Consider the following 72089-nt stretch of genomic DNA (forward strand, 5'->3'; position numbering starts at 1 on the left):
ACTCTCTTATTTATTGGTCAGAAAGACACTCCTCGTATGAATCATATTGACAAGTTGATGAATATTGAATGGGTTTAAGGTTTTATAGTAACAAATATTCTTACCTTGTTAATTGTAATAACTTGTTATGCACTACCACTACACCTACTTCAATTCTAAGTATATTGATTTTATCATTTTAATGATTTTATTATGAATTTAAAAATAATATTAAAAAATCATATAACTTAATTGATTCAAACAGCTTACACAACTTGACTCAATCCGGATTCGAATTGGCCCGAACCAATGAGCCCAGACGAGCTAGAGGATTGAGTTCAAAGATCAGAGTGAGTCTAGTTGATCTCAAGCTTGTGTTATGGTGGGGGCGAGCTGAGCCGAGCTTGGCCTAGCTTAACTCGAACTTGAATCGTGTTCAGCTCTAGTCGAGATATATCCGAGAAAATCTCTATCTATTGTATGTTTACCACGTTAACTGGTCATGTCCATTGGTCTGATGGGACACTGCATTTGGACCATGGCACAAAAAGCATCTCATAATAGCCATCCCAACGTCCGGTCGCTTCTCCATTTGACTGGAACCATGGTTTTAAAGCATCCACTTACGGGCCACACAAATAACAGTGGCAATGGTAGAATTTTTCAGGCACGTGGGGCCCACTGGATGAACGAATTGGAAGCCAAACCGTGGGTCCCACTTGTACGATAATCTAGAAGTCGATCGAGAGAATAATATACCAGTAGTCCTGAGGCGGAGGATGACATGGGCCTTACCCAATCATACGTATTCCTTTTCCGAAAAAATCATACAATGAGTCAGATTACAATGGAGTGGGTGCATTGATTGGTTGGAGAAGGGTCTTTTTCCTGTGCCCCAACCTCCCATTTTCCTGCGTTTCAAATGAGATGTATGAATAAAGCCGTGCAGGTGAGAGTACCATTATCTTTTTACTTGTCTATTCCTTTATTATTTTCTTTAACACTACGGAATGCTCACTCTATTCGCTCGCTTGAGATGAACAGTTAGAGCTTCGCGGCACACGTGCCTTTCATAGAGTCCCTTCAAAAGATCCATACCATTCATCATGTGTGGCCCACCAAAATTTATATGGGTTAGTTATCAAGACAGAAATGGATGGGTCATAATGGGCGAGATTATGCACACGTACAATAAGCTTACACGTGTGGAGAGAAGCCTTGGTGACCATCACAAGCGAGTGAGCAAAATCTCGGGCTGGTTGTTCACACGTGGCCACGTTCTTGTAAGTGGCTTTCGATTTCAGAATCTCGTTTTCTATCCAAACATGTCCCTTTTCCTTAGCGCCAGTTCCGGGCAAGGGTTCTGCTGGGGTGAAAGCTACATTGCCTCTTGCGCAGCAGCAACTCCCACCGCTGGCTTTCCCTTTTTGTGGGCCCCACACCCCCTCGAACTGCCACTACATCCGTTGGCTTCATGGGGCCCACCTCTTACTTACGACAACCGCTTGCTGCTGTAGTAGGGGCAAGCATGCCTTTTTCAACGTGGCGTGGGCATGAGAACACGTGCACCATTGTCCTGCCTACACCCAAGGTAGGTGGCCCGGCACGTGAAATGCACGTGAATGAGAGGGACGGGTGCTGGGGTGGGACATGGACCGGAGACCAATTAAGATTGTTGCAGGAAAATGCAAACCAGAAATAGTCAAATGCTCGGGCCCGTGCAGCGTATACGCCACGGCCCACGTGCGAGGATCCAGTGCCTCGGGATGGATGGTGGGTCCTGTCCATACATTTCATTGCTTCCCACGTGTCAAACATGGATGACATCAAAACCGTTCATCTGATAGGCCCAGTAGCGAGTGGGCCATAGTACAAAAATTGTACTGTTTGGACAAACCCCAGCTCTCTAATTTGTGGGACACAAATGGACCCTCAAGGAAATTCAACATTGGTTTACATTCAGTGAGGAGAGGTCCATTCAGTGGATGGTTACGATAGTCCTATCAGAGCAGTTCCTTGTAGGTGGCCAATCAAGGGAGCGGCCACAGACAATCCGGGTTCGGATAATATGTGCCACGTGTATGGTGCGAGATCTGTAGGCAGGAAAATGGGCCAGGAACAGTGGAATAGCTCCTGGTTGCATCGGTTCATTTGAAAAAAGTACAATCAGAACCGTCCATTATGTTAAGAACTCTTTTCCTACTTACCAAGCATAAATTACACTGATTGGACGATCCAATACTTTGTTGATTAGAAATTACTTTCTATAGCCATCCATTTCTAAGATATCTATCTGATGGTTACAATTGCCTAATGAAAGTGGCTCTAACAAATAGATGGACCACATTGTTGATTTGACCTAATTTTTTAGTAAACGATCTTTACCGTCCATAATAAAAGCCATTGGTCATATGGTTACTGATGTGTGACATGATCAAGGAAAATCATATGTACGGTTAGGATGGAAAAGAAAGTTCAATCCAAGGGCTTATAGCGTATTATAGTTTCTGGCTGTCATAACCCTGTGCTTAGTATCAATTTTCGCCTGTATGATGCGTCGTACATCATTGGAAAGCTATCAAGGAGCTCTACATGTGTATCTATTTTATTTTATAGTTTCATACTTAATATAAGTTATATGAGATGACTTTATAAACATACTTTTATCAATAAAATCACTTTAATTTTTAGACAATTCCCTTTCCTTGTTGATTTAAGGGTTATATTTTAGAAGAAGGTAGGATATTTTCTCTTTTATACAAACACCAGTTATGTTATTAACATTTGTCAAATCAATATTCACATGATAGCCCATGAAATGTTTGTGAGACCTAATGAATAATTGGGATCAATGAATTGTACTATGCGCGATGCTGATGCTGGTCCGAGCAAAACAAAAATGAGAAAAAGAAGATTGATTGTTTTGATTGAAAATAGAGGTGACAATAGAATAGAAATGGCTCGAAATTCCCTCTCTAAAAACGGAACGATTCACTCCAGAAAATTATCACATAACTCATAAAAAGGAAATATATACTAGTATTTTTATCCTCTTACCGAACTACGTTTATAGAGGGAGGGGGATTATCATTATGGAGAGAGAGAGAGAGAGAGAGAGAGAGAGAGTGTGTGTGTGTGTGTGTGTGTGTGTGTTAATGAGAGGGTTATTGGGGTGGGGCCTAAGGAGACTGTTGGCCCCACCACAAAAACAACTCATGTGGAAGACATGGCTTGATTGGAAATCCAAGCCACTACTCTTACATGATATGTCGTGAATGGGGGATACCTAAAGAATATTTAGATTATGTTTAAGCCGGATGCACTTTAAATATCTGTGCATAGGTCATTTTAGAATGGTCAGAAATTTCCTGCAACATGTCTCTAATATTTTAAAATGATACATGCATATACCATATTAAAAATTATTATAACGAGGCTATTGTAATATAGCCTAAGCCCAAAAAAAGGCAATTCCAAACATTTGGTGGTTCATAAAAGTGGGTCCACTATTTCCTAAATGGTTACACAGTCGGCCTAAAAAATTAATATTTGTTTTTGAGTAATTTTCAATTTTTCTTCTTTGCATCTCGCATAATGATTATATAAACTTGATTTTTATTGCATCTCATCATCTTAATACAAATGCATATGAAAATAATTAAAGGGTCACTGAAATCCTAAAATTTTCAACCACTTTGGCATTGAAATCTTAGATTTTAGGGGTACAAAACAACCCTACTTTTACAAATATTGAATTTAAATTCCCTATTGCCCAAAATTCAAGATTTTAAGGAGGGAGCCAAACGACCCGAACATGTTTGGGCAATAGACTATAAAAAAAAAAAAAAAAATCATTTTAATGAATTTAAGCCGAGAACTGAGAAAGTGACCTAAGTATGACTGCAGTCAAGGCTGTGGCCCACTATTTACCCTATAGGCTTAACAGGGGAGATTATTAAGCGACAGCCATTTGGGTGGACGGTTTAGATCTCATGTGGCACATTTGCACTTGAGCAACGCTGAGAATCCTTGTCAAAGTGTTTGTTTCAACAGTTGGGCCTTAGTTACTGACATCCATAGCATTATTTACTAGCAAATGACAAAGATGCAACTCAAGCTAGTCGGGTCAGGTTAAGGTTTTTTTTTTTTTTTTTTTTTTTTTTTTTTTATTAACACACGCACACACACGCTAGTGGAATTTCACCACACCTATAGGTACTCGAACCCTTGACCGGGTCAGTTGAAGGGTTAATTGAAGCCCCACCTAACTTAAAGAGGAATCCGCCTAAGGCCCGACCTAACCATATGTTCAACCCAAGCTACTTGACCCACACCCAACCAAGCTAATGAATACTCAACCCTAACACAATTCTGATTAGGTCAAATTAACCTCTGCTAATAGCATTTATTAATACATAAAATCAAACACTTAACAGTCAAATGATATTATTAAAGTTACAATTACCACTCATAAATGAATAAAATAGAGAAAATAAACAGTAAAAACCAATAATGTTGTTCATAGAAACTCACAAAAGAAATCAAATTACCAGTTGACCTCTGGACCTTGGGTCAATTTTAATCAAGAACCTTTATATAACATAAAGACTACGACACGAAAGATTTCGATCGACATTTTACATTTATATCATGTATGTTAATCACAGCGCATAAGATTACATTGTTTCGCTGAGTACTAAGGGTCTGTTTGGATTCGCATATAAGGGTGTATTATATTGTATCCAACTACTATTTATGTATACGTTCGATCAATTTCAGAATACATCCAAATCAACATGCCATAACTCAATGTTTGGATACAATGTATTAGGGCTGCATATTGTATATACTTATAATATTGATAGTACCTGTAGGTGGTGGCTATTTTTAAGTTCTCAAAATGGGAACCGAGGTGGAGCCCACTGTCATCTTTGTGAATAGTCTTACCCATCCATCCGTTTTGTGATCTCATTTTAGTACGTGTTGCCAAAATTGAACCGTATCAAAAGCGGTCGTGAGTGTAATCCTCCTTAATTAGACGTCCACAATTGAAATAGGGATGAGGCCACAGAAGTTTTGATTCATGCTAATATTTTTGTTTTCAGTTCATCCCAATAAGAATGACGTTGTTAACAATGTGGATGGCATCTCTGATGGGCAAGGAGGATTATTCACAAACATGATAATGGGCCCCACCTAGGTTACCAGCACAGGATCTTCCTGTGAAAGGCGTACACCCTATCAACGAAGAGCCTCTTGCACTCTAAGAGGGCCATGCAACTTTTAACCTGAATCGGCTCATGGTTACAAGGTAGATGCATATCGCAGTACAATCAGGAAGGGAGATATTCGTACCTGAATAATCGGCTTTCCGCCGAACGATCTGGTGAATGATTGCCCGATTTGCTACAATCCAACATGGATCGAAGTGTATTTTTCAACTGTATTTTGAAATCAAACCTTTGAAAGTGAACCTCCTCAGCTGAATGGCTACATGCAGAAAGTTGGAGATGATCTAAGGCGCTGCTGGAGTAAAAATATTAGGTCTTATCGCACGCGAATACAACGTCTTGAATAGGTTATACTAAAGGAAATAGAGTCGTCTGATAATACACTACCGTCGTTTGAATTTTTTTTAAAAAAAGATGTATTCGCGCACATGGTGTTCCACAGATCTCAACTCCAAATCAGACACTATATAATGTATTTTAACCCCTTTAACACAATACCATTCAATCCCTACCACGAATCCAAACAGGCCCCAGGTCTCAATTCATGAAACACAACAATCCTTGTCCGGAGATTTCTTGGCACCGTATCATTTTGCCTCTAGGCCGAGATCAAATCAAAGAGATGTGACCACTTCTTTATGCATCGATCTTGATGTTGTCATGATCATCGCCCAAGTTCTCGCCATTGTCTCACATCTTGCCGAGATGTTCTTCGTTAACAATCGAGCACTTGTCTAGATCTAGCATCAATCAACGACGCTTATCGGATCTCCAGCCGGCAACAACAAATTAGAACGTCCAACTCAGAGCTATTCTATCAACAGTTTGATAGCATTGAAGTTTTGTTTCTATGCGTTTGATCAATGCCTGGCCCATATGTGGGACCACGAACTATTGACAGTTTTTAGGATTTTGAATTCATTTATGGAACCTGAAAAGATGGTAGAAGACAAGTGTTTGGAATTTGATGAAATGCAACAACTTTGGCTCTGATACGATGCAAACTCATCTGGCCTACAACAATCAGTCCTGTTGAGTTAATTAAAGATATACAACTTTGCAGATCTTGGTCCTACCAGCATCAGTTGGTTCAAACAACTTTAAACCGTTGATCAGGATCACAATTTCTAATAAGCTGCGCGTCTACATCTGGACTTGCCCAACTTGTACGTGTACGCTATTTGCGTCTGAATTTCTACACGTGGGAAGTACCCGGCTGTAGGGTAAGCAACTAAAGGGAAGAATGGAAGGATCGAGATAGGGGATTTGTCATGTGGGCCACAAATCTACACTAACATGACCCATCAATCATCACTTCCATCATCAGACCGTTGGTTTCGGGCTATGAAAATCTAGGGTTTTTGGCGCAACACAATCCTCATTATAGAGTTTTGGAATTATTAAACACATCATAACCCTACTTAACAACGTAAGTAAATTACTAAATAAATGATCAAAATAAAACAAAGACGATAAAATTGCTAAATCGAAATACAACAGCAGGTCTTTTATGCCTTTTGCCGCGCTGGATTATGAAAAGGAGCATTTTTCATCAAATTACTTAGGCAGGTTATCCAGCAGATCCAGACCGTCCATTTAGTGAGCCCTTGCCAGGAATGGCCTTTTGCAGAAAAGCATACCAAACAATGGACGGTCAAGATCAACAACAATTCGACATGAGAAACAGATGGTTATGATCATCTGTTCCATGCTATTTCCAACGAAGGGCCATCTACGGACAGAACGAGCTAGATGCCTGCAAATGTCAGGATCCACCCGGGCAGATCAAGGTGGGCAATCAACAGCCAACTTCCAAACATTTTAAACCACATGAGTTCCCTCCAATGATTTCCAGATCTCACAACACCCTTCCTCCTCTTCCTTGGACTTGCTCCTCCCAGACATGATCTGGAACGTTGAGTTTGGTGTCTGCATCAGATCCAACGTCACATGCACTGCTGGTTCATGGAAGTGGTCCCACTGGGACACCAGCCGGCATGCTTCGGGCCCACCAGGACCCGCCTGGTGCTGGTGAGGGATGTTCGAAAGGAACTCCTGGGCCCTGCTCGCCTCATCCGTCCCATGGTTCCAACCACGATCTGAAATCAGCTGCCTGGCAAGGACGGCTGCGCGGTTCTCAGCAATGAGCTCGCGGAGGGCCGCGCTGGATCGAGAGGAGAGATCAGCGGAAGGAACCCAAGAAGAATTCTTGGATGACAGAAGAGAGAGAGCACATCCCGTTGCCGCCGATGATATGCACGCAAATCTTCCATCCATGAATTTGTTCTCTGCAGCAAAGTGAAGGTCAGAATCTTTTCCAGCAAAGCAAGACTGACAGATGTAATTGAAGAGAAACTGAAATAAAATAGAGAGATTACTGAATTCCACCAAACATAATGTCGGGAAGGAGACACATTTTTAGTCGAAGTTCAAAACGTTGCAATTGGGAACCAACCTAAATATGAAAGAGTGCCAATCTAAATGATATAAGCATCGAGGATAACAAAGCTCTTGTCGGAGCATTGGATGCTGCGGCTCTTATGCATCTACACTAAAGAAATGTTAGCGTGCCAAAACAGTATTAGCTTCATGGTGCTGAACATCATGTCTTACAACAAAACCAACTGGTACCAAAACCTGTTTCATTACATCAGTATTCTATATTTATTAAACCAGTTAGACAGAGTTCCCAGCCCATGGTTCAGTGGTAGACAGTGTGTTTCTGTTGTTGAATGTCTTAAATCGGTAAACAACAAGGTCTGTCGATGCCATCGATAGATGCTCGATGCCATCGAAAAAATCTAAAAAATCCATATTTTATCGCTGGAATGTTTTGGTGTTTTTCTCGATGCCATCGACAGATCATCGATGCCATCAAAGTCCCATTGAAGGCGCCATCGACAGATCGTTGATGCCATCAAAGTCCCATCAAAGGCGCCATCGAGCACGCGCAGAATTGCAAAAGTGCAGGATTTGTTTCCTATTCCGATTGTGATACAATGTTATACCATATATAGCAAGCGTAATCGGGATTTGGAAGCAAGAGAGGTGTTCTAGGTTTTCTAAATTCATTCCTAAGGGTTTCAAGGGCATAGCTTGGCTTGTGAGGAAGATTGTTCGAATCAGTAATCTCTATCTTTTGTAATTTTCTACTTTCATATTGCATTATTGTCACTCTGTGCTGTGGTTTTTTCCCGCAAGGGTTTTTCCACGTAAAATTCGATTTGTTTGTTTTTGAACTTAGTTGTGTGATTAGAGTATGCTTGTTCATCTTTGTATGCTTCAAGAGTTCCCCAACAGTTTCAACACCTAGTTGGACATGGGTCCAATTGACAGGACCCCTTGTGGGTGGGGTTCACATGATTTGCATAGATAAGCATCCACACGGAGACACACAAATCAGGCACCCTTTTATACATTTGTGACAATGACTTCATGAGTGCGCTGTTGGAGTCTCCATTCAAAGCATGGAAACCAGTCAAGCCTACACATTTCCAACTCAGTCATTGTGCATGAACGAGTATTATTAGTATTTCATCTTTCACTGTGATTCTGAAATGATTGGCATCCATCTCTCAAATCAAAAGCCTATCCTATTTCATTTTAGGTGAAAAGATTATCTACTCATAGGTAATCCTGTAGAAGCATGATATAAAGGGCCTGTTTGTTAAGTGTGAAAAGAAAAGAAAAGAAATCAATTTCCTTTAACAGAATGTTTTCTCCTGTTTGATTTGCAAAGGAAGCCATGGTCCAAGAAGTAATGATTACCCTTATTGTTAAGAAAATCCTATTACAAAGGTATATGGTGTCCCTGTTGGCTTTACAAAGCCTTAGAACCGTACACACCACAAAGCTATAAAAATAAAAACCTTTTTATTTAAATTTTTTTTTGCTTTTCACTTGTTGCACTGTTGCTGCACACACTTGCTGTAATCGGCTACACAATGTGCCTTTTATAGGCTTTTGCGCCTAATGTGAAATACCTAATATGCCCTCATTCTATACCATTAACTACATTTAATCCATCAGTTTCAAACGTTTGGAAATCCACCAGCCACAACACGTGCAAAATGTGGAAATTCTAATAACCATAACGTGTGGCTGTTTCAAATGCCATGAAAACTGTAGCATCTGAACCGTCCATTTGGTTTGGACGTTTCAACACTCCCCTTCAAACCAAAAAAGGCTTCATTCCAAGCATCGATCTTAGTTGTCTGAAAGTATCAGTCGGTAATGCCTTGCTGAATATGTCCGCAACCTGTTCAGTGGTATGACAGTACTCCAATTTTACCATTTTCTGCTCTACTTGATCTCTTAAGAAGTGATACTTAGTATCAATGTGCTTGCTCCTTCCATGCTGCACCGGATTTTTGGCAAGTTCGATTGCTGACTTGTTATCCACATATATAATGGTGGATTCCTCCTGTGGATGTTTCAGCTCTTTTAGCATACGTTCTTCAACCATATTGCTTCACAGACTGTTGACGATGCTGCCACATACTCTGCTTCACATGTGGACAAAGCAACAACACTTTGCTTCTTTGAGTTCCATGTGAAAGCAGTCGATCCAAGATAGAAAACATATCCCGTGGTGCTTTTCCTTTCATCTTGGTCACCTCCCCAATCACTGTCTGAGTATCCATACAGTATTGCTTCATCTTCGTATGGATAGAAAAGACCAAATTCCATTGTTCCTTTGATGTACCTGAGGATTCTTTTTGCAGCTAGCCAGTGTGATTCTTTTGACGCTTCCATGTACCTGCTTAGAAGTCCAACACTGTAGACGATATCTGGCCTTGTGATTGTAAGATATCTTAGGCTTCCAATCAAACTCTTAAATAGAGTCGAGTCCACGCTTCTTCCTTCTCCTTCTTTTGTCAGCTTCAGGCCCATTGCTACAGGCGTGTTCACGGCATTACAATCTGCCATCTTGAACTTTTTAAGCAACTCCTTGGCATATATTTTCGGTGATATATAAATACCGCCGACTTGTTGTTTTACTTCGATGCACAAGAAGGAGGACATCAATCCACCATCAGTCACCTCGAATTCATTGAACATAGCATGCTTGAATTCTTCAAACAACGCCTGACTGTTTCCTGTGAACAGCAGATCATCAACATATAGGCATGCTATGAGGATGTCGCCATGAGCACTTTTCTTGATGTAGACTGCATGCTCATATGGACATTGGGTGAAGCCGTTCTCTTGAAGATAGTTGTCGATGCGTGCATTCCAGGCACAAGGAGCCTGCTTCAACCCATAAGGGACTTTCTTCAATCGATACACTTTGTGTTCCTCCCCTTGAATAACAAAACCTTTAGGCTGGTCAACATAGACCTCTTCTTCCAGAATTCCATTCAGGAATACAGATTTCACATCTAGTTGGTAGATCATCCAACTATGATGGGCTGCAAGGGAGATAATCATCCTTACAGTGTCAAAATAATCGTCCTTACAGTGTCAAGGCGAGCAACAGGAGCGAAGACTTCTTCATAATCCACCCCGTATTTCTGTTTGTAAACCTTTGCTACGAGCCTTGCCTTGTAACGATTTATTTCATCATCAGCATTTCGCTTGATCTTGTACACCCATTTGACACCAATAGTTCTTTGGCCTTGAGGAAGTAAAGTCAAATCCCATGTATTGTTCTTCTCAATGGCCTGGATCTCCTCTGCCATAGCCGTCCTCCAACATTCTTCTTCTACGGCCTCCTCAAATGTAAGAGGCTCGTGGTCTGCATACAAGCAAAACAAATTTACTTCCTCAGTTTTGGCGTAGATATCGTTTAGGCTCCTCATTTTGATAGGAGTCAAGGGTGAAGGAGAACTGGATGATGACGTGCTGGCTGAATTTTGATTTGTTGGAATACTTCTAGAGGAGATGGAACGTATCGCTGGACTTCTGCGTGCAGACGTTTCGGCGGAAGAGGGTGTTGCAGGTGTCTGCTCCTGGTTCTCATGCTTCTCTTCTTCATGTTCTTCAACCATGACTTGATTTTCTTTGGCCGAATCTTCCTCATTTCATTTCCAGGCATCTTCCTCGCAGAATATTACATCTCTACTCACCACCACTTTATTGGCTAGTGGATTGTAAAGCTTGTACGCCTTCGATACTTCACTGTAGCCGATGAAGATACACTTCTCGCCACGATTATCAAGCTTTTTCCTTCTCGCTTCTGGAACTTGAGCATAGGCGACACACCCAAAGATCCTTAGGTGCGCCACGCTCGGTTTGTTGCCACTCCATGCCTCCTGTGGTGTCATGTTTCTTACGCTCTTGGTTGGACACCGATTGAGTAAGTAGGCAGTACATGCAACTGCCTCTGCCCAGAAGCTTTTTGGCATGCCTTTCTCTTTGAGCATGGTCCTTGTCATGTCGAGGATGGTGCGGTTCTTTCCTTCCGCAATGCCATTCTGCTGTGGCGTGTAGGCTGCAGTGTGCTGTTGCTTGATTCCTTGATCCCTGCAATACTCTCGAAAGGCATTTGAGGTATACTCTCCACCTCTGTCAGATCTAAGGATTTTGATTTTAAGACCACTTTCTTTTTCAACAAGGGCCTTAAAATTTTTTTAAATAGTAAAAGCAGCAGACTTTTCTTTGATTACATACACCCACAATTTTCTACTGAAATCGTCAATGAAGGTAATAAAGTATTTATTACCTCCAAGAGAGATTGGCTCCAATGGTCCACAGATGTCAGTGTGAACCAACTGCAATGGTTCTCTTGCTCTTCGGGATACTCCACTCGGAAATGAGTTCCTTTGTTGCTTGCCGAGTGTGCACGCCTCACACACATGTTCTGGAGCTTCAATAGCCGGCAAGCTATGCACCATACTTGATGAGGATAAGAGTTTAAGGCCACTGAAATGGAGATGCCCAAAGCGAAGATGCCATCTCCATGAATCATTCTTCACGAGTCCATAGAGACACTTCTCAGCCTTTGTGTTAATATGGAGCGGAAACATGCGATTCTTTGCCATATGGACTTGAGCCACAAGTCTCCCGTATGCATCTCTTATAGAGAGAGAATTGTTTTCCATGTGTATCACATACCCCTTCTCAAGGAGTTGGCCGATACTGAGGATATTACTTTTCATGTTTGGTACGTAATACACATTGGAGATAAAATTCGTCACACCATTCTTCTAATAGATTTTAACTTTTCCTTTACCTTTCACAGGAACTTTTGATGAGTCTCCTAGACTCACATTGCCACGATCATTTTCCGCCAGTTCCATGAACAATTCCTTCTTTCCACACATGTGGTTACTCGCACCAGAGTCGAGATACCACACGTCATGTTGATCACATGCTTCTTCATGTGCAAGAAGAAGTGTGGAGTCTTCTTTTTCATGATTTGATGCTTCTGCATAATTAGAATGCTCATCTTGATCCACTGGTTTGCTCCAACAGTCTGAAGCATAATGACCGAACTTGTTGCAATTGTAACATTGAATATTTTTTGTATTTCCACGTCCACGCATGGATCGTCCTCTACCATTTCCTCTTCCACGGAAATTGGTAATCTTTTAGTGATTTTGTGATTGGCTTGGATAATATTCACGCCCCCTACCTCTTGCACGATTGCTAGTGCCACGGCCCCCTCGTTGTGTAGGACCATTCTTTAGAGTCAACTTAGACTCTAAGGCATGTTCAAGCATTGAACCCACGTTCTTTTGCATTCGTTGCTCATGTACTTGCAACGAGCCCATCAGTTCTTCAATGGACAGATTTTCCAAGTCTTTTGATTCTTCTATGGCAACAGCCACATGCTCAAATTTGGTTGTGAGGGATCGAAGTACTTTTTCGACAACCCGTACATCTTCGATCTTTTCACCATTTCTTTTCAAGTTGTTAACAATAACAAGTAACCTTGAAAAAAAGTCAGAAATGGTCTCACCTTCCTTCATGTGTGAGGTCTCGAATTCGGCTCTAAAAGTTTGGAGACGAACCTTCTTCACACAATCAACTCCTTTGAAGATTGTGCTAAGAATCTCTCATGCTTGCTTGCATGTTGTCGCTTCAGCGATCCGTTCAAAGGTGGACTCATCCAACCCTTGATAGACAAGAAATAGAGCCTTCTTGTCCTTCTTTCTTTGATCTTTGAGGACCGCCCTTTGATCAGCGGTATAGAGAACTTCTTCTTCCGTTGTGGGTTCTACATACCCATCACTGACGATATCCCATAGATCTTGGGATCCGAACAAAGCCTTCATCTGGATGCACCAGTTTTCATAGTTATCCTTAGATAACTTTGGAATCTGCGGCTGGATGGACGCCATCACTTTTTCACACTATGGATCAACAACGCCTTTTTCTTGGCGTAGCAGTAGCAACACCTTGATCACACGATCTGAACCTTCAAATGATACCTGGTCCCACAAGATCGTCTCGCTCTGATACCAGTTTGTTGGCTTTACAAAGCCTTAGAACCGTACACACCACAAAGCTATAAAAATAAAAACCTTTTTATTTAAATTTTCTTTTTTTGCTTTTCACTTGCTGCACTGTTGCTGCACACACTTGCTGTAATCGGCTACACAATGTGCCTGTTATAGGCTTTTGCACCTAATGTGAAATACCTAATATGCCCTCATTCTATACCATTAACTACATTTAATCCATCAGTTTCAAACGTTTGGAAATCCACCAGCCACAACACGTGCAAAATGTGGAAATTCCAATAACCATAACGTGTGGCTGTTTCAAATGCCATGAAAACTGTAGCATCTGAACCGTCCATTTGGTTTGGACGTTTCAACAGTCCCTAGGGAGCAGCAAAGTACAAATACATGATAGAAAAATAAACTTTCCCAACTCTAAAACAAGTGTCCCACTATCAGATCAAAAGTACAAAGGTTTGTTATAATAGCATGGCAATTTGAAATGCTTTTTTGGGATGAATGTAGGTATTTGTATTTTTGTTCTTCTTTCACTGTTACATTACAGACAAACTGAGAATGTAAGAAAAAGAGTGAAATTTTGGTGAGGGGGAAAGAAACCACACTTTGAATTCCAAATTAGTCCGCTTTCTTTAAGACAGATACTGCACCTCTACAACAATTGTAAATTCAAAATGGGTTGCAATTATCATGCATCTAGGATAAAACAAATCCTAAATATTGCATAATAACCCCACCATTGACGGCAACCATAAAAACTTGGAAACAAAGAGGTTTGCTTGAATACAACCACACATATTGCAATACGATTGGGACTTTAGCCTTCAAATCTGGATCATCTTCCAACGACCTAAGCCGGCTTATATGATGAGTCCCACTTTAAATGGTGGAAAGTCAACAAATAGCTCTTTGGCTTTGAACATGAAGAATAGTCAAAATAAACTTTAAATAATCAAAGGGTTGAAAAAATGTTGTACACCCCACCGAGCATGCACACATGTGGAGTAAAGGGAATCAACTTAATTCTCACCCTGATTCTCTCTTCAGGTTGTTCCCTAGGTTTAAGAAATTTGGAGTTTGAATATGAGGATCACGTTTACTTCGATTCTCCCAGTGGTTTGTTACACTTAAATTTGAATCTTTAAAAAAAATTTAAAAAAATCATTTACTACAAGATAGGAGTAGTTAGAGGTGGAGAATAAAGAGGGGTGTATTTCAGAGAAAGCCTATTAAGGAAAAATCAAAGAATTAAGGAAGCCCACCACCCTTGAAGTGGCTTCGTATCCATTTCTTATTCTTTTTCTCTTCATATTTTATTGAGATATTTATGCAAATCGATGATATGAAGATCATAACAACTTGTAATAGAGCCAATGATTTTCGGACTGCTCACAGATACCATTAACCATGGTTTCCAATGCGGAGTTTTTTTTTTTTTTTTTTTACGCACGCACACACACCCCACACACTCACGCTGGTGGAATTTCACCACCTATGGGTACTCGAACCCTTGACCAGGAGTTGAGACTCCTGAGAGTCTTACCACCCGGGCAAGAGCAAGGACCCTCCAAGGCGGAGCTTGCACAGAAGGTCAGCAATCTTCGTGGTCAACTATAAGAAATGTTTAATCATTTTGAACATATTGCTTTTTCCATCCAACTCATGTAAGATGAGAGGGATTCGAATAGAGCTACAGTTGAATCCAGGAGTCCACAACGAAATCAAGTATACCATCAATCGGTTGAGCTTGATTTTCCCAGATTTGATAGTCATGATCCCGCCAACTAGATCTACACAGCCAAAAAATTTTAGGAGTTCAACCAAATTCTGGACAATCAAATGGTGGCGCTCACTGCAATTCATCTTTCTGGTGATGTCATTTCACTCATGCACTTTACATGCGCTTCAAACCGCAAATAGTGAGGACCATAGTGGCGAGTTGTCCAAGCTACAACAAACCACCATGATTCGAAATTATCATTCCATTTTAATATATTAGCAAATCGCACCTCGCGATTGCCCAAACCTTTCTTAATTGGGTGTTTCATTTCACGGTTGCATGAAGATGAATCAAGTGAGGGTTAAAATCCTTCAACCATCCACTCTTGTAGAAGCATTCCAAATGGCGTCACTCCATGAAGAAGCGGATTCCATCAACCGAACTTTATGGTCCAATGACTTGAAACCTTCAACCCTTATGATGACTCTCTCTCTCAAGGAGGGCACACTGCCCTATCAAGCAGTTGACTTTCGAAGAAATGCAAGAACGTCAAAGACATAGACTATGTTATATAACTGTGAGGAAAAGTTTAACATGCGTCTCCGATGTAAGGAACAATTAGCTATTCACATGGGTTCTGAAGAAGATATTGTAGAGGAAGAACCCATCCTAGAAGTTGGCATCACCTGAGGACCATAGTTTTTAAGGGCCTGTTTGGTACGTGAGCTTTAGATGGGATTAGGTGGGATGGAATTGCATTGGTCTCGTGCAAATTCCATCATGCGTTTGGGGAGGACAAAAAAGGTTGGGATTAGGTGGGACGGAATTGCATTTGTCCCATGTAGGATTTCCGAGGGATTTTGAAATCCACTACACATGTGGGCCCCACATTGATGCATATGGTTTATCCATGTTGTCCATCCATATGCTCCCTTTGCACGTGACATTCTAGTTATGTATGTGTACAAGTGACCAACATCTATTATGAATTTGGTTAGTTGATTACAATTCCATGGTCCAACAAATGGGGTTTTGCTTAATCCAGTGTTTTTCCCATAGCAAGAATTTTATCCCGAACATGGGGATTGGATGGCCAAATACCATCGTATTTCCAAACATGCAATCATTGTACAATAATGGTGTTAATCACATCTAATACAATTCCATACCATTTAATCCCACATACTAAACAAACCCTAAGTGGCAGAGAATATTGCTCACCCCACTAATCATGCACACACACGGAGTAAAGGAAATCACCTTGATGCTCACCCTGATTCTCTCTTCAGGTTATCCCTAGGTTTAAGAAGTATGGAATTGTGAATAAGAGGATCACATTTGTCTTGATCCTCTCTTTAAGTTATTAAATTTAAATGCTTTTTTTTTGTTAATTCAGTTACTACAAGATAGGAGTCATTAGAAGTGAAGAATAAAGAATGGTGTATCTCGAAGAAAGAAAGCCATTAAAGAAAAATCAAAGAACTAAGGAGGCTCACCACACTCGAAGTCGTTTCTTACCCTTTCTTATTCTTTTTTCTTTTTTTTTCTCTTGAGATATTTTTGCAAATCCGTTATATGAGTTGAGCATCGTATTCATAATAAATATCGAGTTAGAGAGGATTTTTCTTTTTCTTTTTCACACATCCCCCATCCAAGTGGATACCTATCAATTTTGGTCATTGAAAAAAAAAAAAAAAACTAAATCCAACTCCTGGTCCCACATATCATATTGTAATACTTCAGGGTGTATTCAAGCAAATCTCATATCTAATGTGTCAAAAGAAAATACAATTACCCAAGTCATTCCTTCATTTTAATTCACCATTCAAAGAAAACATTACGCGACTTCCAATAACCAAGTGCCATGCAAGATCTATTCACTGTGTGGTGCACATGCCATCGACAGTGCAACCAACCATTTGTGATAAAAGCCCTAAACCATTTTCACATGAGGTGATAATGTTTAGAACAATAGTTTACTTTGCAGAGAGGAAAAAAAAACCCCTTTAAACTACAAAGAACACCCCACAATCATGGTGACAAAGCACATTTAACAAAATAGACAGAGGTATATGTACAGAACCACAAAAATTTATAAGTTTTAATTCTCTCCAACTCCGTGTCTTTCACTAATGGGGGTGGCTAACACTGGAGTTTCGAACACGTCCTCTTTTAATATTGCACTACCTATAAGTTCGACAGTTCTTTAAAAGGATAACCATGATCATTAAAGAACTCAAAACTCTTCAATTTTACCACCCTGCTAAAGTGCACTATGACAGGACCCAGTCCAGACCCATTTAATAATCTGGTCGAGAGTTTAAATTGAAGCTACCTCATTAGATACAATTGTGAACCCAAACAATTAGCTGGTCAAATCCAAGAATCAAACTTAACTTACCCATTCTCTAAGCTAGTCACTACTTGTGAAGACTTAGAAAAAGCTCCGTGAAAACTCAAGAAGGCTCTAACTAACTGATGCATCCCTTGGTACACCAAGAAACACCATATCATACTTAAGGGAGGCTTTGAAGATATCAATGGTCATTTTGGGCCCCTCCCCATCCAATGCCCCACCATCTCCCACCCACCCCATTTAATCTCCCTCCATCTCTCTATAAATATAATTTTGTAAGTGGTGAAAATGTATTGGTGTATTTATTTTTTTTCCTTTTTTGGTAAGGTCTTTTTATCATCTTTAAGAGTGAGTGAATCCCCAACCTTGGGTGAGTGAATCCCCAAGCCATCCATAGTGTATTGTTATTTCCTTTTTTTTCAATCAAAGCAATTATCCTCTCTTTATCTTCTTTTTACCACTTGCTCAAGTATTTTCTATTTTCTTGTCTGTTGGATTAACATCATTTGTCATCAGAGTAAGTCCGGTTCTTGGATTAGGATTGATTTCTTATGAAAAGAGGAGGAAACCAGGCCGAGCGGCTGGCTTCAATTCAAGATGTCCACCTTCGCGAAGAAATTGAAAATTTGAAGTATGACAACAACAATCTACAATGCATAATGGAGGAAGTTTCATGAAGACTTCCTGCACAAGCCTTCACAAATATTCTAATGTATGATAATGATGCTCATGAAGTATTTGATGAAATGATTAGATCAAATGAAAGTGAAGTGAATGAAGACTATCTGGAATTTGATGATGATGAGCCGATTTGTGGTGAAGATGCCCATGAAGTGTTTTATTAAATGACCGAACCAAATGAAGGTGAAGTAAACAAAGACTACATAGAATTTAATGATGATGAGCCGATTTATGATGAAAATGCTTATTAAGTGCTTTATGAAATGACCGGATCAAATGAAGGTAAAAACCTTATTATTCACAAAATTTTGGCTGCTCTTCGAGTGCCCAAAGACCATTTTCTACGTGTTTTACATGAAAAGAAGTTATATGTCAACCTCAAGAAATACTTATTTTTAGTTGACAATGTAGTTTTTTATTCTCTGTCCTTTCATCCAAAGGAATCAAAGTAGATGTAGAGAAGATCAAAGTAAGTGTGGAACGACCAACCTGAAAATTGGTTATTGAAGTGTAGCACTTCCATGTCCTAGCAACATTTTACCAACGATCCATGTTTACAAGGCAAGGTACCTACACTAAATATCTTGTCCAATGAAAGAACAAGACTCGATACAAAAATACCTGGATCAACAATGAGGAGTTACAAGATTTCAATGTTAAAATGTAGAAAAAAAAATTATCAAGCTGAACTCCAATACGAGTTATTTTCATGAGGAGGAGATTGATGCAACCCTTGGTACACCAAGAAGCATCATATCAGACTCAAGTATGGTTCTGAAGATACCAACAGTCACCTTGGGCCCCTCCCCATTTGGTGCTCCTCTCGCTCCCACCCACCCCATTTAATCTCCCTCCATCTCTCTACAAGTATAGTTTTGTAACCGGAGAAAGTGCATTAGGATTTTATTTTTATTTTTATTTTTTATCGTCTCTGAGAGTATGAGAATCCTCCTTGTATTTTGGTGAGTGAATATCCAACCATAGGTGAGTAAATCCCCAAGTCATTAGAGTGTATTGTCATCTCCTTTTTTTCAATCAAAGCAATTATCCTATCTTTCTCCTCTTTCTATTAGTTGCTTAAGCATTTTTATTTTTTGCCCGTTGGATCCAAATCACTAACTTCTACACACTCAAGAATACTTGTCTTATCATATTTTATTTGTTAAACATGAAAAAGACTCAAAATAAACTTAAAAAACTTGTCCAAGTTACTTTACTCAACTTGACTTAAGTGATCATCAGTTGAATTGAGTCTTCAAGTATTTAAGCCTTAAATTTATTTTTCAATCTCACTTTGTTCAAGTAAGAGATGCATCTGAGTTGCCTCAGAAGATTCAGATACCATCATCATCGAGGAAGGATGAGAAACATGCTAGACCGAGGACCCTAGTCATAGGCCTTAAGTGGCCATAGATTCTCAAGTTTGAGGACCCGGATCAAGTCAAATCAGTAGTACCAATGGTTGAGTGCCTTGCGACTAACCACCTAAACTGCCTGAGATAACAAAACACCGAGGGCCCCTTCATGCAGGTTGCCATAGAGGTTCATTTTGGATTTGGGTTTCCTACAACATCTAAAGTTGGCTGAACAGGTTTGTCGTCTAAAGGGCTCAAGACCGGATCAGGCAGACCTTGGACGCTTTTTCAAGATCTTGTCCAGTGACAACTCCCGCACGGACACAGCATTTTCCATCCTCAGCCAATCCAAGATCCAACATTGATTGAATCACACTATCCCTAGATATCTTAGTTGACCCACGCTTTAACTGGGCAGCTTGCCACTCATCTAACGCAGCAGAAGTATACTGCAATTGATCTAAACCAGATGTCAACAAGTGTAAGCTGAGCTCACATCAATCTCTTGCACACGACACAGCATTTTCCATCCTCAGCCAATCCAAGATCCAACATTGATTGAATCACACTATCCCTAGATATCTTAGTTGACCCACGCTTTAACTGGGCAGCTTGCCACTCATCTAACGCAGCAGAAGTATACTGCAATTGGTCTAAACCAGATGTCAACAAGTGTAAGCTGAGCTCACATCGATCTCTTGCACACGAGGCCTACATAGAGCCTTTCATTTAGCAGAACAAAGACTGCTACCACTACATGCTATTAGGACCACCCAAACGGGATGAGAGGACTAATCAAGAAACCAAGCTTCAAGTGCTCAGTTGGTCTGCCCCCTCATGGCTCTCCTCAAGGCATCTTGGGTAGTCTGTTAGCCGGTCAATGGGAATGCTTGATTCAACCTTTTATGTTACAAGCAACAACCCCTTTTCTTGTTTCTCTATTACGATTTTTTAATTCAGTTGTAGCTGAGCATCCACCCTTGCAACCAACACAATACATCCTGGCGGCAAAAACAGTAGCTCCATTACTAGTAAATGAAACCTGCCTATCTGCGCCGTGTTTGCAAATCCAATCCAAAACTTAGAATTTTTCAACTCATATTTTGTACCCTCATTCTATGGTTCTTTTATTAGGACCAAACACAAGAACACCTACATTCCAAAGAACTCATAACCCCTTGCCACACATGTTATGGACACCAACAACATAGAACCCAAGCAAGTATGCTTTTATCAACAGGACAGACAGTATCCAATGCTACCACTTGTATTTTATTTATTAAGCTCCCTATCCATGTGACTAGTTATATGGGAACGTTATTGTAATTACCAGGCTGTTTAAAGTGTTTAGATTGCCTCAAATCAACTATCTATTCCATCTTACACAGCACCTGAGGTCCACGCAAAGGTCCACCAGTACTTCAAGTGCATAAGTGAAAATAGAGCTCAACACCAAGCAATCCAACACATGCCACAAGATTCTGAGGCCCACGAAATGGACCTGGTCAGGTATGGTATGTTGTTGATCACACCCAATCCACAACACAACACAACATCCCACACAACAACATGACCGCCGCGACAAACAATCAACTGTCACCTAAAATGGGGACCAATCATAAGTGATCCTTACACTTTCAACCATCTCCAGAGGTTAGAAATAGGGCTGAAATTTCTCAGAACCCCAACGGCACCAACAAGAGCCATCACTCTATCATTACAAGCTCTCGAACAGCTTGCAACATCCACATCAACTAGCAACAGACGCACCATGTTAGCAACTTGACTTGAAACAACACCCTAAATACGCCTTTTTTTGTCTTGTTGTTGTAATCAAGGCCTAGGTCTCGGAGGGCCAAAGGCTTGAACCTGCTCTCAATTGAGGGATAGATAAAAGCTGGTAGTTCAAGCTCAGGAAACCAAAAGAACCCACAAAAATAAAGTGTTGTAATCTTTGTATGTTTCTCAATTTCCATACATAAAATTCACAGAACTTTGAATTTCAAATGCAAATTTGTGCGTAATAGGGATTGGAGTTATTCATTTGATATACCTTACCTTGCATGGAAACCCCAAGATGACAATAAATGGAATTCGGTAATATGGTCATGCACCACTTGATGTTCATGGGAAAACTCCCCGGCCATAGGCCAGGGTCATCTCGTGGTTGCATATCTAAGGCATGGCTAAACCTAACCACAGGACCAAACACAAGAACACCTACATTCCAAAGAACTCATAACCCCTTGCCACACATGTTATGGACACCAACAACATAGAACCCAAGCAAGTATGCTTTTATCAACAGGACAGACAGTATCCAATGCTACCACTTGTATTTTATTTATTAAGCTCCCTATCCATGTGACTAGTTATATGGGAACGTTATTGTAATTACCAGGCTGTTTAAAGTGTTTAGATTGCCTCAAATCAACTATCTATTCCATCTTACACAGCACCTGAGGTCCACGCAAAGGTCCACCAGTACTTCAAGTGCATAAGTGAAAATAGAGCTCAACACCAAGCAATCCAACACATGCCACAAGATTCTGAGGCCCACGAAATGGACCTGGTCAGGTATGGTATGTTGTTGATCACACCCAATCCACAACACAACACAACATCCCACACAACAACATGACCGCCGCGACAAACAATCAACTGTCACCTAAAATGGGGACCAATCATAAGTGATCCTTACACTTTCAACCATCTCCAGAGGTTAGAAATAGGGCTGAAATTTCTCAGAACCCCAACGGCACCAACAAGAGCCATCACTCTATCATTACAAGCTCTCGAACAGCTTGCAACATCCACATCAACTAGCAACAGACGCACCATGTTAGCAACTTGACTTGAAACAACACCCTAAATACGCCTTTTTTTGTCTTGTTGTTGTAATCAAGGCCTAGGTCTCGGAGGGCCAAAGGCTTGAACCTGCTCTCAATTGAGGGATAGATAAAAGCTGGTAGTTCAAGCTCAGGAAACCAAAAGAACCCACAAAAATAAAGTGTTGTAATCTTTTTATGTTTCTCAATTTCCATACATAAAATTCACAGAACTTTGAATTTCAAATGCAAATTTGTGTGTAATAGGGATTGGAGTTATTCATTTGCTATACCTTACCTTGCATGGAAACCCCAAGATGACAATAAATGGAATTCGGGAATATGGTCATGCACCACTTGATGTTCATGGGAAAACTCCCCGGCCATAGGCCAGGGTCATCTCGTGGTTGCATATCTAAGGCATGGCTAAACCTAACCACAGGTATGGGCAACCCAATTTTATATTGATGCATACCACAGCTACAAAGATAGGAGTTCTTGGGCAACTAACACATATGCATCGTATACTGGATCTTTTTCATGTAAACCAAAAACAAAAAAGGGGGGGGGGGGGGGGGGGTTGGGAGAATGAATGCTTAAAATATATAAATCATATAAGGAACATATAACGATGAACTCACTGGACGACATGATAAAACATTGAGAAAGGGTCATATACAACAGTTGTATCATAAGTTATGACACCATGTGCTACATCTGTAGAACATCCTATCAGTACAAAAGGTGAACCACACCCTGATAATCTCCTGGAAGAACATTAGGCCGATCAACTCACTGGGTGGGCCACAAGAGTACACTACGTCATACATCAGTTGCTCATTGACATTTTGGCCTAGCATCCTGCTCCATGTGGATTGGCCTGATTTTCAGACCACATGACCATTTGTACAGATAAGATATTCTACATACGTGTCACGTTGGTGGGGAGAAAATTGTTGCATCAAAACTAATGATGCAGCCACCATATCTGTTCATCTCTCAAGAACATTTGTATCCCACAAGATAATGTATTGGAAAATATGTTTTGTTTGATTCATATATTATAAAACACGGAATGTGTTGTTGACGCATTCCTCTAGTTATCTTGTTTTCTAAGTCTGAATTTTAACTTATATTCCTTCCCATTGGAAGGTAAGGGGGTGCCAAGGTCCCCCCTGTTTTTATGAATGATGGAGTTAGAGCAACAACCTCTACGCGTAAGGCATGGATATTTTGTCATATGACGAATAAATTTCCTTTTGTGGTTGAAACTTTTGTGATGGGAATTTTTGAGTTAGATTGGGATATTTTTGTCCATTCTTGTGGATGGCTCATCAAGTGACTGGCGGGGATGGAGTTTGCAGGGACTTGCAAGGTAGGATGGTCGTCGCATTTCATAATCGGAGACTTCAAATATAGCAGTGTAAGCCCCAAACCATTCTTGATGCGTAGAGGTTGTGTGGAGTGTGACTTTGAAGCCTTGTAGATTGATTATCAAAGGGAAGTCCCTGCTATGGGATGATTGGTACCATTGGGTGGAATTAGAAAAAATCTTGTCAAGAATCCATTTCAAGATTATGATACCTACCCAAAAAACAATTCGGTAGAGCATGGGCTGGGAAGAAATAATAGTGGAGATGGTGGGTCCAAGCATTTTTGGGAGGTGGTGGACATCCCCAGGGATCAAAGGGTTGTAACTCATATGGTGGCAGATCATCAAAGTATCGGAAGTATGCATGAATTTGTCACAAATTTGTATAATCTCATGTGGGATAGTGATGAAAATTTGTAGTAATTTGCATGGAGGGGTTTGGCCAAATCGGACCTTAGGAAATTTTTAGAAGAGAATCCAGCAAACATGTTTGTTTTAGGAGTCGTTTGGATGGTGGTAAATGGTTTAAGCTGTAAATGATTTACTAGTAAATCATTTACAGGATGTAAATGATTTACAGCATGTCTGTTTGACTTTAAGTTGTAAATGATTTACTAGTAAATTATTTACAGTGTTTGGATAGCCTTGAAATGGTTCATATCTTGTAATTGTGTATTCACTCCTAAGATAGTTTAGAGAAGTAATTCATTAAAAAAACATTAAAATGGCATATAAGAGTGGATTTTAAAGTGGATCATTGGGTTAAGCCTATCTCACTAAAGCTTAAGAGTTGATCCTCAGATAAAAACTAGTAGGTAAGCCATAGAAGTGGGCCCACAAATCCGAATGCTCTTTTATAAGGGGGCGGTAGAGAGAGAGAGAGAGAGAGAGAGAGAGAGAGAGAGAGAAACATTGGAGTTTTGATGGAGAATAGGAGAGGGAGGTGCATCTCTCGATTCTCTCCTTTATAGCCCTCCCTTAAAAATAAAATAAAATAAAAAAGCCGTTTGAATCTTTTGGCCAGTATATAAAATCATCTCTTTTTGTTAGGAAATGAAAAAGGACTACAGGTTGTAAATCATTTATAACTTGTAAAAGATTTACAAGCAAAAAGGGGCATCCAAACGCAAGTTGTAAATGATTTACTAGTAAATCATTTACAACTTGCCTCATTTACCAACATCCAAACGATCCCTTAAGAAATGTGATTTCTACACAATGTGAAAAGGTCAATGGTAAATATGTGAGGGTTGTTTATATATATATATATATATATATATATATATATATATATATATATATATATATATATATATATATATATATATTCTGTTCTTAAATAACTAATTTCCCTTTTCAAGGAAATCACCCGCTGACTTGTTTTCTCAAACCGGACCTTAGGAAACTTTCAAAACAGAATCCAACTAAACTTGTTTGTTTGAGAAAATGCGAAAGTTGCCCTTTTGAAAGAGAATGCTACAAAAGTGTGGAAAGGTTAATAGTAAAAAAGTGAGAATTGTTTCTTTAAAAAGCCATAAAAATCTTTATTTCTTTTTTGTAGCAATTTTTAAAAAAAAAAAATGTCCTTCTAAAAAAACTGGCAGCTACTTAGTTTCCATAAGCAGCAGAAAACATCACTATCATGGGTCATGACAAATTGGTATCATAGCTTAGGCTTTGGATTCTAGGCGTATATTACACTAAAGATTGAGCCTAGGTTTAGAATCAACTGAGGACTTAGGGTAGTCTTTCAAATTAGGGATCCAAACATAGGATCCCTTGCTTTTGTGATGAAATAAACCAGAAATATGACCTAAGGAACCCCTTTGCATCTATATGACATCAAATCTGATCTTATTTGGGATATACACTGAATTTACAGCCCAAATCTGGACCCTAGAATAATTTTTAGAAATTTTTAACTGCAATGTCACTGTGGACAGCAATAGTCAGTAGAAAATACCCAACTTCGAAATATCATAACTATAAATTTACAACTCCAATCATGGCAATTCAAAAGCCTATTCGTAGCTTGATAAATCTAATCTCAGGAAAAAATAAGTGAAAAATGAAAAACCAGAAGTTTCCTATACCGACTTTAGGTTACATCTAGACTGGTCTGAAATCGTCCGTTTCTGGATAGCACTCCATGTCTGAATTTTATGACTTTCTATAGACCTCAGATTAGGATGAAATTTTACAAAGTGATAGTACACTCATAGATGAATCTGCAGGTCAAATTAATTGGGCTGCAGATACACGAAGGTTGAAGAAAATTTGAGCTGAGATGTGTTAAGGTTGAAGCACAGGAAAATTCAGGGTTTGAGGTTGTTGTTAACACTGAGCTGCAGATACATCTATGAGTGCACTATCTCTTTGTAAAGATGAGTAGAACCGAATGAGAGAGAAGGTAGCTTGTCAACCGAGTCGACTCAGTGGGTCAACCCACTGGATCCACAAAACTGATTCTGAGTCGAGTAGTGTATGCATGCCACCCATCAGATGAGTTCCCCTCCTAATTCTTATATTATATGTTGTTATAGTTGTGATTCTAATGACTCATTGAGTCGACTCACTGAGTCAATGAGTTGATTTATTGTATTTTGATTTTGAAAACCCAAAAACCCTAGAATGATAGATTCATAACCCATACGCGTGTATCCATATGGAGAACTCTATCGTTTCACATAAAACCACCAAGTTGAATATTTCCTTTGTCATCGACCGAGTTGCGCGAGTTACGTTCACGTTGGATTTCAGTATGCCCGCCTATTTCTACCATGCATCTGATCATTCACATCAGGTAGGTGATCTACCCCACATCGTGAATTACACTTTAATACTTGTACATGTTGGTTTGTTATTTTTGTACGCCAAACATGGAATATATACATATATTCTTTCTCTAATGCATGCGTGATTAGTGCTAACATCGAGTTGTTATTACTCCTGTAAGTTCCATATTATATGTTATCATTGTTGCATTTTTTTCCATGGTGAAATTGACTGTGACATGTTGGTTCATAAATTTTTAAAAAGTGCTCTTCATGTTTCAATCACACGTACTATAGGAAACCTCGCATATTGTTATTATCTTTGACTTCATTATATTATACATGCAATTGTCTTTCTATAGATGTATAGATTATAGTGTGTTAGCATGCCACAATTCTTGGACATTGTTATTGCACATTTTAGCCATCTCTCAAATGTGGAACTTGCAATGGAAATGTAGAATGTGTGGTATGAGATTTAATACAGGTGCTCTGTCCAAGGTCATTCCTAAAAGATCAGCACAGATGATCTGCCCTGGATAATTCCTTAAAAGATATCACACATAGGTGCACTACAGTGAAAAAGTTCTTAACAGACAGCGAGTGCTCTACCCGAGTTTACTCCCAAAAGATCGACATAGGTGCTCTGCCCTGGAAAATTTCCTAAAAAATACACACACGGGTGCGTTGTCCTAAACTAACTCATAAAAGATGTCATGCAGTGCTCTGCCCAGGGTCGTTCCCTAAAAAATATCACGCGGTGCTCTGCCCAAGATCATTCCATAAAAGATCGTCACTTGTATTTATTTTCAAGTCACTTGAGGACAATTACATTAGTTCCATCACATTTATATCTTTAAGTGGCATGTGTTTTAAATTCAATTTGATTTATGAAGCATTAATTTATTTATTTTTTGGATCTCAGTTCATTATTTAAACTCTGTTAAGGGTACTAACGTGTAAATCTTGACTAGGGATGATGTGACCCTACACGCCGCCGCGCTCATACCCCTTTAAATTGTTTTGTAGGTTTAGATTTTGATGTGCAAGTTGGACAATGCTGAAGATGTTCATTTTTGTATTAGTTGAATTTTAATGTATTTGGAATATTAGTTTAGTTTGTATCATAATCTCAATGTAATCAGGTTCCACTTAAGACTTAAAAAATGTAATAGTATATTAATGAGAAATTTGATTTATTCTCTTTAGTTGGCTCTAATGTCGTACTGAAATGGATGGAAAATGAATGAATTATAAACGTAATTTGATTTATTATAATCTCGTTGTTCTGGGATTTGAATTCCAGCCTGGCTAACTTGGACCCACGTTTCGAGGCATAACAATCACAAAGTAAAAATAAAAAATAAAAAATAAAAAAAATTTACTACTATGGTAGAAAAGAGGACAACATGCCCAATAAGGGTCAACTGATTTTATATTTTTCATCTAAGGTAAGCATCAAACATTGCTTCCTTCCTAGATCAGTACGTAACTGTCATGCAGACATGAACAAACAAAATTACGAAAATCAGCCACATAAAACAAATTCTAATCCGTCATCATACGCTCCATTTATTTATTAGCAGAAAAATACAAGAAGGCCCCTACAAAAACAAACCGTATATTCTGCACGCGATCCCATTGCATTTTAAACAGAGAAAGACATAAATAGCACAGCATAAATAAATATCCGATCAATGGCTTTGATGAACTAAAAGCGCTACTGTACTGCAGTGTTAGTTCACCACCATTTTGAAAAAACGCACAAATGCAAGACCCTACATGATCTGACTAGTTTGCCGTTAATATGGGACCGCCAAGCACCTCGCTTTAATTATCCATCTGATAGCAACCAATCTGACGGCCAGGATCGTTGGATCAATGCGGTTTTAAGGTTATTCTTCATCTTCATAAGATCCCAGGGTTTCAAAATGGCGAGGAACTATCACCAAAAGAAAATAATATTTCTATAATTTAAAAAAAGAAAATAAAGTGAGAAAATACCTTGGGAAGCATTTCTAGTAATGATAGAGTCGTTCGAGCTCTTTCTCCTTCGCTCGTTATGACCTGCTAATCTCCTCCTACAACTCCTTTTCGAGTCGTCGAACTCAGACACCACATGAAACCTACGGTCCCAAATTTATCTTTTTTAAATAAATAAAAAAAATAAAAAAATCGTAATATTCTTAATTCAGAAATGCCCGTTATGCTAAAATACGCGTGCGCACGGAGTAAAAACAGATAGACAAGAAACCGTTTTCGGAGGAGCTCTAAAATACGCTTGAGGGGTAACGTGCGCCAACGATCGCGTACCTGCTGCATTGCTGGCAGAACCTTTGCTCGATCCCCAACACCACGACGCGCGGCGCCTTGGAGTGCATCTCACACACCTTGTGCCGCCTGTGGTAATCCTTCGCATTCAGTAACGCCACGTGGCACCCCTCCACCTGGCATCTCGGCACCGGCGCCGCCCCCGACGACGATGGGTAACCCCTCCCTCTCTTCCCGGCGAGCGGGAACCCCGCCACGTGTCGCTCCTCCGTCGCTCCCCCGTCCTCGAAGTAGTGCCGCTTCCCGAGTTTGAGGCACGTGAGGTGAGGATCAGGCGCGTGCGAGCCGTCCCCACAGCCCAGCAGGGGGTGCGCATTGTTCCCCTGCGGAGGAGGTGGAGGGTACATCATCATCAGATGCGCCTCCTCACTGCCGAAAGGAGGATGGAAGGCGTTCCAGTCCAGCCTCGACGAACTGCTCCCGAGCTCCCAATAATCCCACGGCAAATAATTACCTTTAACGTTACCGTTTCCGTTTCCTCCCACATTCTCCATCTCTTTCTCTCTTTACTTCTCTTCTCTTTCTTTTCTTTTCTCTTTGTGGGAGGGATAGAGTCAGGGAGCAGAAGCTGCGGGGAAAGAAGCGGCCCCTTGTCATCCAATGGGAAGCAAAGGAGTGTTATGAAAAGGCTGCAAGGGTAGGGGTGTCACGTGTGAAATGGATGTCTCCCACGTGCCAGCGGGGCATGTGACTGACACGTATAAAGAGATGATGTGAAGGGGTCAATCAGTGGAGTTACTGGGTGGGTGGGGAGAGAAAGGAGGGTGACAAGACCCAAGAGAGTGAGAGGAGTAAGGTCGCATTGATGTGGGGCCATCTGAAAAAGCATATTTCATATCGAATCGCCAGTAGTGATATTAGATAAAATTTTCAAATTTCAGCGACTGTTTGCTGCTTGTAAAATAATAATAGCAATAAGCAAATCCAGTAGACTGCGGATTCACTGAGTTTCGTGACTCTATATCGTGTAGTATGTACGTAGTATAGATCTACCATGATCTGAACCGTGAATCAAGTGGGGTTCTTCATTTTTTAGTGTCTTACCAAAAATAGAATTCATCGGATGGTCATTTCCATCAACTGAATGAATTTGATTTATTTAAATTGACTCAGCCGTTGGTGAGCTATTTTGGCCTTTTGGTGTAATTTTGTACGGCAGTGATTTAGAGGGTTGGGATTAGGTAGAAAGAATTCTAGCACGATAATGAGAGCATGGTTCTTTTCACTATTAGACTTGATAATGGAGGGTGATGGAATGTTCGCAGCACATACGACTTTCAAGCGATTGCATGTCAAGATCAAGCTGGATAATCTGGTCACATAATCTCTCAATGCAGGTTATTTAGAAACACAGGGTCCACTTTCCCTGTGCCATTTGAAAATTAACCAGTGAGAATGTGACATTTTTTGTAAGTTATACAAGAAAAAAAATAAAAGTATTTTTTTCCGACAATCTTCCACTTAAATATTATTTTAGATATCAAACAGGTTACCATCCAATATGTGATTGGTTGAATGATCATGACCAGTAATTGAGTGGATGCATGTTTGTTGAAACAGGATTATTCTTTTGTTTCTTATCTTACCCTCCAATGAATTTCCACGAATATAATAATCAGATAACATTCATGATAGGTACAGATCCGTAAGAAAATTTGTGTAATCTAATATGAATTGATACATATAGACCATAGACCCCTGCATTAATTGGCATAATTTAGTTTGAATTTTGGTTTGCGCATCATCTATCTCAGTCAAAATAATGAAGATGTTTCCTGCCAGGAGACTGACAAAACCAAATGTGTTTATGTATATATATATATACACACACCATGTTGAAAGGGATGTGGATGGAGTACCATCGGTTAGTCCCGGCTAGAAACATGCAAGGGCTTTGAGGGACCATTATAATGTATGGGTTTTATTCATATCATTTTAGAGTATAAGTTTAAAAAATAAGTAACTTTAGGGTTGAAGTAGACCACACAATGAGGATTAAACACTTATTGTTAAAATTTTCTTGAGAGTTATTAAAGTTGATATTTAAATTTTGTCTTCTTTCAAGTCTATACGGCATTTAGGAGCAAGTTGGATGACCTGTAACCGTGTAATAGACCCTAAGAGGGTTTTAATGATAGGTGTCATTATCACAGTTGCTTTTATGGCTCATATCATAAAATAAGTTGGCAAAATGAAAGGGTGGCGTGAGTAAAACTCATGTGTCATGGTAGCTTATTGGCCCAATCCATTCCTAGTTAAGGAGGAGTATCCAATCCACATCTTATTTAGAGTAGATGCAGGTTGAGTGTTACCTTACCTTCCTCTTTGATCAAGCCCATTCTTTTTTTTCTTCACACACACACAACGGTAGGATTTCCCTGGGGTGGTCGAACCCATGACCTAATGTTGAAACTCTTATAAGTTTACTACTAAGATGTGAACTCTTGTAAGTTTACCACTAATGGGTACTTGAACCCCATGACCCATGTTCAATAGACTGAGGCTCGAGAAGGTTACTATGCATCGTTTCCACGATGTATAGGTTTATTCACACTATCCATCTATTTTTCCTTGTCATTTTATGGTATTGACACAAAATTAAGGTAAATCCAAAGAACAAATGGACCACAATATGTGAAGTATCATTGATACCAACAGCCACTATTGAAAACCTTCTTAGAGCTCATTATAATGCATATTTGTCATCTAACCTGATGGTCACTTAGCCAGGGATGAAGTCAAAATACAAAAATGGTGGGAGATTAATCGCCACTGTGTTGTCCACATGCGCATTAGATTTCCTTATTTTTTGAACTAATTCCATAAAAATGAATTGAAAAAATGATGGACATAATAGATAAACCCATATATCATAGTGGGCCCATCAGAGCTTAGCCTATTCCAAGCTTGGGGTAGACGACTTAATACCCCATCAGCGTCCATTAAAAATTTAATTGACTAATGAATCCTTGATCCTGGGGCCCAACTTATGCATGTACCTTATATTGGTTGTACATTCATTTTGAAAACTCTTTTTAATGCATGATAAAATAAAATGAAGGAAATCAAAGTTGGTCCATGGTACCGGAAACAATGGGAATTGACACTTAACAATTTCTCAAGAGCCACAAAAGTTTAGAATCAAAATGATATTTGTGTGGTCTTTTCATCTGTATCTTGGTGACCTTATCAACAGTTCGGATGACAACTAGACATGCCGGTGGCCGATGACATTTTCTAACAGTAGGGATTCAATCATGATTATTTCTTATGGCGTGGTCCACTTAATATTTGGATAACCTTTATTTTTTGGGAGCATACCCTAAAACGAGCTTTCAAGCTGGATGGACGATGTAGATGTAAGGCACATACAACAAAGCAGGCCCACATTTAGAGATCCACCGTCCCGGGTATGCCGGGGATCCACCGAAACCTAGCACCGGCCATGCGTCCATTTCTCCACGTGGCCAATCAAATCCCGCCAGGCCATCCAACCGGGAAACTGATTGGCTACTCCCCCGGACAGCATCCAATGGCTGGTGGTCGGTGTTCTGTGGGACCCACCATGATTTATGCGTTTCATCCATACTGTCCATCTATTTTTAGAGATCATTTTACATTATAAACCAAAAATGAGTTATACCCCATTCTCAAGTGGACCACGGGAAACAGTGTTGAATGAGCGTCGACCATTAAAAACATTTTGGGGCCATTAAAGCTTTGGATCAAGCTGATTTTTGCTTTTTGCTTTCATCTGGACTTGCATGACCTAATCAACAGATTGGATATCAAATAAACAGTACATTGGGCCTTAGGAGGATTTTAATGGTGGATATCAAATCACTATTGTTTTCATGTGGTGTGGACCACCTGAGATTTAAATACCTCTAATTTTTGGGATCAAGCTCTGAAATTATCTTTAAAAATGGATGAACCTAATGGATGAAACATATACAACATGGTAGGGCTCACAGAGCACCGGCCATCAGCCACCGGGCTGGTGGCAGGAGTAGCAGCCAATCCGTTTCCATCCAACCGGATCTACAAAACCCGCGTCCCCAAAAAAATGATACTAGTCCCCAAAAAAAGGATACTAGTGCCCATAGGAACCTCCTTTTTTGGGATGGAGCTATCATTTTTCCGGGAGATATATCAAAAGCAGAATGTCATACGCACCCGCTCCGCTGCTTATTAAGCCCATCCTATCTTTATTTAGTTATAAAATGGTACAAATCTGTTACGTTCTATTTCCAAAATGCAGAAAAAAATGAGGGTTTTAAGATTCAGAGATGACGTAAATAGTAGCTGCCACTGTTTCCGATGCAAGTTTGCCCCGACGCGGATTTCTTGCGAAAGCCTTTCGCAGGAAGTTCCTGCGCTGGGAACCCAGGTGGGGCCGGCTGTGATGATTTTGAGAAATCTTCTCCGTCCATACGTTTTTTGAGTTCATTTTAGTACATGAGATCAAGAATGAATCGTACCTAATTCTCAAGTGGGCCGAAAATGTGAGAATTGAATTTCGACAGTTGAAATATTCGTGGGTCACAGAAGTTTTGAACCATTCTAATATTTGTTTTTTCAGTTCATCCAAGTAGGAATGACGTTATTAACGGTATGGATGGCATGTAAAAATCACCATAGAACCCAAGGAGGTTTCAACGGTAGAAATTTCCCTAATCACCTTTTCCTTTAGTACGGCCCACTTGAGTCGTGGATCCTGCTAAATTTTGGTCTCAAAGCCTAAAATGAGCTCACAAAACGGATGGACAGGGTGGATTTCATAGAAATATCACGGTTGGCCCCACCTGGGTTCCCAGCGCAGGAACTTCCTTTCGCAGGAAATCCGAGTCCTGATACTTTCCGAGAATTGCATTTTACGTACTTACCCCCGTATGGAATCCGTAACCACCGGAAACGTACCCGCGGGCAAGAAAGATTGCTGCCTCCCTCCACCAAACACAAACATCCAAAAGTGCGCACATGCCGCACGTGGGCGGGTACCGGAACGTTCGTCAGACGGTCTGCTCATAAAATTTTTGTTCTATCCCAAATATCGGATGGCCCACTCATCAGCTAGAAAGCACATGCACATTGAATTCCAACCGTTGGTTATCATATTTCAGACCATTTATTTGTTTTTACGTGCATCGCACGCATGCTAAAGAGACTCGCCTGATTTTTGGGCCGAGGACCAATCACCATGGCATCTGCCCTATATGTACGTCCTGGATCTTGTACACACGTGCCATGCAGGCAGGTACGGTGCGTTACGTGATGAGAAGAAAACATCATGACTCAATCAGTGTAATCGGTGGCGTACTGTTCCGGCAATTCGGAATTCTGACTGCAGACCAATTTATTTTGGACCACCCATTTGACAGCCAAAATATCGAATGGTTAGGATCGTTAGATCAACCTGACTTCAGGACTGTCCTCAATCTACGATGTTCCCAACGAATTCGATGGCGGGTACTATGTATTGACAAATGTACGGTTATTAAGACACTACCTGCTACCATTAAACACGAAGAGTTATGATGCTTCAGCACCAGTGAATAAAACACGATGAATTAGAAAAAATTAGCACAGTATCACGACTTTTATCTATTTCTGGCGCCCAGATATTTATCTTACCAATGTCAATTTTTAAGCTACAGATGTAAAGTTTTTAACGTAAATATCTCTATCTATCAGGAAAAAGTAGCAGGAAAGAACAGGGGTATTTCATCTTTCTGAATTTGCAGTACAAACAGAGGTCTAGTTCGGTGATTTAGGGCGTGTTTGGCCGGACCGATCCCATGGGATTTGGTGAGATGGGATCAATTTTAAGGTAATGATGGTGGTGTCAGTGGATTTTCTTAAGATAAACGGGATTGCTTATATTCCGGACAAGTTCGCTGGGTCTGTTTGGCACGCCCTGCATATCCCGGGATTTTACCTTCCAATCCATCCAACCAAGGGATAGGATCAATTTTAAGGTAATGATGGTAATGTCAGTGGATTGTCTTAAGATCCATGGGATTGCTCGTATCCTGGGACAAAGTTCACCGGATCTGTTTGGTTTGTCATGCCGATCCCAGGATATTGCCGATCCCATCCCTCTTAATCCCACATCCAGCGCCCGGCCAAACACGCCCTTAGGATTTTTTTGGTCGAATGAAAAAAGGTGAGGGTATGTCGGGTCTATACTAAAAAATTACCCGATGAATTACCTCGATTTTTATCCCAGGCAAGGCATACAGACTTGGATGAAAGGAAAAAATAAATAACAACTTGTCAGCTTGATCTGAAACACAAATAATATTAGACATCATTAAAATTTCGATTCACACTTTTTCCCATTGTGAGATCCACTTTAACTTTGGATGTACTTCACTTTTGAGCTAAGGGGGTGTTTGGTGCATGGGATTACTTGGGTTTAAGTGGGATGGAATTAGGAAAATGCGATAATTACTTAGTGTCAGGGATTTTCGTTTAATCCGTGGCTTGGCGTCTGGAATGGAAATGGATTGGCAAATCACCATACCACTACCGGTCGATGCTCTGTGGGCCCCACCATGATGTATGTGTTTCATCCATGTCGTCCACCCATTCTTCCAGATCATTTTATGGTAAGAGTCCAAAAATGAATTCGATCCAAATCTTAAGTGGACCACATAGTGTTGATTGAACGGCCACCATTAAAAAAATTTTGGGGGCACAAAAGTTTTAGATCAAGCTGATATATATTTTTTCCCTTCATCCAAGTCTTCATGACCTAATCAACTGGTTAGATGCCAAATAACCATTAAAGTTGGCCCTAGGAGGTTTTTAATGGTGGAATTCAATCATTACTGTTTTCCCATGGTGTGGTCCACCTGAGTTTTATGTCTACCTCGTTTTTGGGATCAAGTCCTAAAGTTATATTTCAAAATAGGGATGGACGGTGTAGATAAAAACACATACATCATAGTGGGGTCCACATAACACCGACCAAAGTAGGAATGCAAAAATCCTTTGCCCAGGCACGGATTCCAAGGAGAGGCTTCACAACCTAGTCCCACGCAGTACGTTGCAATGATCCATGTGATATTAAAACCCACTCCCACCTAATCCCCTTTAAAATGGATTTACAAAGATAAAATATATAAATTATGACGGACACTACAAAATTTACTCAGTACATTTAAGGGGCGTTTGGCTCATGGTATTAAATGGGATTAGGTAGGATGGAAGTGCATTTGGTCTTGTCTAAATTCTATATATCTAGCATTTGGGGGGAATGGAAAACTTTGGGATTAAGTTAATGGAATTGTAATTGGTCACTCCTAAATTATAAGCACCGTAGCATTGCTTCTCTGATTTGGCATTTGAGATTTTTTGAATATGTTTGTTGATGTTTACAAGTTTTGTAGGTCCCACAATGATATGTGGGTTATATCCACATCGTCTACCTGTTTTTGATATCATTTTAGCGCATGGGCCCAAAAATCAGGTAGATACAGAGCTTAAGTGAACCTCACAATAAAAAGCAATGGGGATTGAATGACTACCATTGAAACTTCTTGGAGTCTACTGAAGTTTTGGTTCAAGCTGATATTTGTGTTTTCCCTTCATTCAAATATGTTTGACCTTATAATAGGTTGGATGGCTAATAAACATCACAATGGACCCTAGGAAGATTTCAACTCTGGAGTCATTGTCCCCACTACTTTCTATGTTGTGGTACACAGCTTTAGATCTACTTTATTTTTGGGCCCATGCCATAAAATGAGGTTGCGAAACGAATGGATGTTATAGATATAATACATACATGTTATTTTCAATAGTTCCAAATGCTGATTGGTGTATATATTCAATAGCCAATAAACTAACCACCGAATGCCACCATGGCACGAACACACCATAGAATTATGTTTGTCTCATGGTATCCCATAGTAATAGGGGACAATCCCAATCACATGCAATGATTATATTTTTTTAATCCCATATAATACCATGTGGTAAACACCCACTTAGTGCATTAAGTTACTCGGTACGCAGTCCGCTTCCCCAAGCAAAGCCCTGGGAAGCTGATTGCATCTTGCCATTGCTCAGGGCTGCATGGGGGCCACCCTCATATGTGAGTTTTATATACGCTGACCATTCATTTTCCAGATCATTTTAAAGTATAAGCCCAAAAGTGAGGCAAACCATGGCTCAAGTGGACCACATAGTAGGAGATTGAATGCCCACCATTAAAAACTTCATGAGAGCTGCCAGTCAAGTTGGCATTTGTATTTTCCCTTGTCCAGGTCTATATAACCTTATGAATGAGTTAGATGGCAAATAAACATTAAAGTCACCCTCATAAAGGTTTCAATGAAGAGTATCATTATCCAAGGAATTTCAAGGTCAAGTTTCTATGTGACTGCTGCTTGAGTGTTGTGGTCCACTTGAGCTTGGATCTACTTCATTTTTGGCCCATGCTTTTAAATGATATGAAAAAATAAATGAAGGGAGGGATAAAAACCCAGACACCACGCTCTCGGCAGAGTCCATGTACGGACAGATCATTGTTCAGGTGGGGCAGGACTTCCAAAACCACATAGGTGGAACTTAATATGATATACCTTGAACCTCAAAATCATGATTATCCAAAATTCAAGGAAGCCCCAAAATAAGACATCGCTGGCAAGAGACATGTTTGCCATCTAATCCATTTGTCTTGTAAAAGAATTATTCAAAAATTAAAATATTTTTAAACACAAGTAGGCACACCACAAGAATTTCTAAATTTTAAGCTTAAGCTATTTTGGTGGATTAAGAATAAAGTAAGAGTGATGTGCTATGGTTGTCGATTTCATGCATGTTAAACCTCATTCCCGCGTTAAAGAAAAGTGACTCCAATAGATACATAGTGGGAGGTAGGTAAGCTTTTTAGGGGTTGTTTGGCACCGTGGATTGGAGGGGATTTCAAATCCCCTGGTTATTTGGCAGCATAAAGTAACGGGGGTTTAAAATACAAGGGGTTTACAATCCCTTCTTTGAGAGGGTTTGTAATCCACGGTGATATCCTGGATTACACGTAAAATCATTTCAGTAGTTGCAGGTGTAACATGTGTGTCACTATACACTATCATTCTATTGGGCACATGGCCCAGTAATGATGATCAAAACTGTCCAAACATTATCCATGTAAATCAACACCGTCCAAACATTGTCCATGTAAATTAAAAATCATTGGTTAGTCACTCAAATATGATCTTGTGCTTGTGGCCCATTCGAGACTTGGAATTTCATCATTTTCGGGCAAAGCATATATTTCAGCGGGCTTATCACAACCATTGTGTCAAAAATTACATATCTCACTAATTAGATATATTAAACTTGATTTAGTAATTAAATTCAAACCCCTGTAAATATACCATGGATAAGTACTTTTGGATTAAAATTGATTCACACTTAGGGGTGCCAAACATATAGGGAGGATTGCAAATCCAAGAGGTTTCTAAATTCTAATCCCAAGGGTTCTGAATCCAGGGGTTTCCAAATCCACACTCCCAAACATGATCTTAACATTGTCGACGCATAGAACAAAAGAACGCATAGGAGGCTTACTTGGAACCCTGAATGTGGGGCCCACTGTGATGTATGCGTCTTATATCGTTGAAATCCATTTGTTTTGACAGATCATTTTGGAGCATGAGCCGAAAATTGCTTACGATCCAAATCTCAGGTCTTGATTGTACACCATTAAAAACTTTTTCAGGGCCACCGGAATCTTTATTTACATCCATTCTATTGATAGGCTCAGACATACCTGGAGGAAGGGACTCTACAAATATCAGCTTGATCCAAAATTTATGTGTCGCACAAAAAGTTTTTAACAATCAATCACCACTCTCTTAAGTGGTGTGGTCCGCCCGAGATATGGATTTGCTTAATATTTAAGCTCATGCACTAAAATGATACAGAGAAACATATGGACGGTGTGGATATAAGACACATACATCAAGGTAGGCCCCACAATTAGGGATCCACCGAAGCCGTATCCGAAGAAGACAAGGTAACTCCGCGCACGAGGAAATATTCAAAGGAAAGCCTTGCACGCGGAAACGAGGCACATGTGCACGGAATTAGAGCCTCTCATTAGTCAATCCCCGCTGCTTACAAAAACAAATGAAGGGTTAATATAAATTCACCTCCTGTACACACTCCATGCAAATCCATGGCCCACCTGATGATCATTGAGGCCTGAATTTTGAGACATGGATAGGGCTGTACACGAACTGGGCTAGCCCTATTAACTCGCTCGACTTGGCCCAAAAAAGCTCGACTCTCGGGACGGGCCATTTTCTCCGGCCCGAAACTAAGTTCGGGCTGAGTTACCCGGCCTGAAACCCGACTTGACCCAACTCGACCCGACCCGGCCCGACTCGGTCAAGTGTTGTGTGTGTGTGTGTGTGTGTATTCAAAACCTTACCCATCCGTTTACCCTTCTGGGATAGTTCACCGCCCATCTTTGAAGTGACAGTGACTCATCCACCTCACAGACGTATAACTTGAATGACCTAGATTCATCCAAATACAAAAAGGAATTATAATGTCCTGACTAGTTAGATTTTTTGTAGAGTCTATAGTTCAACTATCTAAACTGTTGATCGAGGGCCTTATAATCAGATGCGATTTACCTGTCAAAACTATTCTCATGAACTTGCTGTAAGGTCCGAATTCGGCCTGAAGTCGCCCGATTATTGACCGGGCCGAGTTCGGGCTGGACATGTTGGCCTGGTGACCGGGCGGGGCCGGGTTCGGACTGAGTTTGGCTGGTGACTGGGCAGGGCCAAGTTGACCCTAGTTTAACCCGGATCGACTCGTGTACACCCGTAGACATGGCATCTACAAGGCGCAGAAATTTCCGGCCTGATGAGAATCTCCGACGTCCCACAAGTGCAATACGATTCGAAGCGAGTACAATTACGTTCAAGTGCGAGTGTACAGAACATGTCTCAGTATACAGTTGGCAATTCCTGTTGAGTTGGGTCCAGCATCCGTACATACTCGGCGCGCCCCACCCCCTTAAATTTAGAACTCACATTTAGTTAGTGCTCCGTGTGCAGCGTGAAAAGACCTGAGAACAGATGGTTTGGATCGTTCGATTCGAGAATTTGTGGTCCATTGCCTGAAACAATGAGGACAGCCGGATAAATGGTTTGGATCATTCCATGGCTGGGCTTTCTATATGGAATATTGCCCCAGTATAAGATGGAGTTTGTTTTGTACTACACGTATGGTACAGTAGAAACTTGGGAGGCTCATGTCCAATGGTTGGACCATTGATTTACCATCCAGCTATTGTATTCTTTTCATCTTATCATGTTTTCATGACATCTAATCCGTCCACAAGTTTGGCCCCACCATAAGATCACCTTATAACAAATCAGCTTAAATCCATTCATTAGACGGAATACACATTTATTTCTTAAATATATCGTAGGTTATCCGTTATTTTCTATAAGCCATTAGTGAGAGTTACATGTTATTGTTGTGGTCCCAGGTTCGAATAAAAGTAGAAGGTTGCGTAAGATTGGTACAATACTTCTATTGTAGATTTTGTCGCGAACTTGAAAGACAGTTTGGATGGGTGGGCCCATAAGATTCAATGCTCTAAAATTTTTTAAGACTTTTGTAAAAGCCAAAGATAGAAAATAGATCAAAAGTCCACATTACCATTGGGAGGAGATTGGATCATTCCATGGCCCCCTGAGTAGTATCCAACGAAATCAGAACCTAACATTAGCTCTTTATGGAGTAGAATAAGGGAACAGGATTTGTGTAGCTGACCAAAGTAGGTGGGAATGGCTTAGATGATAATGATCCCTTGTTTTCTAATGTGTGGCCCAGTTAATGAGTGGAATGGGTTGATTTTTGCAACAGGTGATCCGTACGATGAAGCCAATCAATTGAACGGGTTGGATTTTACACACGAGCAGAAAGGTTAGAACCATCCACACCTCAAGATCAACGGTCGAGTCAAAAGTTGGAGTGGGTGTGGACATTTCTTATCCGATGGTGGTGATTTTTCGTCGTGGTTCATCCTCAAGGGGGTCCATCAATTATAAGTTTTGGATAGCCAGTTGGATGAAATGGACTTACATACACCGAGTTTCAGTGTATAATTTCCTAGTCTTCTGCAGGGAAATATTAATTTCTTCCGGGAAGGTACACCAATTAAACACCTCGTCTGTACACTGACATCTCGACATGTGGTTCTCAGGCAACGGCACATACCACTAATCATGTGGGCGAGACCTTAGATGGACACGTTCTTCACTTTTGTACGGCTAGATGATCTGTAGGTGCAAAGGCTACACTCCTTTGTCAGGTTTCCACCATTAAAAAAATGTTAGTGACTCCTTACACGTGTCACTGATGGACAGCTGTCCAGACCATTCAAGCTGTGGGTCCCATCATAAATCAGTTAAAAGTAAAGGAAAAAAAATATTGAGCGGTCCAAATTCGAAGGTAAAAACCAGATGCGTAGTATTATCTTCTCAGTGCAATTTCTGGTTATGCACCCTCCGAGGTTAGTTTCGATGATTTAGACGGTCTGGATTTTCTGGAAACTATGTCATGTGCACGCTTTAAGGGTCACCAGAGTTTTCTTAACGGTGGAAAACTAAATTAAGAATCCAGAGTTTGAATAATAGGTTAAATTTCGGTTAACAACTTGCTCCAATCTAAGCTGAGGCCCTTTATGTCAACCGTCCTGATTTCTGCACGTGTCTGCATGAACCGTACAGATTGGGATTTGGAGTGGTGGGGCTGGTTACACCAAACCAGACTTACGTTTGGTAGCTCTAGTAAAGGAAAGAGACACCAAGCATTGTTAGTTCACGCGTCCTGTCATAACGTAGGTAACCACCTAATCACCTGTAATCCGATCCTCTGCTCAACGCCAACAGTAACGTCTATTCGTACAGTAGAGCATATTGCAGCAATAATGTAATCACTGACATTATCGGCACGGCTACGTTAAATATAGTGTTTGGCCCAATCATATTGCAGCAAACATGATATTTTTATTGATGGCAAGCAGAGAATCAGACGCCACTCAATTCGCAAAAAGATAAAACTACTTGGGCCTATATGTACAAGTCTTTCGTAGGTACTGTAATTCCTATTATAAATTCACATCTATCTATTTTAAATGCAGTGGTGGGCCAAGTCATATTGTAGCAAACATAATATTTCTATTGATGGCCAGCAGAGTATCAGATTCTATTTAATTCACAAAAAGATAAAAATAATTTAAAATAATTAGGCTATTGGTACTTTTTTTTTTTTACAAGTATTGTAATATTTGACGGAGATTCACACATCTATCCATTTTAAATGCAGTGGTTGGTTCAATCTTATTGCAGCAAACATAATATTTCCATTGATGACAAGTAGAGAATTGGATTCTATTCAATTCACAAGAAGATAAAAATAACTTGGCCTAATGGTACAATTCTTTTATAGGTATCGTAAAAAACTTGTGTAACCTTACAAATGTTCCGACGGTAGAAGTTTCCTGTAATGTAACTCGCTCGAGTTTTGTGTGTACCTGATATCTGGTCTCATGTTTTTAACATGATCTGGAAAACGTACGGAGGGTATAGATTAAAAAAAGAGAGTCAATGATAGCCCAGCTGACTACGGGGAAAGCTGCAGAGATGGCATTTTGGTAAAAAGTGCGAACCGGAGGGTTTGAGTGGAGAATCTGTCAGATTCTTCCTTTGTTTAAAGCCGACGGAAAAGGACAAGACGGAAGATAGACGGACACCTGACCGGTTGCTGGGGCGGCAAATAGCAACGCAGGCCTGCCTAAAGCCAGGCAGCTTGCTTGCTCCCCCCCGAGTAACATTGGAAGATCCAACCCAGGAGCGGAAAAAAAGAAAAGCCATCTTTCTAGCCGTCCATCGCCACCGTACACGTTGCTTAAGGTTGGGTGCCACACGTGGCTTCCAATGAGGATCACACCGATCGGGCACACCGGACCGCTTGATCATTGGCACTCAAAAAGGACGGTTGACAACGACATCACTGCATTGGATATTTGGAGTCCGTTTCGAAGCGGGTGGTGTGCCAAACACCACTGACCTCGATGGTGTGTTGACGTGGCAAAATTCTATGGCCTGATCACGATGTATGTGTTATATCAACACCGTCCATTCAATTTTATTTTTATTTTTAATTTCAATTACCATGGTTTCCATTACTATTGCCTATAGGGAATTTGGATCTGCTTCATTTTTTGGATTATACTCTAAAATAAGTTTTAAATACGATAGACAGGCGTGGATGTATCACATACATCAAGGTGGGGCACACAGTCAGTGGGCCCATCCACTTCGGTGGATCCGCGAATCTACGGAAGCCGCGTCCGCAATTCAACTCCCTTCGGGCCCGCTTTCACTGGATGCGGATTGGCTGATGTACCACACACCACCGACCTGACTGGTGTATTGACGTCACCTAGTTATGTGGGTCCCATCACTAGGTATGTGTTATATCCAAACCGTCCGCTCATTTGGAAAGCTCTTTTTAATGATTGAGCCTAAAAATAAGACAGATCCAAATATCAAATGGACCACACTGAAAAAAGAAGTGGATGATTGAACTTCTACCATTGAAGTCCTTTTGGGGGTCACGGAAGTTTTGGATCAAATGTGATATATATTTTTTTCCTTTTCATCCGTATGTTTATGACATTATGAACAGATTGGATGGAAAATAAAAGTTATGGTGGGCCATATAAATGTTTTAACGATGAGAATCATTGCCCCACTGGTGTGGTCCACTTGATTGTTGGATATGACTCATTTTTGAGGTCATGATCTAAAATGTTCTCTCCAAATGTATGAACGGTTTGGATATAATAAATACATCATCTTGGGGCTCATGTAACTTTGATCTCCTTTGAACCCTTCGTACAACTCAAAACTCGAGGAGCGTCTGAGCTCGTCTTCGCAGGACACGTACCCACACCAGCCAATCCGCTGCCGGTTTCACTTCAGGCCATTGGATAACGCGTGATTTACTGTGCGTTGGTGGAACGATTTCGCATCGATGAGATCCACCCGGTTGAGACGGGAAGTTCTACCGTTGAAATAGTCTATTGCGTATGGGGTCAGTCTACCGTTAAAATGGTCTATTGCGTGTGGGGTCAGCCCTGGTAGTTTATATAATGCCATCCAATCCAGTCACCAGACGTGCTGCACCAAAATTCATGGATTCCACCAAAATTCATGGTTTGTAAGTGGCTTATCTTAGTTTCTAGACAAGAGTGGTTGGTAAAGAGAAATTTACAACCGTACGACCCATTTATGGCCCATTTACATCTGTAAGCCCACTTCTTTTTACCGCAGAAGGATCGGCCGTTGACGCTCCTCGAACTCCGTTGTACGAACGGTTCAAAAGATATCAAAGTTACATGGCCCCACAGTTATGTATTTATTATATCCACAACGTTCATCCATATTTCGAGGTCATTTCGGAGCATTATCAAAATAGAAAAAATCATACCCAAAGATCAACTAGACCACACCACAAAGAGCAGCGGGAAAATTGATTTTCACCCTTAAAAATTTTGTAAGGCCCACCATAACATTTATTTTCCATCCAATCTATTCATAAGGTCACAAAGACCTGGATGAAGAGGAAAAACAAATTTCATAATGATCCAGAACTTTTGCGACCCCTAAAAGGGTTTCAATGGTAGACGTTCAATCCCCCGATGCCTTTTACAGTGTGGTCCACTTGATAGCCAAATCTGTCTTATTTTTTATCTCAAGACTTAATACGAGTTCGCCAAATAGATGGACGGTTTGGATATAACACATACCTCATAAAAGGACCCAAAAAAGCGGCGGGGATTACAATAGGGAAAAAAGAAGCCTGGAACTGCAGCTGCAGCCCATGCCTTTTCGATATGTCCTTTGCTATGCATTGAAGGTCTTTCGATATGTATCGAATGTCTTTCGATTGATCTAAAAAGGTCTAGAATTGTCCAACAAGTTTATCTAAAAAATTGTGCAATTTTCGATACATATCGGAGTGTATTTGATATGTATCGAGGCTATAGCTATGGATTATAGCCATAGCCATAACTATAGTCCGCAAAAGTTTATACAATTTTATTTATTTTTTTTTTACAAGGAGAACTTTAATCTACCTACAATTTTCTCTAATACATGTTTATATAAATATGTATATATAAGCATATAAAAAAAATTCTCTCTTTTTTCATTTCTTTCTTTATTCATTTAACAAGAATATCTTCTAAACCTAAATTAGTTAGTTGACGTACCATATATGATTTTGGGGTAGAAGAAGCTACTTTAGCCAACTAACCTTGTTATTTTCCAAGATTTCATCCAGTCGATGGCCGAAAATCCATTTCATTCACTTCGTGGACAATTTCAATCAGTTTGCGGTCAATTTCATTTATTTCAATTACTTCGCGATCAATTCCATGCATTTTATGGTCAATCCCGGTGATTCCCATTCACTTCATGGTCAATTCCATGCATTTCACGGTCATTTCCAGCGATTTCGTTTAGATTCACGATCATTTCCATGCACTTCACGGTCATTTCCCTTCACTTCACGGTCATTTCCATGCATTTCACGATCAATTCGCTTCACTTAAGTGTCATTTCTATACATTTCACGGTCATTTTCGGTGATTTTGTTTAGATTCATGGTCATTTCCAAGCACTTCACGGTCAATTCCCTTCACTTCACAGTCATTTCCATGCATTTCATAATCAATTCGTTTCACTACACGATCATTTCCATGCATTTCACGGTCATTTCCGGTGATTCTGTTTAGATTCACGATCATTTCCATGCACTTCACGGTCAATTGCCTTTACTTCACGATCATTTCCATGCATTTCACGGTCAATTCGCTTCACTTCACGGTCATTTCCATGCATTTCACGGTCATTTCTGGTGATTCCGTTTAGATTCACGGTCATTTCCAAGCACTTCACGGTCATTTCCCTTCACTTCACGATCATTTCCATGCATTTCATGGTCAATTCGTTTCATTACACGGTCATTTCCATGCATTTCATGGTCATTTTCGGCGATTCCGTTTAGATTCACTGTCATTTCCATGCACTTCGTGGTCAATTGCCTTCACTTCACGGTCATTTCCACGCATTTCACAGTCAATTTGCTTCACTTCATGGTCATTTCTATGCATTTCACGGTCATTTTGGAGATTCCGTTTAGATTCACGGTCATTTCCATGGACTTCACGGTCAATTCACTTCACTTCATGGTCATTTCCATGCATTTCACGATCAATTCGCTTCACTTCAGTGTCATTTCTATGCATTTCACGGTCATTTTCGGTGATTCCGTTTAGAATTGCCTTCACTTCATGGTCATTTCCACGCATTTCATAGTCAATTCGCTTCACTTCGCGGTCATTTTCGTGCATTTCATGATCATTTTCGGGGATTTCGTTTAGATTCACGGTCATCTCCAAGCGCTTCACGGTCAATTGCCTTCACTTCACGGTCATTTCCACGCATTTCAGGGCCAATTCGCTTCACTTCACGGTCATTTCTATGCATTTCACGGTCATTTTTGATGATTTCGTTTAGATTCACAGTCATTTCCATGCACTTCATTGTCAATTCCCTTCACTTCACGGTCATTTCCATGCATTTCAAGGTCAATTCGCTTCACTTCAGTGTCATTTCTATGCATTTCACGGTCATTTTCGGCGATTCTGTTTAGATTCACGGTCATTTACATGCACTTCACGATCGATTCCCTTCACTTCATGGTCATTTTCATGCATTTCACGGTCAATTCGCTTCACTTCACGGTCATTTCCATGCATTTCACGGTCATTTCCAGCGATTCCGTTTAGATTCACGATCATTTCCAAGCACTTCATGGTCAATTCCCTTCACTTCACGGACATTTCCACTCATTTCGCGGTCAATTCGCTTCACTAGACGGTCATTCCATGCATTTCATGGTCATTTTCGGTGATTTCGTTTAGATTCACGGTCATTTCCATTCACTTCATGGTCAATTGCCTTCACTTCACGGTCATTTCCACGCATTTCACGGTTAATTCGCTTCACTTCACGGTCATTTCGTTGCATTTTACGGTCATTTTTGGCGATTCCATTTAGATTCATGGTCATTTCCATGCACTTCACGATTAATTCCCTTTACTTCACAGTTGTTTCCATGCATTTCACGGTCAATTCACTTCACTTCACGGACATTTCTAGCGATTCCGTTTAGATTCACGGTCATTTCCATGCACTTCACGGTCATTTCCCTTCACTTCACGATCATTTCCATGCATTTCACGGTCAATTCGCTTCACTTCAATGTCATTTCTATGCATTTCACGGTCATGTCCAGCGATTCTGTTTAGATTCATATTCATTTCCATGCACTTCACGGTCAATTCCCTTCACTTCACGGTCATTTCCATGCATCTCACGATCATTGCCTTCACTTCACGGTCATTTCCATGCATTCATGGTCATTTTCGGCGATTCTATTTAGATTCACGGTCATTTCCATGCATTCATGGTCATTTTCGGCGATTCCGTTTAGATTCACGGTCATTTCCATGCACTTCATGGTCAATTGCTTTTACTTCACAGTCATTTCCACGCATTTCCGATGAAGAGAAATGACCATGAAATGCATGGAAATGACCGTGAAGTGAAGGGAATTGACCGTGAAGTGCATGGAAATGACATGAATCTAAACAGAATCGCCGGAAATGACCGTGAAATGCATGGAAGTGACCGTGAAGTGAAGCGAAGCAAAATGACCGTGAAGTGCATGGAAATGACCGTGAAGTGCATGGAAATGACTGTGAATCTAAATGGAATCACCGAAAATGACCGTGAAATGCATGGAAATGACCGTGAAGTGAAGCGAATTGACCATGAAATGCATGGAAATGACCGTGAAGTGAAGGGAATTGACCGTAAAGTGCATGGAAATGACCGTGAAGTTAAATGGAATCGCCGGAAATGATCGTGAAGTTAAACAGAATCGCCGAAAATGACCGTGAAATGAATCGAAATGATCGTGAAGTGAATTGAGTTGACCGTGAAATGCATGGAAATGACTATGAAGTGAAGGGAATTGACCGTGAAGTGCATGGAAACGACCGTGAAGTTAAACGGAATCACCGGAAATGACCGTGAAATGCATGTAATGACTGTGAAGTGAAGCGAAATTACCGTGAAATGCATGTAATGACCGTGAAGTGAAGCGAAATGACCGTGAAATGCATGGAAATGACCGTGAAGTGAAGGGAATTGACCGTGAAGTGCATGGAAATGACTGTGAATCTAAACGGAATCGCTGGAAATGACCGTGAAATGCATGGAAATGCCCGTGAAGTGAAGTGAATTGAACGTGAAATGCGTGGAAATGACCGTGAAGTGAAGGCAATTGACCATGAAGTGCATGGAAATGACCGTGAATCTAAATGAAATCGCCGAAAATGACCGTGAAATGCATGGAAATGACCATGTAGTGAAGCGAATTGATCGTGAAATGCATGGAAATGACCGTGAAGTGAAGGGAATTGACCGTGAAGTGCTTGGAAATGATCGTGAATGTAAACAGAATCGCCGGAAATGACTGTGAAATGCATGAAAATGACCGTGAAGTGAAGCGAATTGACCGTGAAATGCATGAAAATGACCGTGAAGTGAAGGGAATTGACCGCGAAGTGTATGGAAATTGTTAGGCCTGTATCCTAGTCCATACTGTTTCATCAATTCCCGCGATCCTTCCAGTCGAATTCCGGCAACTTGCTACCTATAATCAACGTTTGCGCACGACCCTAAGTCGTATCCCGTAGATTTGAGTCAGCTTAATCCAAGACTTGTACCATTGCGACCGCACCGTCGTCGCGGTTTCAACGTCATGTCTTGCACACCGATCCGATACCCTAGCCAGGAGATGTGGGCCCGCGTTCAGTTCGAGGAAAACACTGCGCATTGCAAAACTCAAGAGAATCTTTAATGTCACATCCATCAATCAATCAATCCCATCAAGGGTCAAGTACATGTCAAGTACACATCACCTTACACCCATCCCCAAGCAACCCCAAAAGTCAAAAAGCTCTTACACACCCTATACCTTTCTTATACCATCTACCCTAAAGTCAACAATCTCTTACACATCCATCACTCACCACATCCATCACCCATCTCTCTCTCCCTACAAGTCTCTCTCTCTCTCTCTCTCTCATTTTTTAAGCTCAATTCCAAGCAACCAAAAACACCACACGTCCAAACATTTCTAACCTCCATGAGAGCTTTGTGTGTGGCCCACTTCCTATCCTCTCATCTCCTATTTTAACCATTTAAACTCCATCTCTTCCGTTAGGATCGAAGCTAAGGAGCAAAGGAAGCCAAGGGAGCAAGGAGTGGACGGTGGGTGATCTTGGATCTCCATTTCTTTATTCTTTTTGTGATGTAAGGGCCCACTTATGGTAGGACCCACTTTGATGTAGGATTTGTATCAAAGAGGGGCCCATAGTGGCGGGGGCCCTCCATCCTTGCCGATCTCTCTCTCTCTCTCTCCCTTTCTCATGTGTTGTGGACCCCACTATGATGTATGATCCACGCCGTCCCATCCGTAGGGCCCACCTTGCTGACCATCTTTAGGTGGGCCTGGATGTAGGAGAAACACAAATATCAGATGGATCCAAATCTGGTGGGCCACGTCCAAGCGGAACCCACCATGTTGCCTGTGTTGTATCTGCAGTCCAGCGTCCAGGGACCTTAGACGTGCACCACAGTGTTGTGTGGCTGACAGTGGGGTGGGCTAACAGTGGAGTGTGGAATGACAGTGAGTGTACTAATAGTGTGGGCTGACAGTGGGGTCCATGAGACCCATCCACGCCCTCCATCCCTTCTATGGGCCACACCATGGTGTATGTATTTGATCCGAACCGTCCACTGTCTCTGGACGGTGGGACCACGTTCGTGTGGGGCCCTCCTTGGCAGGTATTCACGCCCAGATCCATAGCTCCAGTGGTAGGCTGAGTGAAAGATACCTCATTTCAACGTTGAGGTCTTGGCATTGACTCCCTACTGGGAGTGGCTAACGGTGAAGTGCAGCTGACAGTGTGTGCCAGCGGTGGAGATTCGGAGTTTCCTCGAAAGGATCCAGTATATCAGCCGATTCATCGCACAGCTCACACCAATCTGTGAGGCCATATTCAAGCTTCTACGTAAGAATTCGCCGAAGGAATGGAATGACGACTGTCAAATGGCCTTCAATAAAATCAAGAAGTACTTGCTAAATCCCCCAGATCCCCCAGTACTCATGCCACCTACTCTAGGTAGGCCACTATTGCTGTATATCTCTGTTGCAGTAGAAGGAATCGGATGCGTCCTCGGCCAACATGACGACACAAGAATAAAGGAATAAGCGATCTACTATCTAAGCCGACGGTTCACAAGCTACGAAGCCAAATATTCCAGCTTAGAGAAAATGTGCCTCACCCTAGTTTGGGCAACACAATAGCTACGAAAGTACATGATCACTCACCCAGTCCTACTACTCGCTCGCATGGACTCATTGAAGTACTTATTCGAAAAACCAGCACTAGCGGGTAGGATCGCAAAATGGCAACTATTGCTTTGTAAGTTCGACATCACCTATGTCACTCAGAAGGCAATCAAGGGGCAAGCATTAACTGACCACCTATCAGCACACTCTCTGCCTGATTACCAACCTCTGAAGACCTTTTTCGTTGACGAGGACATCCTTCTGATTAAAGGAGAAGAAGAAAGAAAGGCAAGAGAGTGGACACTCTTCTTCAACGGAGCCGCAAACTTAAAAGGAAGTGGAATAGGCGCCATACTCTACTCTCCCGATAACGTCCCAATTCCCATATCCAGGCGATTGACATTCCAATGCACCAACAACGTTGCAGAATATGAAGCATGTATTGCTGGTCTGAGAGAAGCCATCATCCTCAACGCGAAGAAGTTGCGAGTATTCAGAGATTCACAGCTCATCATCAATCAGACGAATGACGACTGGAAGACCAAGGATGAAAAGTTGATCCCTTATCACGTTTATCTGAAGAATATAACCAAGAAATTCGAAGAGATCACATTCTCTTACATGCCCCGAGCCAAGAACTGGTTTGTGGACGCTGTGGCTACCCTCGCCTCAATGCTAGAGATCCCAAAAGGAGTTGCTGAATGGGAGCTCACTGTCGAGCTCCAGGAGGAACCCGCGTTCTGCCTGTAGATAGACAAAACTGAAACGTCCTCAAATGATCAACCGTGGTACATAGACATCAAGGAATATCTCAAGTGTCAGAAGTACTCGGAAGGAGTGACATCAATCGATTGTCGCACTAACCAGCGGCTAGCAGCCCAGTTCACGATCACCGGGGGCATCCTCTACAAGCGATCCTTCAACCAAGTCCTTCTCCGCTGTGTGGATGAAACAGAAGCAACACAGATCATGTCAAAAATCCACGAAGGACTATGCAGCCCACACATGAACGGATATATGATGGTAAAGAAGATCTTACGGCTTGGATACTATTGGCTAACGATAGAGACAAATTGTTGCAAACACGTCAGGAAGTGCTTCAAGTGTCCGGAACATGCGAACCAAATCCATGTGCCTGCTTCCAAACCTATAACCTGATGACACCATGGCCCTTCTCTATATGGGGACTTGACATCATTGGCAAAGTCAACCCTAAAGCTTCAAACGAGCATGAATACATCCTGGTGGCAGCAGATTACTTCACTAAGTGGATAGAGGTAGCATCCTACACCACCATCGCAGCATCTCACGTAATCAAGTTTATGAAGAACAATATCATCAACCGATATGGGATCCCTCATGCCATTATTACAGATAATGGAACTCCGTTCGTCAATAAAAGGATGGGTGACTTCCTCGACAAGTTCAAGATTCAACATCATTGGTCAAGTCACTACCGTCCTCAGATGAATGGTGGAGTCGAAGCTGCAAACAAAACCATCATCCGCATACTGGAAAAAATGATCAAGACATATTGCGACTGGTCGGATATGCTCCCATACGCACTCTGGGCTTATTGGACCTCTATACGATCTTCTACAGGCGTAACTCCATATGAACTTACATACGGAATGGAAACGGTATTACTAGTTGAAATCGAAATCCCATCACTCCGAGTATTGCTGGAGAGCGAGGTCAAGGAAGGTGAGTGGCAACAAGTAAGATATGATCAACTGCATCTGGCAGATGAAAAGCGCATGTGGGTGCTGAGTCATTCACAGTGTTACCAAAGAAGGATTGCATGGGCTTACAATAAGAGGGTCCGAAAAAGAAGTTTCAAAGTCGGCGACATGGTCATGAAGCGTATCTTACTACCGCAATTGCCAAATCCCAGTGGAAAGTTCAAACCCTTGTGGGACGAACCGCTGATCATTCAGAAAGTACTCCCATAAGGTGCTCTTCGGTTCACCAGTCTAAGAGGAGAAGATCTTCCCGAGTCCATCAACGCTGACAACGTGAAAATCTATCACGGGTAACTATACTTAAACTTGTCAATAAGTACAATCGCAAAGCTGTGTCCAACACCCCTCTCACAAAAAAAATTTCCATCACTCCTCCCACCAAAAGATATCCATCTTTCTTCCCGCCAAATACAAAAACAATAAAAAGAAGAGTACCCGTCATTTCTCCCATCAAAGAAGAGGCTAGTACCTACAAAAAAAACAAAACAAAACAAAACAAAAAAAGAGAGAAGAAAAAGATAAAAGCCTCAAAAAGAAGACCGAGAAGGAAAGGAAAATAAGACCATCCCTAAATAATCCGACCAAAAACAGCTTATGATTGTGATCAAAGACAAGGACATGAGGGTAACCAATTGGCCGGCTATGAAGGAAGTCTCTCTGTTACTTCCAACAGTAAAAAAAAAAAAAGAGAGAGAGAGAAAAACATGCCTAAGCAAAAAGCGCGAGTTGAAAACCCGAAAGGACAGCTCGAGTAAAAATAGCGGGCATGTAGCGGACTTGATGAAAACCTGAAAAGGCGCCAATGATAAAAATAACACAGCTGCCAAGGGGCAGGCAAGATAAAAAATCTGGGATGTAGTGAAAATTCGAAAGGACAGTATGGGCAAAAATAATGAGAAAAGCCAGTCCTAGGGAACACTTGAAAGGGGGCTACGGGCAAAAATGACTGACAAATAAAAATAAAAAAATAAAAAAATAAAAGTGCATGTACAGAAGAGGCCAAGGCAATAAGTACAAGGAAGGGATACAAGGAAAGGACCAACCGAGGATCAGTGTTTTATCAGACTCTGCTTAAACCCAAAGGATACGATCTCGTACACGTTCTCAGTGAACCAAGATCTCTAGTGCACAATCCAGACTACTAGACAAAATGTGGACTGAGCCCTATATTTTGATCCCAATCATCCAAAGCACAAATTCAAGCACGAGCTAGCACTCACAAGTTTTGGCACACACAAAAAATCCTTTTCTTTTTAAGAAGTCTTTTACATCATTCGTCTTCCTACTTGCAAAAATAACAAGAAAAAAATTGTGTGTGTGTGTATCCATCCATACAAGACAAGCAACCAATCAGATCAAGGACCCCAGGTAAGTCCCTATCACTCGTACATCGACAGTCTCTGCCCGATACTCTTTATCTCCATGCGCAGGTAAAAAGACTTCGTCCCTCTCAAAGCGATGTGCGGCAAGCATACTCTCATTGTATCGCCTCCCTACTACTAGTCGACGAGCCATGTTCTCACAAGAGCAACGAAGAACGACAATCTCAGATATGAGATGGCCATGGTTGCAAGAAGAAACGATGGATCAATGAATGACCGCTCCTCAAATGCCTCCAACGAATCATCAACGCATGAGGAGGACGAAGCAGTATCGCCAACCATGTCTCGATCATCAGCATCATCCATAAGTGCCAACCAGGGACCTGATGATAAAGCAAGTGCTCTACCACCCATCGCTGGTATGGTACTATCGCCAAGGGTGGAGCCCAAGACTCGAACTCCAGAGCTGCCGCATCCAAAGAACCCTGCCTAGAAATCCAGACTCGTCAATACAGAGCGATCAAGTCGGAAGGAAGATGAGCATGTCCAAATCCAGAAAAGGTAAAGTCAGGAACATCCTGCCAGAAGCCAAACTACCAGAGAAAGCGAGTAGGATGATAAGAACAGTATCCCCGAAGGCCCAACAACAATAGAGGAGTGCAAGCTGTACTACAGATCAAAGGAGTACGACAGAGTCAGGCAGCCTCCTAGCTAATCACCCACCCTCGGAGCTGAGAAAGCATACGACTATATAATGACTCGGTGGCCTCTGCACCAAGAGGAAGGCCATCAAGTGACAAATACAGCACATCGTCACGACGAGAGTCAGGCCACAAAAGTAGAGGGGTCATACAAAAGTGCTCCCACGGCCATACCTGGAGAAAGGTACGAGCCGAGCTCAAGTTGCAAGCAAATAACAAAGCAGAGGAAAGGAAAGAGGACGAGAGCAAAGAATACCTGAAGAAATGAGCAGCAACCCCAAAGGATGCGAGTGTGACCAAGAGAGCAATCGGTCAAACCCAGAAAGTGCTTCGCCAGCACCATAGAAACAATGCTCCTACGAAATAGTATGCGGCAGAATACATCCAGTAAAACCGCCAGCAATGACTACCGCCAGCCTGAGAAAAGCAGCTTAGTCAAGACACAGAATATCAGTGCATTCAAACATTGAAGCTGACGATCTGACCCAGGGCCTCCTTAGGCAGTAGAACAGTGTCGTACAGAAGTTCAAGTGAAAGCTCACCAACCCTACCCTCTGTAGTAGGAAAAGCGGCCGAAAATCCAAAAGAGGAGATCAGATAAGCAGGACAAACCGGCTCAGATGAAGGAACATAAGGCTCCCGGGTAAGAGGAAGACCAGACAGGCGTGCAAACTCCTCCAACGATGGGCAAAGCTCCAAATCAATGAAGGAAAATAGGTTCAACGCTGGAATCCAATCATACGAAACCGCATCCAACAGTCGCTAATCTAGGCAAACTTGGTGGAAGTGAAGAACCTCTCAAAAATCCAAGGAGCCCATCTCAAAGATCTTGGACTCTATCAAGCGTTGAACCTATTTTCCTTCATTGATTTGGAACCCCGGGTCAACAGGAGAATCATTGAAGACAGGCATCCCCTCGTCCAACAGATCTACCTCATGGTGAAGGAAGAAACCGGACTCACTCATCGCGTCCCACAGAGTGTCCTAAAAAGTTGCAACAGGTGGGCCTGATCCGCCAATGATCGCCACATTAGGAGCAGTATGGAAAGCACATGCCCCATGAGCTGCAACGCTTAAAGTATCCCAGTAGCTGACTGGACTAGTACCTGGATCCCCAACAATAGCTGCCTGTCTCATCACTACCTCGAAGTCCGCACTGAATATCTGACCTAGGCCATCCGCAAGGAGTCGATCACCTGCCAGATCCAAATTGCTCGAATCGCCAAAGTGGGGCCCGCCACCCATCTGGATCCGATTCATCCCATCCACACCATCCACTCTCGCCAACATAGCATTCTGACGCCCAAAAGCGACCCACCAAGGTCCTGACCATCCACCACCTGTCCAACAACATCCACACCATCCAATGGCCCACTAGGCATGAAAGCATTTAATCCATCCACACCAATAAAGCCATTCATCCTATCCAATCCAACCTTATACCCTCCATTAATGGATGGTAGGCATCACACCATAAATAGCATTAACCTCTCCATCACCAACCTCCATCAACTCATCCATAAAAGAGCCTCCATCACCATAAATTCTAAAACCCCCACCCATCTCCCCCTCATTCATGGACCCGCCAACATCATGATTAGCCATGAAGGGTAAGAAGGAGGAAAAGACAGAAGAGAAGGAGACAAAAGGAGAGAAGAAGGAGACAAAAGAGATGGATTCGAAGGTCAGGACAGAGAAAGAATATCCAGAAAGGTGATGGAGAATGTACAGAGAAGAAGAGGACTTGCTGGAAGAAAAGATGGACGGAGGCGAAAATCAGATTACCGCTAGGGGTATTCGGAGTACCGTTGCAGGTACTGACACCACTGTATCACTGCTGCACTTGATAAAACAGGGGAACGGGCAACAGTCAGCGGGCGGTAGTCCAACTACTGCCCGGGCCCACAATCACACGCAATCAATGGTAGGGTCCAATTTTGAGACCCTGGGGCCCAATTCATCTCAGGAAAACTGTTTGGGCCATCAACAATAATGTTTCAGAGACCATGAGCAGAGAAGACAGGCGAGAAAGGTTTTTTTTTATATATGAGAAAGGATTGTACAAAACAAGCATACAGATCACATGATACAATAGAAACTAGTCGTCCTCATCAGGTATATATTCATCTCTACCCTTTCGGCGGACGTGCGGACCCAGAAGACCTCCACCGGCGAAGCGCACACCATCACCGGGAGCATAAGTAGGCTGCAGTATGGGACCAATACCATACTTCTCACAGCTGTACTCCCTCGTTGGGTCGATGAAGGCGCTGACATCAAAACCCTCCAAAGTAGCAGTCAGCTCTCGCTCAGGCACAACTCTCCAGTCAGATGGTGGACTGAACGGAACAAGCACTCCCATCCAACTACCAAAAGAGCCTCTCGCCCAGGTACCACTTCATCACTCAAGGGTCTTCCAGGATGCCACGCCGTTTCGAAGCCTGGAAGGCCTCCTGGGCAGTAGGAGCAAGGGCCGCATTTTACCGAAGGTACGGCCGAGTTTGAAACTGCAAAAACAGAGGGCGTACATAAATCAAGTAGTACATAGCAAATCAACACATGGTGACACAGGACAGGGCAATTCCTTACATCATCAGGGACTAGGGCGTCTATGTTCGACCTCCAAGCGAGATCAGAAAACATGCACGTGCGGCTGCGATTATCTTTATACCATAGCATCATGCGCGGAAAAGGGGGCGAAAGGTCGATCAGGGTAGGCGCCAGGTGGGGAAAATGGTCAAAAAAGTACACCTGCATACGGCCGTAGTAAAAAATCAACCATAACCCTCCCAAAGGAGAAGAGCGCAAAAGGAACAGATTCAAAGGATACCTCGATGACCGGATAGAAACCAGTTAAAGACCTGTTGATGCAGCGACTGACTTTATCTATCCCTTCATACAAGTGGGCAAGGAGGGCCGCATTCTAATTGTATGGCGTGGGGAAAGTGAGGTCAACCACAAGTGTCAACAAATGGAAACTCACCAGCTCCTTCCTGTGATAAAAAATCATCGCCCCCATGATGTACAATATCAAGGCCTGAGCCTTTATAATGGCCGCAGCCTCAGTCTCAGGGATGTGTCGAGCAAAGTTCGAAGATAACTAAAGCAGCCTGAATCAATGACCAAAGAAATTCGAGGAGTCTGGCATCATCCCTAGCAAATTCATCCAATCATCATCAGAAAGTACCGGAAGATCCTCCTCAAAGGGAATAGATCCTCCGTCATACCGAAGATCCAACTGCATATAAATATCGTATGGGGTGATCCCCCATTCGCTAAAGGGTAAATGGAAAGTATGAGTCTTGGCGTGCCATCGCTCCATCAAGGCAAACAAGAGGGACATGTTCGTCTTGCTCAGACAAACCCGGAATAGGCCGGCAAAAGGAGTACGCTCTAATACATTAAAGAATAGAGGCTGCGGGTCTTTGAACCAATCGGGCCAGTGAGTCTTGACTCTGCGCCCCCTCAAGATAGGGGTGCCACCTTCTCGAGCCACGTCAGATAGATGTCGACCCTCTCAGGTGACGGAACATGGATCGATTGACTAAATATAAGGGCCGGCCTCATTCCTACCACGGCGAGGCATGCTGCACAAGCAAGGTTCATAGGTAAGTATCCTTCTCACCACAAGGTCAAAAAGCCCAAGAAAAAATGCACGTGTCAACAGTCAAAGTCAAAAGCCAAGAGTCCAAGTCAATGGTCAAAGGGCCAAGTCAATGGTCAAGCCCACTTTCAAGAGCCCAAATGTTCTAAGGCCCCTCAAAGCCCACTTCTTCAAAGCCCAGCAAAGCCCAAATATTCAAAGCCCATCAAGGCCCATTTTCAAGAGTCCATGTCATCAAGGCCCATTTTTAAAAGTCCATAGCCCAAGCCCACCTTTAAGAGCTCAAATGCTCAAGGCCCCTTAAAGCTCAAATGTTCAAAGCCCATCAAGGCCCATTTTTTGAAGGCCCATGTTTCTAAGGCTCAAGCCTACTTCTCCAAGGCCCATTCTTTGGGCCCACATATCCATAATTCAGGCCCACTCCCATAAGTCCATACTCTTACAAAATCATCTCCTGGGACCACATACCAAGGCACATTCCAACTTGACCAAATCAGGGTCATGATTTGGGGCCCGTTTGAAAAACTTCATCCTTGGAATCGAAAAATCAAGCTAAAGTGTGCGACCCTCTCCGCAAGTGGTGGCCCGCCATCCATATCATCCAAGTGCTCAAGTAGGCCCTAAATCATCCACCCTATGATTCAGATCATCACAAAAAAAAGAGAGAAAAGATAAAAACCAAATAAAAGAGTGGGGCTCCCTTTCTTATAACACCCCACTCTTAAAAAAATATAAAAAATAACAAAAATAGAAAAATTCAGCCAACACTTTGACACAAAACAAAAAAATCCAACAAGATCCAACGGTTGAGATCTGGTCAAAATGATCCAACGATCCCGATCATGGTTCTCCCAGACTAAAAGAAGATTCAAGGCCATGGATAAATTCCTTCAAAAAATATCCCACAAAGAGGATCCAGCCAAAGCAAAACATGGTAAAATTCATGAATTGTCCACCTGAAAAACAAAGAAGGTGAGAAGACTATGAAAAATCGTTAAGATCAAAGGCCAAAGAGAGCTTCCATGGACAACAATGGTGTCGCTGGACGTCTAGGAGGTGAGAACAAATAGAGAAGGAGACCACACTCATCGGACCGGTGTTCGGCTCGAACCAGCGGACGAAAACTCGGACCGATGGTAATCGGACTGCCGCCCCTGACCGAATTCGCAGGAGACAGCAAGACTGTCCCCTTTGATAGGATGGGACCTCGAAAACTCTTTTAGACCCAATAGACAATAGCCTCAAAAGTAAGAAAAGACAAAAAAGGAGAGAGAGAAGATTCCTCTCATAATTCCACCCCAAAATCTCACGCGAAATTGAGAATCTTGACAAAGTGAAACTTGAAATTGCTGAAAAATATAAAGAAAAAGAAAACCCTCAAAAAATAAATAACTCATGATTAAATACCCCATTAATTTATTGGTGGAGGTCATCTGTCAACTTTTACAATAAAAACCGAACGATTGCGCTCATTGGTAAGATCGGACGGATCTTTCAAAAATTCAAAAATATTTCAAACCATTAGCCCCATTAATTTATTAGTAGACGCCATCTGACTTTTTTACAAATAAAAACTGAATGACAATGCCTACATGTGAGTTCGAACGGATATTTTCTAAAAAAAATCTAAAAATATTTCAAATAAAATCCCCAAGGAGTCTAGCTTCGAAGAGGATAGTTTTTAAACAAAAAGTTTTCAAAATCGCACGCGGCACACAATAGCTAAATAAGATTTGATCTTTTCCGGTTTCCCCGAAGGATGATCGAATCCGTACATGATACATGTACGATTGACTCGATCTCTATATCTGGACGGTCGTACAAGTAGAAATGAGTGGATCTATCTCTGGAAGAATAATCAAGCTCAAAGTGACAACAATCCATTGTAACTAAAGTATCAGAATTAGAAGATCACATGGCAAAAGATTACCTACACATACCTAGTCCAGGATGTTCACAAAATTTGATTAAGTTCAAGTTAGCGTAGTGAGTTCCCCTTAAGGCCGCACCAACACGTAGGGCAGCTAACCACTTTTACGATCAAATGGATAGAATACTCCTAGGGTGATTACGTAGTAAAGGAACGACAGACCAAACAGTACAGGAATCCTCGTAAAGCTGCACCAACGCGCAAAGACCCTACTTTTTAGACTTACTCTCCAATGTTATTAACAATCTGATGTGAAAGGGTTGTGATTGGTGACCCGTAATGTCGCACCAAAGTACAGGGACAATCACAACATTTTCCTCAACCCTCATGATATGTGCAAGTCGTCTCTTTTCCAAGCAATCAACTTACAATGATACAATGACAGACAATAGATTTGAATCACTATCTTTTTTGACCAGAAAGGTGGGGTGTCCACTCGCTTTGGCCTTCGGTTGCTTGCAACTTCGGCCAAAGAGGGGCATCTGTAAACACCCCACCCAAGCTAACATCTTAAAGAGACAAGGACAATACGGACCATGATCAACAGCCCGAACCCAAAACACTAATCCAAGCCCCACCCGAACTCAAAACGTTAATCCTAACTATACTCGAACTCAAAACCCTAATCTAAACCATTAGAACCTCCCAAACCCAGCCCGAAATCCCAAATTTGGACCCACTCGATCCAAGCCAGCCTAGAAATACACCCGGCCGAGCCAAAAACTTCAAAAAAATGACCAATCGCGCCACACGAGGACCGCACGTTCATGCTCGGCCCGAACCCGGCCCGGGCAGTAGTTGGACTACCACTAGCGGTAGTTTGACTATCGCCGACGGACGGTACTTTGATTACCTCTGCTCGCCGAACGCGTGTGTCATCTGAGCAACAGCTAGCACAACGTCCGAAGTCAACTTTCTCTAGGAATTACCCTCCTATCCAATCTTATTTACCATTTTACTAAGCCCAAGAGCTAATGAGAGCGTGCCATGTGGCGTGTCTTTTTCCTCAACCAATTACCACTTGCCACCTCAGCTTTTACCCCTCTTAAACCTCACAATTACCACAATGCCATTGGAGAAGGCTATAAATAACCCTCTCTCCTCCTCTCATTTTAAGGGAACAAGAACAACACATTAGCCATCTCCACATCCAAGAGAGTGAGAGAAAGAGAGGGAAGGAGCTCCTAAGCCTCCCAAGATTTGATCCTTTAAACGCCCCCTAACCTTTCTTCTTGACTCTCCTAGCCTAGCCCATGTTGGTCATGATTCAATCAATGTTCTAGCCTATTTAAGTCCAGAGCCAAAGATCCACTCATCTCATGCACCATCATGATATCTACTCTCTTCTTAACCCCCTTGCTCCTCTAGATTTCTAGCGAACGTATGCTCTGTGACTTGTAGTGCTATGGATCCCGTCACATCAGAAATTCCTAGTAATCTAATCCGATTTTCTTTATCTTTTTGCATAAATATCATCACATTCGCCTTCTAGATATGCCGTTGGACGTATGCTCTGTGGCTTCTCGAAACTTCAGATCTTGTCACATCAGAAATCTGCACATGTGTTTAGTCCTATCCCGACCATAGCATCCATCTTCCCTTAAGAGTATTCTATCACGAGAAGTAGAGACCATACATTTGTACAGATAGAGAGGGTGCTTAACACTTTCCCTCTTTGTAACTGAGGTCCCTTACTCAGAATCCCAGGTCACGGACCAGGAGTCAACCTAAGGTAAGAGTGTCTTTGGATTTCTCCAACCTTACATATTTCACGGTTCAAGCTAATCGCGGGATTCTAAGATTCATCGGCTAGTGGCGACTCTAACATCCACAAATCAGCCTAGTCACCCCCACAAAACAAACAAAAGCATGCAAATCCGCATGGGCGCGGATTTTCAGCGTTCACACGTGAGCATATAATCCGAGTACTTTTGCCTGTTCATCGTGGATTATTGCTCAACGGCTAGGATGGCATCCATTCGATCAATAGGTTTGTTAATTAGTCACGCGTGTGGAGCTATACACATCCACACGCTTTCACACGTGCAGATATAAAACAACTGTATGTAATCCGAGCTTTCTACAAAGTTGAAAATGATTGCTAAGATCTTTTGCCTAAAAAGTTTCATGTAATACAATTTCAATCCCCACATCGTGCAAAGGCTGCAAATTTATAATTTTTCACCTTTTTGTTTTTCTGGCCCTTCATTTGATTTGATATGCTTTGGCCCGTCTGTAATGTGAAATCGCCTGAATTTTATATCACATATAATCTAAACAGCATGGCTATCAGATGGAAAGCTCAGATCTCACACATGTGTCACTGACACATGCACCCGCGCGTGGATGTGTACGGCCCATGCACTCGTGGAAATCGCAAAAGTATTCAGTCAATGTTCCCTGTAGAGATTTATTGAAAACCGAAAACATCCGATCATGAATTTGAACCACCCGTTCAGTGGGCCCTGACAGGGATTGTTGTGTCGGTCAAGTGCCAGCTGGATGGATAGGATCATCCCAAATGAAAATTACTTTTATCGGGAGCTTGTAGGTGTTACAGGTGGTTGATGGTGACAGTATGATGCAGAGGTGCTGTTAAAGCATGTTCGACTTTTATTTCGAGACCTCTTCCGAACTTCTCGCAAGTAGGAAGGATTTTAGGTTTTGATTTCGTCATCGTGTGATATCAGGGACGTCCAAAAATCAGGTTGGTCTGATCATCCAATAGGCCACGTGTACGCGTGGAAACTGGACCATTGGTTTTTTCTTTGAAAGGATGGGCCCAACGTGATGTATGGATGGGATGATTTTGTGCATATCGTTATAAAATAAGTGATTTATATATATATATATATATATATATATATATATATATATATATATATATATATATATATATATATATATATATATAAGTTCCTGTAAAAAAGCTTTTTTTTTTTTTTTTTTGGGGGGGGGTTAGAATAGTTTCAAAAGGAAAGGAAAGAGAATTTTTTGTGGTTTAAATGAATATGGTGGAGTACTTATTATTTGCTCATATAGTCCATGAAACATGGGACTTGCGTGTTCCAGTGCCGGGCTCGGTGCGAGGGCGTAGGCATGTGAGGCAGTATGGCTGTAAAGGCGCTAGTGGCGCACTTTGCGGTGTGACTGAGTGGCTAAGGCAGATGGCCAGTTAAAAGAGTGACTAAAGGACCGAATGAGGGTCTCTCAATATATATAGAGGGTTGGAAAATAGAGTTGCTGCAGAAATGTATAACAGTTGTGCCATTAATGCAGAAACCATGCTGTAACTGCTGCATGGCTAGCTCAACAACTAGAAACGGCTGGCTAGTCACTATCTCACAATAGTCAACATGTAGCAATGATTATGGCTCATACACAACAGTCAGAAAACGACCATAAACAGCTAGTTTTCTCCAACAGCTAGAAAACGGTCAATGAAATTTATTTCCCTGGACCATAACCCCCAGCCACCATAGCCTATATAAACCAGGCCTGGATGGGTTTCCAAACCATCTCTTAACCTACTCTAGGAGATATATACGAATTGAGATAGCCACTCCTCTCCTATACTCAAGTAACTCCAGCAAGTTTAACATTTGTTTGAAGATTAGACTAGCGGTGTGGTTTAAAACGGTTCAACTGAACTAGTGACTGAAGAGTAGACCAGTACAGTGGTCTAAATCACAAAACTCCTTCTCTCTTTTCTTTCTGGGATTTTTCTTTTACTGTATTTTTGCCAGACTGTGTGTAATAAAGTTCCAGTAGTGAACCTTTATGTTTGCTGAACGCAGACCTACATCAGGCTCGTCGTATCTTAGAAGTGGTTCACCTGTAACTCATCAGCATACTTAATTCACTTGAGTAGGGGCAAATAATGCTTTAAGGACATTATCCCAGACGAACTTCAGCCTGTCCTTTTCAAATCAATTTAGTTTTTCGATTTCCACATTTTAACAGAAAAAATATTATTCTGCATAATTTCCAACACATACATGGGCCATGATGAGTTGTCCTGAATCTAGCACATGCCATGCCTCGTTTGGCTTTAGTTATGGTAGCAGCAATTGAATCTTAGGGTCCATTGGGTAGCGTGGATTTAGAATCCGCTGGATTCAGAGCCCCTTGGCTATGAAATCCTTCTATTGTGTTTGGAACTCTGGATTGGGAATCAACTTTAATTCAAAAGTAGGTTATATATTCACATGTTTGAATTTAATTACTAAAATTAACTTTAATATCTCTAATTAGTGAACGTATGTAATGTTTGACACAATGGTTGTAATAAGCCCACTGAAATATATACTTTGCCCAAAAATGATGAAATTCCAAGTCGTGAATGGGCCGCAAGCGCAAGATCATATTCGAGTGACTAACTAATGATTTTTAACCATTGATTTAAATGAAAAATATTTAAATGGTCATCATCATATTAAAGTAATTATAGTGATGCAATTGATAATCTAATTGTTTTGAAATATCATCATACATGCAATTTTTGAAAGGATTTTAGATGTAATCCAAGCTCTCACCATGGATTTCAAACCCCTTATGTGAGGGGATTTGAAACCCCATTTACTTCAGGGTGCTAAACAACAAGGGGATTCCCCTTGATCATTGGTGCCAAACGACCCCTTACTCTTACAGGGGAGCGGATGTATGTGTTGTTTCCTGACCGTGGGTCTCAACTTGATGTATATGTCGTATATCCACTCCGTTCATAAATTTATTCAGTTCATTTTAGGGCTGGGTTCCAAAAATGAAATAGATCCAAATCTTAGATGTACTACATAGGAAACAGTGGTGAATGACCATTAAAAAATTCTCATGAACGGTAAAAGTTTTGGATCAAGCTGATATTTGTTTTTTTTACCTTCAACTAATGTCTGTGCACGGCCCCAACCTAGCTCGTCTACGCCCCACAACCAGTAATTACTACAAGACACGCTACAGTACCGTCCATGAGAAATACTATTGCATTGGCTCAAAACAGTCCAAAAGAGGGCGATGGGGGCCGTATGTGGCCGTATTGATGGCGAGGGATGTGATGACCTGTACATTGATTGTAAACCTTGTTTCTAATATGGGGTGGCAAGAATAGTACATTAAAAAGATATGGATGTGCACTTTTTGGTTACTCATTCCTCTCGTGTGTCAGTAAAGAGAAAGTGCACAGGATCCAAACCACTCATTATGCATGCCCCACTGCATGGATGCCATAGGCAAAACTCAAAATATTGGCTGTTGCTTGCCACTGGGGTTGAAGGAATCTTCTATGACCCCAAGCTTTGTGAAGCAGCTTGATGTTTGTGTTATGTCTACTCCACTCCACTCCACTCCACTCCACTCCTTTCTACAGCTCATTTTTTTTTTAGCATGAACTCAAACTTGAGGGAGATCCAAAACTCAAGGGGCGGCTCAGATTACGTATGGTAGAACACACCACTATTGTCAGTATTATGTGTGAGTGGCAAAACTCTTATAGGACCCACGATGATGTGTTTTAACACTGTCCACTCATCTTGCTAGATCATTTTAGGGCATGAGCTCAAAAATGAAGTAAATCCAAAGCTCAAATGAACTACAACACAGGAAGCAGTGGGCATAATGATACCCACAGTTGAAACCTTATTAAAACCCACAATGATGTTTATTTACCATTCAACCCGTTCATAAGGTCACACAAACGTGGAGGGAAAAAGATAAATATCAACTTGATCCAAATTTTTTGTGGCCCTCGGAAAGTTTTCAATGGTAGGCATTCAATCCCTAATCTTTCCTATGGTATGGTCCACAGCTACACCAAAAATCACGTATTTGCGACGGACTAGAGCTGCCGTAAAACGCAATAAATGACGGACTTGATCCGTCGCATGGTTCGTCGCTTTTTGCTGGGTCACAAAAATTAAATGACGGCACAATTTAATAATTTTTCGCTGAACTATGGAAAACCCCACCTGAATTATTAATCATTATAAATTTTGGCGACGGATACGGTCCGTCATTGATTTTCAACTTGTTCGAAAGTTGGCTTGAATAGCAAACTGAACTAAATATATAGTAAATAGTCAAAATTGAGTCAGCTATTGATGAAATAAGGTAATGAAAAGAATATCATCGTCCCTAAAAACTAAACAAATGATCATCATTATTATGTCCCATCAATTAAAATACAAATCCAAGAGACTTATTCTCAATAATTGTACAAACATATCCAATTGAAACGAAGGAGAACTGCTAAAGATGATAGAGCTATAAGTTGCTTTCATTGATGTTGCTTTCATTGATGTTGCATCCTGAATGCTAGCATGATAGTCCTTTTGAACATTGGGTGTGTTTGGATGCTTAATTTGCCTGAATAGCAAAGTAAACTAAATATATAGTAGATAGCCTAAATTGAAGTGTGACAGCATTGCCATCTTACCTTGAAGATGGTCTTCCAATGAGAACCTCCACAGAAGTAACAATTGTTTTACATCAACAACCTGGTTAAAGAAGCACACATTCTCATTAGTAAAATGCTAGTGTTTTCCAAAATCTATATTTTATATTGCATTGATATTGTTTAGTTCATTTCTCAAGGATATGATACAGGCATTCTCAAACTGTGTAGAAGAATCTCTCATCTTCAACTCGACCGAAGAATTCAACTCCTGAAAATCCATGAAAACCAAGATATATGATCCTGAATTCAGAAAAAGAAACCTGCAACACACGTGCAACGTTTCACTCTTCGATCTTTCTTATAACAAACCATGGCAACATATAAAAAAAACAAAAAATGCTTAGTGATTCATGTGAGGAAAAGATTGAAAAGGCACTTGGGAGTAATAAAAACACAAGGCTGCATTTGGTTGCGCCAAATATCATGAGATTTCACAACTGGTTAATCTAATTCAGTCCAATATTTCAAGAAATTTGGTGCAACCAAACACTCCAACCTAGGCCTGCCAACATAGTTGTGGATGTTGTGAACCCTGGCAAGTGACTTGGCTCAAGTCACCACAAGTCATGCGGCCTATGTCAGGTGGATCGAGTTGTCAGGGTTTAGTCAATCTGGGACTAGGTCATGTGCACCAAGTGACAATCACTTGGCTTGAAATCTCACAGAGTGACAATCAAGTGATATTGCAAAGCATTTAAATATTAATTTTAAGTCAATAAAAAAATTAATAATAATTTCCACTTAATTCATATAAAAAAATAAAAATCGATGCATTCAATCAATTAATACAAAAATAATCTTACATACAAATAAATACAATTAAACCACTGCAATTCTATTAAAAATACTTCTTAGACTACAATAAAACACAATTTTCCACCCTATTCTACAAAAAAAAAGAAGAAAAGAGGCAAAAGTCAATTTACAACGGACCATGATCCGTCGGAAAAGCAAATAAACTCCGTCGCTAAATGCTTCAAGTCAGTTTTTTGGGCGGTACTTTGCAACTGATCAAAATCTGTCGCAAATTTGCGACAGACCAAATCCCACCACTTTTAACCGCCATAATTTTCATATAAAAAAAAAACGTTGCGCTTTCCATTAGCAACGGACTAAGTCCGTCGTTAAATCACAATTTGACGTAGTGGCTGCCCTAAAATGACCTAAAAAATGAATGTGAGGCCTGGCTAAAAGACATACATCATGGTAGGGCCCGTAGAGTATTTCCAAGTATACACAGTACCAACTACATGCAACCCGAGTCCAAACTCAAGGAGGACATGCCAGTTGGTCTGAATACCCACCATTGGAGCTTTCTAGTTCACTACAAGTTTTGTATTAGGCTAATATTTATGTTTCTCCGTAGTTCAAGAGACGCTCACTTTATGAATGGATTAAATGGTATATAAATATCATAGTGGGATCCAAAATGGTTTTAACTGTGGGCATTTCCATCGCACTATTTCCCATCATGTGGCTACTTGGAGTTTTGGATCTCCCTCATATTTAGCCTCATGTCCTAGGATGATCTCACAAAATAGATGAAAAAGTGAATATAACTCAAACATCACAGTGGGCTGCAGAGAACTTGGGGTTACAGGGGATTCCTGTTACCTGTATGGAGGGGAGCAGATTAGGTGCGTCCCAAGCTCACCCAACATGGTGTGGCCCTGACTGTGGGCCCACCTTGATGTATGTATTTATATATACCATGCCATCCATCTATTTTGCCAGCTCATTTTAAGGCATGAGCCCAAAAATAAAGCAGATCCAAATCTCAGGTGGACCACATCATAGGAACTAGTGGTGATTGAATGCCCACCATTAAAAACATACTAGGGCCCATCTTAATCCCACCTTAATATTTACTTTCCATCCAACCTGTTGATAAGGTCACAAGGACCTAGATGAAGTTAAAAAACAAATTTCAGCTTGATTCTATTTTTTTGGGCCCACAAGAAGTTTTTAATGGTAAATCACCGTCGTCTCCTATGGTATGGTCCACCTGAGATTTGGATCTGCTTCATTTTTTATCTCATGCCCTAAAATGATCTGGAAACAAGGATGGACAGCATGGATATATAATACATACATCAAGGTGGGTCCTACAGTCAAGGCCGCACCTAATCCGTTCCCATATTAGAGGGCAAGTCGGATCCCAAAATATCAGATTAGTTCACTCATCAACTGGGACACAAAAACAATGTAAGCCAATTCCTTTTGTCTTTTACGTTAGTATATGGGCTTGATTTTTATGTCAGAAAATCAAAACTGTGATTAGGGAAAAAATCACCCACCTTACAAACGGTCGATCTTGTATGCGTGCCTAAGGAGGGAAATGGGAGGGACGCGGATTACCTGTGCCATCCCGGCCACAAGACGTTCCTATGGTTGGAAGCTATGTGGGGGCCATGGACGCCTGTGATGAATCGACTCCATCCAACAGTTTCTCAAGATCACAATACTACAGGAGTCTAAAACTCAGGTGGGCCACACCACATAAAACAACGGAGATTGAATGCACACCATTGGAAACTTTGTGGGGAATAGAAGTTTTGTATTAGGATGTTATTGTGCTTTTCTAAGTGGTAATTATAACCATATGAACGGCTTAAATGTGATATATATTGTTTTGCATCATGGCTTTGGGGGAATTTGAGGGGATTTTAAACCACCCGGTTGTTTCGCAGCATAAGGTAATTGAGGCGTCAAATCCCCTCAAAGAGGGGGTTTGAAATCGAAGGCGAGTTTGGATTACAACTAAAATCCTTCTAGTAGTTGCATATGTAACATGTGTGTCACCATACCCATTAATGATATCATTGTAATTACTGTAATATGATGATTAGCACCATCCAAACATTGTTCATGTAAATCAAGGGTTAAAAAATGGTTGGTTAGTCACTCAGACATGATCTCATGCCTGTGGCTCATCTGGAACTTAAGAGTTTTGTCATTTTCAGGCAAAGTATATATTTGGGCGGTCATATTACAACCATTTTGTCAGACATTACAAATCTCATTTAGTAATTAAATTAAAACCCATGTAAATATGCCATGCCTAGCTACTTTTGGATTAAAGTTATTCCTAATTCAAAGTGCACACAATAGGAGAATTTCAAATCCAAGGGTTCCAAATCCACGCTCCCAAACAAGCCAATGGTCCGCTCCAAGTGTTTCATTGGTGGACGTTTCCTTTCCCACTGTTTTGTGTGGTGTGGATCTTGAGCTTTCAATCTGCCTGATTCTGGACACCTGTGATCGCCAGGAACGGACAGAGTGAATTTGCCACTACCATCTCTGTGGGCCCTGCATAGCTTTCGACCACAGCAACTTCCTGCGGCCGTCCAAATAGGAGCAGGAGGAAGTCAGAACGTACACCCAAGCAAGTGCCACGTGGTAGGCCCATCTCCTTCCTCCTTAGTTACACAATTTTACTAGGATTGCGTGTCGTATGCCGTTTTTGTACCACATGCTGCTCAACGTAAATGCGTTTGTCGTATTTGTTAAATTGCAGCGATTGATCCAATGCACGCGTGGCACATAGGTATACGTGTACGCAGGGCAGATTAGTTGTGCCGTCGCCTCACCAAAGATGGTGCGGCCTAACAATGGGGCCCACCTTAATGTATGTATCTTATATCGGAAACGGACTGGCTGCTCCCCCTGACACCAGCCCCCTGGCTGGTGGTCGGTGCTCTATGGGCCCCACCATGATGTATGTGTTTCATCCTTTCCGTTCATCTATTTTTACGGATCATTTTATGGCTCGATCCCAAAAATGAGAGGTATGTAAATCTCAGCTGTACCACACCACATGAAAACAATAGTGATTGGACATCCATCATTAAAATCCTCCTAAGGTCTGCTGTACTGTTTGTTTGACATCGAATAGGTCGATTAAGGTCATACAGTCCCAGATGAAGGGAAAAAATAAAAATCAGATTGATCCAAAACTTCCATGGCACCAAAATGTTTTTTAATGGTGGATGCTCATTCAACACTGTTTCCTATAATGTGGTCGACTTAAGATTGGGATATAACTCATTTTTGTTATTATAACTTAAAATGATCCGTTTAAATAGATGGACAGGATGGATGAAACACATACATCATGGTGAGGCCCACAGAGCACCGACCACCAGCCATTGGCTGGTGTTAACGGGAGTAGTGCCTCTAATATCAATGCGGTACATCCATTATGCAAGGTTATCTTAAAATATGAGCCCAAAAATGAAGCAGGTCAAATTCTTCGATGGGCTATACAAAAACAATAGTAATTGACTATTAATAAGCTACATCAAGCTGTTATGTGTTTGTTCATTTGTTTTACATATATATGACCTTATCAGTAAGTTAGATGGCTAATAAACATACGGTGGGCCTTGTGAAGTTTTTAATGGTGTCGAGTTCAATCACCATTGTTTCCTATAGTATGGTTCACTTGAGATTAGGATCTTCTTTATTTTAAGCTCATGTCCAAAAATGATATGGCAAGATAGGTTAACGGTGCGGATACAAAATATATATATATTAAGGTGGGCCTCACCGTAAGGGTTATATTATTTTGGGTGAGGCTGTGGAGCACCCAATCCAATCTGCATCAAGACTTTCAAATCATGGCCGCATTGATGTTCTAGCATAGGACCTTATCACCTCTAGCGCAAGCAAAGGCTGACAACTATACCCTACTATTACTCATTAGTTACTTGTTTAGGGATTTTAAAATCATTGCTAATTTAGGTGGAATTTGGATCCTCCTTTTGTCGTAACTAGGTTTTTACTTTTTGTTGCAATGTGACATCATCGCAGACGGCATTTAATGCTGGACGCGGATTGCGTACTACCCCGCCCGTCCCTAGCTCCGAACGGGCAGTTCTGTAGGCGGGCCCACCGTGATGTATCTGTACATCCAAGCCGTCAATCCCTTTTCTCAGTTTATTTTAAGTCATGAACACAAAAATAAGGTAGATCCAACGCTCAATTGGACCACACCAAATAATAAGCTTGGTTGCATTAAAATGCAGAAAGCATAGAGTTATCTATGGTGTGGTTCATTTGACCGTTGGATCTGCCTCGTAATTGTTTTGATGCCTTAAAATAATACATGAGAAAAGGAATAGACGGCTTTCATTATTGTTTTGATGCCTTAAAATAATACGTGAGAAAAGGAATAAATGGTTTGAACGTATAGATACATCATGGTGGGCCTGCCCACAAAATTGCCAGTTCGAACCTAGGGAGGGGTGCGCAATTCGCGACATTAAGGGTAGCACGCAATCCGCGTCCTTTAATGTTGCGGAGCTAAAACATGCATAGACCAATGACAACGTAAAACTAGGGGTGCACATGGGCCGGTTCGGTCTGATTCTATGATGAAATTAGAATTGAACTATTTCATATAGTTTTAGGATTTTTGGAACCGGACGGTTAGTACCCTGAAACCGAACTAGAACTGGATTGTGAAAACCAGTTCGGTTCCACGATTTTGTGGTATGTAGAGAGAGAGAGAGAGAGAGAGAGAGAGAGATGACCAGCTAGAGATAGAGTAGCAGTGAGAGAGAGAGATAGGGGATCAGTGAGAGAGACAGGAGCAACAAGAGAGGAGCAGGGAGAGAGAGGAGCAACGAGAGAAAGAGAGAGGGCCGATGACGGTGAAAGTAGCCAGAGAGGGTCGGCGGCGTCGAGAGAGAGAGAGAGATGACCGGCGACAAAGAGATGAGAGAGGGCAGGGGTAGCCACACGCACGCAGCAGGGTCGGGAAGACTTAGGGTTT

At 41.3% G+C, this 72089-nt stretch overlaps 1 protein-coding gene across 1 annotated transcript; it reads right to left on the reverse strand.

The window, feature by feature from the left end:
* Positions 1 to 6622: 6622 nt before the first annotated feature.
* LOC131248263 (squamosa promoter-binding-like protein 7) lies at positions 6623 to 29613 on the reverse strand. The gene is made up of 3 exons (XM_058248456.1): positions 29015 to 29613; positions 28706 to 28827; positions 6623 to 7498 (listed from the first exon to the last, which is right to left on the reverse strand). Exons 1-3 carry the CDS (start codon positions 29524 to 29526, stop codon positions 7032 to 7034), a joined length of 1101 nt encoding a protein of 366 aa, XP_058104439.1. The 5' UTR covers positions 29527 to 29613; the 3' UTR covers positions 6623 to 7031.
* Positions 29614 to 72089: the final 42476 nt, after the last annotated feature.

This window comes from Magnolia sinica, chromosome 6 (genome assembly GCF_029962835.1).
Source record: "Magnolia sinica isolate HGM2019 chromosome 6, MsV1, whole genome shotgun sequence".
NCBI classification, from domain to species: domain Eukaryota; kingdom Viridiplantae; phylum Streptophyta; class Magnoliopsida; order Magnoliales; family Magnoliaceae; genus Magnolia; species Magnolia sinica.

Coding starts and splice junctions, on each gene's coding strand:
- LOC131248263 (XM_058248456.1), bottom strand. CDS start 29,526: ATGGAGAATGTGGGAGGAAACGGAAACGGTAACGTTAAAGGTAATTAT. Junction 28,828..29,014: donor TTCTGCCAGCAATGCAGCAG/GTACGCGATCGT, acceptor TTGGGACCGTAG/GTTTCATGTGGTGTCTGAGT. Junction 7,499..28,705: donor TACTAGAAATGCTTCCCAAG/GTATTTTCTCAC, acceptor ACTTTGCTGCAG/AGAACAAATTCATGGATGGA.